This window comes from Poecile atricapillus, chromosome 32, assembly GCF_030490865.1.
Source record: "Poecile atricapillus isolate bPoeAtr1 chromosome 32, bPoeAtr1.hap1, whole genome shotgun sequence".
NCBI lineage: Eukaryota > Metazoa > Chordata > Aves > Passeriformes > Paridae > Poecile > Poecile atricapillus.
The window spans coordinates 579,698-650,597 of record NC_081280.1 but is presented as its reverse complement, the minus strand read 5'-3'; the positions used below and the strand labels follow the sequence as shown (position 1 = coordinate 650,597).

The 70,900-nt window shown below is 53.9% G+C and overlaps 3 protein-coding genes and 1 long non-coding RNA gene across 5 annotated transcripts in view; 3 read left to right on the top strand and 1 right to left on the bottom strand.

Moving 5' to 3' along the window:
• LOC131590175 (kallikrein-14-like) overlaps positions 1–2,247 on the top strand; it is an 11,668-nt gene extending 9,421 nt beyond the window's left edge. For both annotated transcript variants that reach the window (XM_058860076.1, XM_058860075.1), the window contains 3 exons: positions 541–572; positions 717–821; positions 2,095–2,247. In XM_058860076.1, the coding sequence (XP_058716059.1) occupies positions 541–572; positions 717–821; positions 2,095–2,247 (290 nt within the window). The remainder of the gene's footprint in view (positions 1–540; positions 573–716; positions 822–2,094) is intronic.
• Positions 2,248–19,403: 17,156 nt separating this feature from the next.
• Positions 19,404–31,483, top strand: LOC131590176 (kallikrein-14-like). The gene is made up of 5 exons (XM_058860077.1): positions 19,404–19,520; positions 24,351–24,513; positions 28,397–28,644; positions 29,898–30,034; positions 31,316–31,483. Exons 1-5 carry the CDS (start codon positions 19,406–19,408, stop codon positions 31,463–31,465), a joined length of 813 nt encoding a protein of 270 aa, XP_058716060.1. The 5' UTR covers positions 19,404–19,405; the 3' UTR covers positions 31,466–31,483.
• Positions 31,484–35,880: 4,397 nt separating this feature from the next.
• On the top strand, positions 35,881–46,279 carry LOC131590182 (kallikrein-6-like). Its single transcript, XM_058860095.1, has 5 exons — positions 35,881–36,040; positions 40,067–40,232; positions 43,640–43,893; positions 44,894–45,030; positions 46,059–46,279. Exons 1-5 carry the CDS (start codon positions 36,007–36,009, stop codon positions 46,218–46,220), a joined length of 753 nt encoding a protein of 250 aa, XP_058716078.1. The 5' UTR covers positions 35,881–36,006; the 3' UTR covers positions 46,221–46,279.
• Positions 46,115–46,801, bottom strand: LOC131590183 (uncharacterized). Its single transcript, XR_009280006.1, has 3 exons — positions 46,756–46,801; positions 46,372–46,455; positions 46,115–46,225 (listed from the first exon to the last, which is right to left on the bottom strand). It is a non-coding gene; the product is annotated as an uncharacterized LOC131590183 (long non-coding RNA).
• Positions 46,802–70,900: the final 24,099 nt, after the last annotated feature.

Genomic DNA, 70,900 nt, shown 5'->3' with positions numbered 1-70,900 from the left:
AAGGTGAGGCACACCTGGCGCAGGTGAGGGGACAGCTGACAGGGTGGGGGGTACCTGAGATCAGGTGTGACCCCAGTCAGGGTTACCTGTCCATGTGTGACCCCAGGTGTGACCCCAGGTGTGACCCCAGGTGTGACCCCAGGTGTGACCCCAGGTGACCCCAGGTGTGACCCCAGGTGTGACCCCAGGTGTGACCCCAGGTGTGACCCCAGGTGTGACCCCAGTCAGGGTTACCTGTCCAGGTGTGTCCAGGTGTGTCCCCAGCTGTGCCCAGGTGTCCCCAGGTGTCCCCAGGTGACCCCAGGTGTCCCCAGGTGACCCCAGGTGTGACCCCAGGTGTCCCAGGTGTGTCCAGGTGTGACCCCAGGTGTGACCCCAGGTGTGACCTAGTCAGGGTTACCTGTCCAGCTGTGGCCAGGTGTCCCCAGGTGACCCCAGGTGACCCCAGGTGTCTCAGGTGTCTCAGGTGTCCCCAGGTGTGTCCAGGTGTGTCCAGGTGTGACCCCAGGTGTCCCCAGGTGACCCCAGGTGTCGTTTCAGTGACGTTCCCCAAGGACCTGCACTGCAGCCAGGTGACCCCAGGTGTTTCAGGTGTCCCCAGGTGTCTCAGGTGTCCCCAGGTGTCCCCAGGTGTGACCCCAGTCAGGGTTACCTGTCCAGGTGTGACCCCAGGTGTCGTTTCAGTGACGTTCCCCAAGGACCTGCACTGCAGTCAGGTGACGATCGTACCTGAGCTCACCTGTCGCCGAATCTACCCCGACTCCATCACCCCCAACATGGTCTGTGCCGGGGAGCCCCGGAGCCGCGCCGACACCTGCCAGGTGAGGGGACAGGTGTGGGGACAGGTGAGGGGACACCTGCCAGGTGAGGGGACAGGTGAGGGGACACCTGCCAGGTGAGGGGACAGGTGAGGGGACACCTGCCAGGTGAGGGGACAGGTGAGGGGACAGGTGAGGGGACAGGTGAGGGGACAGGGGACAGGTGAGGGGACAGGTGACACCTGCCAGGTGAGGGGACAGGTGTGGGGACAGGTGACACCTGCCAGGTGAGGGGACAGGTGAGGGGACAGGGGACAGGTGAGGGGACAGGTGAGGGGACACCTGTCAGGTGAGGGGACAGGTGAGGGGACAGGGGACAGGTGAGGGGACAGGTGACACCTGCCAGGTGAGGGGACAGGTGAGGGGACACCTGCCAGGTGAGGGGACAGGTGAGGGGACACCTGCCAGGTGAGGGGACAGGTGTGGGGACAGGGGACAGGTGAGGGGACAGGTGACACCTGCCAGGTGAGGGGACAGGTGAGGGGACAGGGGACAGGTGAGGGGACAGGTGAGGGGACACCTGCCAGGTGAGGGGACAGGTGACACCTGCCAGGTGAGGGGACAGGGGACAGGTGAGGGGACAGGTGAGGGGACAGGTGACACCTGCCAGGTGAGGGGACAGGTGAGGGGACAGGGGACACCTGCCAGGTGAGGGGACAGGTGTGGGGACAGGGGACAGGGGACACCTGCCAGGTGAGGGATCCAGGACAGGTGAGGGGACAGGGGACACGGCCAGGTGAGGGGGACAGGTGAGGGACCGGGGACCGGTGAGGGGACAGGGGACACCTGCCAGGTGAGGGCACAGGTGAGGGGACAGGTGAGGGACAGGTGAGGGGACAGGTGACGGACAGGTGAGGGGACAGGTGAGGGACAGGTGAGGGGACAGGTGAGGGACAGGTGAGAACAGGTGAGGGACAGGTGAGAGGGATGGGACGGGTGAAACAGGTGAGAGACAGGTGAGGGACAGGTGGGACAGGTGAGGGACAGGTGAGAGGGATGGGACAGGTGAGACAGGTGAGGGACTGGTGTGGGGGATGGGACAGGTGAGACAGGTGAGGGACAGGTGAGACAGGTGAGGGACAGGTGTGGGGGATGGGACAGGTGAGACAGGTGCGGTGCTTTGTGCTCACCCCAGGCTGATTTTGGGCCAATTTCAGCCGATTTTGGGCCCATTCCCCTCACCCCGAGTCGATTTCGGGGTCATTTTTTCCCAATTCTCCCCGAATTCCCCCCAAATTTCTCTTCCCCGCCGCTGACCCCCCGATTTCCTCCCCAGGGCGACTCCGGGGGGCCCCTGATGTGCAACGGGCGCCTGCAGGGCATCACCTCCTGGGGCCCGGGGGTGTGCGGGGACCCCCGGAAACCGGGGGTGTACGTCAACCTGTGCCGCTACAGCCGCTGGCTGGAGGAGACCATGGCACAGAACTGACCAAAATCCACAAAATTCCACCCAAATCCACCCAAAACCGGGGGTGTACGTCAACCTGTGCCGCTACAGCCGCTGGCTGGAGGAGACCATGGCACAGAACTGACTGAAATCCACCCAAAATCCACCCAAATCCACCCAAAACTGACCAAAACTGACCCAAATCCACCCCAAACTGACACAAATCCACCCAAAACTGACCTAAAACTGACCAAATCCACCCAAAACTGACCCAAATCCACCCAAAACTGACCCAAATCCACAAAAATCCACCCAAAACCGGGGGTGTACGTCAACCTGTGCCGCTACAGCCGCTGGCTGGAGGAGACCATGGCACAGAACTGACCAAAACTGACCCAAATCCACCCAAATCCACCCAAAACCGGGGGTGTACGTCAACCTGTGCCGCTACAGCCGCTGGCTGGAGGAGACCATGGCACAGAACTGACCCAAAACTGACTGAAATCCACCCAAAACTGACCCAAACTGACCTAAAACAGACCCAAATCCACCCAAAACCGGGGGTGTACGTCAACCTGTGCCGCTACAGCCGCTGGCTGGAGGAGACCATGGCACAGAACTGACTGAAATCCACCCAAAACTGACCAAAACTGACCCAAATCCACCCAAAACTGACCAAAACTGACCCAAATCCACCCAAAACCGGGGGTGTACGTCAACCTGTGCCGCTACAGCCGCTCGCTGGAGGAGACCATGGCACAGAACTGACCCAAAACTGACCCAAATCCACCCAAAACTGACCTAAACTGACCAAAACCCACCCAAACTGACCCAAATCCACCAAAACCCACCCAAACTGACTCAAATCCACCCAAAACCGGGGGTGTTCGTCAACCTGTGCCGCTACAGCCGCTGGCTGGAGGAGACCATGGCACAGAACTGACCCAAAACTGACCAAAACTGACCCAAATCCACCCAAAACTGACCAAAACCCACCCAAACTGACCCAAAACTGACCCAAACTGACCCAAATCCACCCAAAACCGGGGGTGTTCGTCAACCTGTGCCGCTACAGCCGCTGGCTGGAGGAGACCATGGCACAGAACTGACCCAAAACTGACCAAAATCCACCCAAAACTGACCTAAACTGACCCAAATCCACCCAAAACCGGGGGTGTTCGTCAACCTGTGCCGCTACAGCCGCTGGCTGGAGGAGACCATGGCACAGAACTGACCCAAAACTGACCAAAATCCACCCAAAACTGACCCAAACTGACCCAAACTGACCCAAATCCACCCAAAACTGACCCAAACTGACCCAAAACTGACCTAAACTGACCAAATCCACCCAAAACTGACCAAAACTCACCCAAACTGACCCAAATCCACCCAAAACCGGGAGTGTTCGTCAACCTGTGCCGCTACAGCCGCTGGCTGGAGGAGGCCATGGCACAAAACTGACCCAAAACTGACTGAAATCCACCCAAAACTGACCTAAAACTGACCAAACCCACCCAAAACTGACCCAAATCCACCCAAACTGACCCAAATCCACCCAAAACCGGGGGTGTTCGTCAACCTGTGCCGCTACAGCCGCTGGCTGGAGGAGACCATGGCACAGAACTGACCAAAATCCACAAAATTCCACCCAAAACTGACCAAACTGACCCAAATCCACCCAAAACTGACCCAAATCCACCCAAAACTGACCAAAACCCACCAAAAAACCCACCCAAAACTGACCCAAACTGACCCAAATCCACCCAAAACCGGGGGTGTACGTCAACCTGTGCCGCTACAGCCGCTGGCTGGAGGAGACCATGGCACAGAACTGACCAAAATCCACAAAAATCCACCCAAAACTGACCCAAACTGACCAAATCCACCCAAATCCATCCAAAACTGACCAAAACTGACCAAAACTGACCCAAATCCACCCAAAACTGACCAAAACTGACTCAAATCCACCCAAATCCACCAAAAACTGACACAAAACTGACACAAAACTGACCCAAACCCACCCAAACTGACCCAAACTGACCCAAATCCACCCAAAACTGACTGAAATCCACCCAAAACTGACCTAAAACTGACCAAAACCCACCAAAAACTGACCCAAATCAACCCAAAACTGACCTAAAACTGACCCAAATCCACCCAAAACCGGGGGTGTTCGTCAACCTGTGCCGCTACAGCCGCTGGCTGGAGGAGACCATGGCACAGAACTGACCCAAAACTGACCCAAATCCACCCAAAACTGACCCAAAACTGACCTAAAACTGACCCAAATCCACCCAAAACCGGGGGTGTTCGTCAACCTGTGCCGCTACAGCCGCTGGCTGGAGGAGACCATGGCACAGAACTGACCAAAATCCACCCAAAACTGACCCAAACTGACCCAAACTGACCCAAACTGACCCAAACTGACCCAAAATTGACCCAAACTGACCCAAACTGACCCAAATCCACCCAAACTGACCGAAACTGACCCAAACTGACCAAATCCACCCGAAACTGACCCAAATCCACCCAAAACTGACTCAAAATGACCCAAACTGACCCAAACTGACCCAAACTGACCCAAAACTGACCCAAACTGACCCAAACTGACCCAAACTGACCCAAACTGACCCAAACTGACCCAAAACTGACCCAAAATCACCCAAAATTGACCCAAATTGACCCAAACTGACCCAAATCCACCCAAAACTGACCTAAACTGACCAAATCCACCCAAAACTGACCCAAATCCACCCAAAACTGACTCAAAATGACCCAAACTGACCCAAACTGACCCAAACTGACCCAAAACTGACCCAAACTGACCCAAACTGACCCAAACTGACCCAAATCCACCCAAACTGACCGAAACTGATCCAAACTGACCAAATCCACCCAAAACTGACCCAATCTGACCCAAACTGACCCAAATCCACCCAAACTGACCCAAACTGACCCAAACTGACCCAAACTGACCCAAAACTGACCCAAACTGACCCAAAATGACCCAAACTGACCCAAAACTGACCCAAAATCACCCAAAATTGACCCAAATTGACCTAAAACTGACCCAATCTGACCCAAACTGACCCAAACTGACCCAAAACTGACCCAAACTGACCCAAACTGACCCAAAATGACCCAAAACTGACCCAAAATGACCCAAACTGACCCCAAATTACCCAAAACTGACCCAAAATGACCCAAAAATGACCCAAAATGACGCAAAATGACCCAAATCCACCCAAAATCTCCGGCACGGAACCTTCTGGAAAATTCCGCTCCGAAAATTCCCCCCGGGTCCAGAACCCTGAAAATAAAAAACAAAATGAGACCTGAAATTTCCGTCTTTGGAATGGCAAAATTCCCCAATTTCCACCCAAAATCCCCAAAATCCCGGAAATTCCACCCCAAATCCCAAAATTTCACCCAAAAATCCCCAAAATTTCACCCAAAAATCCCCAAAATTTCACCCAAAATCCCCAAAATTTCACCCAAAAAAACCCAAATTTCCAGCCCAAATCCCAAAATTTCACCCAAAATCCCAAAAATTCCACCCAAAATCCTAAAAATTCCACCCCAAATCCCAAAATTTCACCCAAAAAACCCCAAATTTCCAGCCCAAATCCCAAAATTTCCACCCCAAAATCCCAAAATTCAAAAGAAATTAGGAAATATTTCTTTAAAATCCAAAATCCCAAAATTTCCACCCCAAAATCCCAAAAATTCCACCCAAAATCCCAAAAATCAGAAGAAACGAGGAAATATTTCTTTAAAATCCCAAATACAAAAAATTCCACCCCAAAATCCCAAAAATTCCACCCCAAAATCCCAAAATTTTACCCAAAACCCCCAAAATTCCACCCCAAATCCCCAAAATTTCACCCAAATACCCCAAAATTTCCACCCCAAACCCCCAAAATTTTCACCCAAAATCCCCAAAATTCCACCCCCAAATCCCAAAATTTCACCCTGAAAATCCCAAAAATCAAAAGAACCCAGAAAATATTTTTTTAAATCCCAAAATCCCCAAAATTCCACCCAAAATCCCAAAATTTCCACCCCAAAATCCCAAAATTCCACCCAAAATCCCCAAAATTCCACCCAAAATACCCCAAATTTCCACCCAAAATCCCCCAAAAATTCCACCTGAAAATCCCGAAATTTCACCCAAAATCCCAAAATTCCACCCAAAATCCCCAAAATTTCACCCAAAATCCCCAAAATTCCACCCTGAAAATCCCAAAAATCAAAAGAACCCAGAAAATATTTTTTTAAATCCCAAAATCCCCAAAATTCCACCCAAAATCCCAAAATTTCATCCAAAATTCCCAAAATTCCACGCAAAATCCCAAAATTTCCACCCCAAAGTCCCAAAATTTCAACTGAAAATCCCCAAAATTCCACCCAAAAACCCCAAAATTCCACCTGAAAATCCCAAAATTCCACCCCAAATCCCCAAAATTTCAACCGAAATCCCCAAAATTCCACCCAAAATCCCCAAAATTCCTCCCAAAATTTCCACTTAAAATCCTCAAAATTTCAACCCAAATCCCCAAAATTTCAACCGAAATCCCAAAATTTCCGCCCCAAAACCCCAAAATTTCACCCAAATACCCCAAAATTCCACCTGAAAATCCCAAAAATTTCAGCCAAAATTCCCAAAATTTTCACCCAAAATCCTCAAAATTCCACCCAAAATCCCAAAAATTCCACCCAAAATCCCCAAAATTTCACCCAAAAATCCCAAAAATTCCACCCAAAATCCCAAAATTCCACCCAAATCCCCAAAATTTCCACTCTAAATCCCAAAATTTCACCCAAAATCCCCAAAAATTCCACCCAAAATCCCCAAAAATTCCACTCAAAATCCCCAAAATTTTACCCAAAATCCCCAAAATTTTCACCAAAAATCCCAAAATTTTCACCCCAAAATCCCAAAATTCAAAAGAAACGGGGAAATATTTCTTTAAAATCCCAAATACAAAAAATTCCATCCCAAAATACAAAAAATTCCACCCAAAATCCCCAAATTCCACCAAAAATCCCAAGATTTCCACCCCAAAATCCCAAAAATCAGAAGAAACGAGGAAATATTTCTTTAAAATCCCAAATACCAAAAATTCCACCCCAAAATCCCAAAAATTCCACCCCAAAATCCCAAGAATTCCACCCAAAATCCCCAAACTTTTCACCCAAAATCCCAAAATTTCCACCCAAAAATCCCAAAAATCAAAAGAAATGAGGAAATATTTCTTTAAAATCCCAATTCCCAAAATTTCACCCAAATCCCAAAAATTCCACCTGAAAATCCCAAAATTTCAACCCAAATCCCCAAAATTTCAACCGAAATCCCCAAAATTCCACCCAAATACCCCAAAATTTCACCTGAAAATCCCAAAATTCCACCTGAAAATCCCAAAATTTCACCCAAAATCCCCAAAATTCCACCCCAAATCCCCAAAATTCCACTCGAAATCCCCAAAATTTCACCCAAAATCCCCAAAATTCCACCTGAAAATCCCAAAAATCAAAAGAACACAGAAAATATTTTTTTAAATCCAAAATCCCCAAAATTCCACCCAAAATCCCAAAATTTCTCCCAAAATTCCCAAAATTTTCACCAAAAATCCTCAAAATTTCAGCCAAAATCCCCAAAATTCCACCCAAAATCCCCAAATTTCTCCCAAAATCCCCAAAATTCCACCCAAAATCCCCAAATTTTTCACTCAAAATCCCCAAAATTCCACCCAAAATCCCCAAATTTTTCACCCAAAATCCCAAAAATTCCACTTAAAATCCTCAAAATTTTACCCAAAAACCCCAAAATTCCACCTGAAAATCCCAAAAATTTCAGCCAAATCTCCCAAAATTTTCACCAAAAATCCTCAAAATTCCACCCAAAATCCCAAAAATTCCACTTAAAATCCTCAAAATTTTACCCAAAATCCCCAAAATTCCACCCAAAATCCCAAAATTCCAACCTGAAAATCCCAAAAATCCAAAAGAACCCAGAAAAATTTTTTTTTAAATCCCAAAATCCCCAAAATTCCACCCAAAATCCCCAAATTTTTCACCCAAAATCCCCAAAAATTCCACTCAAAATTCCCAAATTTCCACCCAAAATCCCCAAATTTTTCACTCAAAATCCCCAAAAATTCCACTCAAAATCCCCAAAATTCCACTCAAAATGCCAAAAATTCCACTGAAAATCCTCAAAATTTTACCCAAAACCCCAAAATTCCACCTGAAAATCCCAAAATTCCAACCTCAAAATCCCAAAAATCCAAAAGAACCCAGAAAATATATTTTTTTAAATCCCAAAATCCCCAAAATTCCACCCAAAATCCCAAAATTTCACCCAAAATCCCCAAAATTCCACCCAATTACCCCAAAATTCCACCCAAAATTCCCAAAATCCCCCCCCAAATCCCCAAAATTTCAACCGAAATCCCCAAAATTCCACTCAAAATCCCGAAAATTCCACCCAAAATCCCAAAAATTCCACTTAAAATCCTCAAAATTTTACCCAAAAACCCCAAAATTCCACCTGAAAATCCCCAAAATTCCACCCAAAATTCCCAAAATTCCACCCAAAATCCCAAAATTTCACCCAAAATCCCAAAAACCCAAAAGAATCCCAGAAATATTTTTTTAAACTCCCAAAATCCCCAAAATTTCACCTGAAAATCCAAAAAATTTCACCCAAAATCCCCAAAATTTCCTTGGCCACGCCCCCAATTCACCCCCAGCCCCGCCCCATCATTGGCCACGCCCACAAAGCAGAGACCACGCCCACAAAGCAGAGACCACGCCCCATCATTGGCCACGCCCACAAAGCAGAGACCACGCCCCATCATTGGCCACGCCCATAAAGCAGCGACCACGCCCCCATCATTGGCCATGCCCCCAAAGCAGAGACCACGCCCCCATTGGCCTGACCACGCCCACAAATCCGCAAGCCCCGCCCCCATTGGCCTGGCCACGCCCCAAAAACAGTAAATCCCGCCCCCATTGGCCTGGCCACGCCCCCAAAGCCGCAAACCCCGCCCCCATTGGCCTGGCCAGGCCCCCACAGCAGAGACCACGCCCCCATTGGCCTGGCCACACCCACATGGAGCAGGCCACGCCCCCATTGACCTGACCACGCCCCCTAATATGCAAATCCCGCCCCCATTGGCCTGGCCACGCCCACACGGAGATGTCTCCGCCCCCTCATTGGCCACGCCCACACGGAGCTGGCCACGCCCCCTCCAGCCCCTCCCCCCCCCCCCGGGTTTGGGTTGGGGGTCACTGGGTGGGGGAGGGGCGGGTGGGGGAGGGGTCGGTGTCCCCCCAGTGTCACCCCAGTGTCACCCCAGTGTCCCCAGTGTCACCCCAGTGACACCCCAGTGTCACCCCAGTGTCCCCAGTGTCACCCCAGTGTCCCCCCAGTGTCACCCCAGTGTCCCCAGTGTCACCCCAGTGTCACCCAGTGTCACCCAGTGTCCCCCCAGTGTCCCCAGTGTCACCCCAGTGTCACCCCAGTGTCACCCCAGTGTCACCCCAGTGTCACCCCAGTGTCACCCCAGTGTCCCCAGTGTCCCCAGTGTCCCCCCAGTGTCACCCCAGTGTCACCCCAGTGTCCCCCCAGTGTCACCCCAGTGTCACCCCAGTGTCACCCCAGTGTCCCCAGTGTCACCCCAGTGTCACCCCAGTGTCACCCCAGTGTCACCCCAGTGTCCCCCCAGTGTCCCCAGTGTCACCCCAGTGTCACCCCAGTGTCCCCAGTGTCCCCAGTGTCACCCCAGTGTCACCCCAGTGTCCCCAGTGTCACCCCAGTGTCACCCCAGTGTCACCCCAGTGTCCCCAGTGTCCCCCCAGTGTCCCCAGTGTCACCCCAGTGTCACCCCAGTGTCCCCGGTGTCACCCCAGTGTCACCCCAGTGTCACCCCAGTGTCACCCCAGTGTCCCCAGTGTCACCCCAGTGTCACCCCAGTGTCCCCAGTGTCACCCCAGTGTCACCCCAGTGTCACCCCAGTGTCCCCAGTGTCCCCAGTGTCCCCAGTGTCACCCCAGTGTCACCCCAGTGTCCCCCCATTGTCACCCCAGTGTCACCCCAGTGTCACCCCAGTGTCACCCCAGTGTCACCCCAGTGTCCCCAGTGTCACCCCAGTGTCACCCCAGTGTCACCCCAGTGTCACCAGTGTCACCCCAGTGTCACCCCAGTGTCACCCCAGTGTCACCCCAGTGTCACCCCAGTGTCCCCAGTGTCCCCAGTGTCACCCCAGTGTCACCCCAGTGTCACCCCAGTGTCACCCCAGTGTCACCCCAGTGTCCCCAGTGTCACCCCAGTGTCACCCCAGTGTCACCCCAGTGTCCCCAGTGTCACCCCAGTGTCACCCCAGTGTCACCCCAGTGTCCCCAGTGTCACCCCAGTGTCCCCCCAGTGTCACCCCAGTGTCCCCAGTGTCACCCCAGTGTCACCCCAGTGTCACCCCAGTGTCACCCAGTGTCACCCAGTGTCACCCCAGTGTCACCCCAGTGTCCCCAGTGTCACCCCAGTGTCCCCAGTGTCCCCAGTGTCACCCCAGTGTCCCCAGTGTCCCCAGTGTCACCCCAGTGTCACCCCAGTGTCACCCCAGTGTCACCCCAGTGTCCCCAGTGTCACCCCAGTGTCACCCCAGTGTCACCCCAGTGTCACCCCAGTGTCCCCCCAGTGTCCCCAGTGTCACCCCAGTGTCACCCCAGTGTCCCCAGTGTCACCCCGGTGTCCCCCCAGTGTCCCCAGTGTCACCCCAGTGTCACCCCAGTGTCCCCCCAGTGTCACCCCAGTGTCACCCCAGTGTCACCCCAGTGTCCCCAGTGTCACCCCAGTGTCACCCCAGTGTCACCCCAGTGTCCCCAGTGTCACCCCAGTGTCACCCCAGTGTCACCCCAGTGTCACCCCAGTGTCACCCCAGTGTCCCCAGTGTCCCCAGTGTCCCCAGTGTCCCCCCAGTGTCACCCCAGTGTCACCCCAGTGTCACCCCAGTGTCACCCCAGTGTCCCCAGTGTCACCCCAGTGTCACCCCAGTGTCCCCAGTGTCACCCCAGTGTCACCCCAGTGTTCCCAGTGTCACCCCAGTGTCCCCCCAGTGTCCCCCCAGTGTCACCCCAGTGTCACCCCAGTGTTCCCAGTGTCACCCCAGTGTCCCCAGTGTCCCCCCAGTGTCACCCCAGTGTCACCCCAGTGTCCCCAGTGTCACCCCAGTGTCCCCCCAGTGTCCCCAGTGTCCCCAGTGTCACCCCAGTGTCCCCAGTGTCACCCCAGTGTCACCCCAGTGTCACCCCAGTGTCACCCCAGTGTCCCCAGTGTCACCCCAGTGTCACCCCAGTGTTACCCCAGTGTCACCCCAGTGTCCCCAGTGTCACCCCAGTGTCCCCAGTGTCACCCCAGTGTCACCCCAGTGTCACCCCAGTGTCCCCCCAGTGTCACCCCAGTGTCACCCCAGTGTCACCCCAGTGTCCCCAGTGTCACCCCAGTGTCACCCCAGTGTCACCCCAGTGTCACCCCAGTGTCCCCAGTGTCCCCAGTGTCCCCAGTGTCACCCCAGTGTCACCCCAGTGTCACCCCAGTGTCACCCCAGTGTCACCCAGTGTCACCCCAGTGTCCCCAGTGTCACCCCAGTGTCACCCCAGTGTCCCCAGTGTCCCCCCAGTGTCCCCAGTGTCCCCCCAGTGTCCCCAGTGTCACCCCAGTGTCCCCAGTGTCACCCCAGTGTCACCCCAGTGTCCCCCCAGTGTCACCCCAGTGTCACCCCAGTGTCACCCCAGTGTCCCCAGTGTCCCCAGTGTCACCCCAGTGTCCCCCCAGTGTCCCCAGTGTCACCCCAGTGTCACCCCAGTGTCCCCAGTGTCACCCCAGTGTCACCCCAGTGTCACCCCAGTGTCACCCCAGTGTCCCCAGTGTCACCCCAGTGTCACCCCAGTGTCACCCCAGTGTCACCCCAGTGTCACCTCAGTGTCACCCAGTGTCACCCCAGTGTCACCCCAGTGTCACCCCAGTGTCCCCAGTGTCACCCCAGTGTCACCCCAGTGTCCCCAGTGTCACCCCAGTGTCACCCCAGTGTCACCCCAGTGTCACCCCAGTGTCCCCAGTGTCACCCCAGTGTCACCCCAGTGTCACCCCAGTGTCCCCAGTGTCACCCCAGTGTCACCCCAGTGTCACCCCAGTGTCACCCCAGTGTCACCCCAGTGTCACCCCAGTGTCCCCAGTGTCCCCAGTGTCACCCCAGTGTCCCCAGTGTCACCCCAGTGTCACCCCAGTGTCACCCCAGTGTCCCCAGTGTCACCCCAGTGTCACCCCACTGTCACCCCAGTGTCACCCCAGTGTCACCTCAGTGTCACCCAGTGTCACCCCAGTGTCACCCCAGTGTCACCCCAGTGTCACCCCAGTGTCACCCCAGTGTCACCCCAGTGTCCCCAGTGTCACCCCAGTGTCCCCCCAGTGTCACCCCAGTGTCCCCAGTGTCACCCCAGTGTCACCCCAGTGTCACCCCAGTGTCCCCAGTGTCACCCCAGTGTCACCCCAGTGTCCCCAGTGTCACCCCAGTGTCACCCCAGTGTCACCCCAGTGTCCCCAGTGTCACCCCAGTGTCACCCCAGTGTCCCCAGTGTCACCCCAGTGTCCCCAGTGTCACCCCAGTGTCACCCCAGTGTCACCCCAGTGTCACCCCAGTGTCACCCCAGTGTCCCCAGTGTCACCCCAGTGTCCCCCCAGTGTCACCCCAGTGTCACCCCAGTGTCACCTGTGTCACCCCAGTGTCACCCCAGTGTCACCCCAGTGTCACCCCAGTGTCCCCAGTGTCACCCCAGTGTCACCCCAGTGTCCCCCCAGTGTCCCCAGTGTCACCCCAGTGTCACCCCAGTGTCACCCCAGTGTCACCCCAGTGTCCCCAGTGTCACCCCAGTGTCACCCCAGTGTCACCCCAGTGTCACCCCAGTGTCCCCAGTGTCCCCAGTGTCCCCCCAGTGTCACCCCAGTGTCACCCCAGTGTCACCCCAGTGTCACCCCAGTGTCCCCCAGTGTCCCCAGTGTCACCCCAGTGTCACCCCAGTGTCACCCCAGTGTCACCCCAGTGTCCCCCAGTGTCCCCAGTGTCCCCAGTGTCACCCCAGTGTCACCCCAGTGACCCCAGTGTCACCCCAGTGTCACCCCAGTGTCCCCAGTGTCCCCAGTGTCACCCCAGTGTCACCCCAGTGTCCCCAGTGTCACCCCAGTGTCCCCAGTGTCACCCCAGTGTCACCCCAGTGTCACCCCAGTGTCACCCCAGTGTCCCCCCAGTGTCCCCAGTGTCACCCCAGTGTCACCCCAGTGTCACCCCAGTGTCCCCAGTGTCACCCCAGTGTCACCCCAGTGTCCCCAGTGTCCCCAGTGTCCCCAGTGTCACCCCAGTGTCACCCCAGTGTCACCCCAGTGTCACCCCAGTGTCACCCCAGTGTCACCCCAGTGTCCCCAGTGTCACCCCAGTGTCACCCCAGTGTCACCCCAGTGTCACCCCAGTGTCCCCCCAGTGTCACCCCAGTGTCACCCCAGTGTCCCCAGTGTCCCCAGTGTCACCCCAGTGTCACCCCAGTGTCCCCAGTGTCACCCCAGTGTCCCCAGTGTCCCCAGTGTCACCCCAGTGTCACCCCAGTGTCCCCCCAGTGTCCCCCCAGTGTCCCCCCAGTGTCCCCCCAGTGTCACCCCAGTGTCCCCAGTGTCCCCAGTGTCACCCCAGTGTCACCCCAGTGTCACCCCAGTGTCCCCAGTGTCACCCCAGTGTCCCCAGTGTCCCCAGTGTCACTCCAGTGTCACCCCAGTGTCCCCAGTGTCACCCCAGTGTCCCCAGTGTCACCCCAGTGTCACCCCAGTGTCCCCAGTGTCACCCCAGTGTCCCCAGTGTCACCCCAGTGTCACCCCAGTGTCACCCCAGTGTCCCCCCAGTGTCACCCCAGTGTCACCCCAGTGTCCCCAGTGTCACCCCAGTGTCCCCAGTGTCACCCCAGTGTCACCCCAGTGTCACCCCAGTGTCCCCAGTGTCACCCCAGTGTCCCCCCAGTGTCACCCCAGTGTCCCCAGTGTCACCAGTGTCCCCAGTGTCACCCCAGTGTCCCCAGTGTCACCCCAGTGTCACCCCAGTGTCACCCCAGTGTCACCCCAGTGTCACCCCAGTGTCCCCAGTGTCACCCCAGTGTCACCCCAGTGTCACCCCAGTGTCACCCCAGTGTCCCCAGTGTCACCCCAGTGTCACCCTAGTGCCACCATTGTCCCCAGAGCCACCCCCGGTGTCCCCAGAGCCACCCCCGGTGTCCCCAGAGCCACCCCCGGTGTCACCTGAGCCGCCCCCTCGCCTGTCCCGTGTCACCCTCGGTGTCACCCTCGGTGTCACCTGCGGTGTCAGCGCGGGGCCAGGGCGGGGGTGGCGCGTCCCCTCCCGTCCCCGGAGGTGACACAGGTGACACCACAGGTGACACCACAGGTGGCACAGGTGACACAGGTGACACAGGTGACAGCTGGGTGGGGGAGGGGTCATTAGCGAGGGCGGCGACACCGGCGGGACCGGTCGGGCCCCACCCCCCGCTGGTGGCGGTGTCGCTGTCGCTGTCACCGGCGACATCGGCGGCTCGGGGACTTCCGGGGTCCCCCAGTGTCACCTGTGTCACCTCCGGGGTCCCCCAGTGTCACCCGTGTCACCTCCGGGGTCCCCCAGTGTCACCTGTGTCCCCTCGTGTCCCCTCCTGGCCCCCCCCGGTGTCACCTGGGGGCTCCTCAGGTGTCACCCGGTGTCACCTCAGGTGTCACCCGTGTCCCCTCCTGTCCCCCCCAGTGTCACCTGGTGTCCCCTGTGTCCTCCCCGGTGTCACCCGGTGTCCCCTCAGATGTCCCCGAGGGGGGATTTGGGGACACCTGGCCCGGCCGGTCACACCTGGCCACGCCCCGGGACAGGGGGGGGGACAGGGGACAGGTGACACCTGGGGGGGGACAGGAGGGGACAGGTGACACCTGGGGGGGACAGGGGGGAGGGGACAGGTGACACCTGGGGGGGGACAAGGGGGAGGGGACAGGTGACACCGGGGGGGGGGACAGGGGGGAGGGGACAGGTGACACCGGGGGGGGGGACAGGGGGGAGGGGACAGGTGACACCGGGGGGGGGACAGGGGGGAGGGGACAGGTGACATCTGGGGGGGGGACAGGGGGGGACAGGTGACACCTGGGGGGGACAGGAGGGGACAGGTGACACCTGGGGGGGGCAGGGGGGAGGGGACAGGGGGGAGGGGACAGGTGACACCTGGGGGGGGACAGGAGGGGACAGGGGGGAGGGGACAGGTGACACTTGGGGGGGGACAGGAGGGGACAGGGGGGAGGGGACAGGTGACACTTGGGGGGGACAGGGGGGGACAGGGGGGAGGGGAGAGGTGACACCTGGGGGGTACAGGGGGGAGGGGACAGGTGACACCTGGGGGGGACAGGGGGGAGGGGACAGGTGACACCTGGGGGGGACAGGGGGGAGGGGACAGGTGACACCGGGGGGGGGACAGGAGGGGACAGGGGGGAGGGGACAGGTGACACCTGGGGGGGACAGGGGGGAGGGGACAGGTGACACCTGGGGGGGACAGGGGGGAGGGGACAGGTGACACCTGGGGGGGGACAGGAGGGGACAGGGGGGAGGGGACAGGTGACACCGGGGGGGGACAGGAGGGGACAGGGGGGAGGGGACAGGTGACACCTGGGGGGGGCAGGGGGGGACAGGGGGGAGGGGACAGGTGACACCTGGGGGGGACAGGGGGGACACACCTGGGATCGGGATCGGGATCGGGATCGGGATGAGGACCGGGATCAGGATCAAGACCAGGACCGGGATCTGGATCTGGATCGGGATCGGGATCGAGATCAGGACCGGGATCAGGACCAGGATCGGGATCTGGATCTGGATCGGGATCAGGACCGGGATCTGGATCTGGATCAGGATTGGGATCAGGACCGGGACCGGGATCAGGATCAGGATCAGGACCGGGATCTGGATCTGGATCGGGATCGGGACCGGGATCAGGACCGGGATCAGAACCGGGATCAGGACCGGGACCGGGTCTGGAATCAGGATCAAGAACCGGGATTGGGTCTGGGATGAGGATTAGGATCAGGACCGGGATCAAGACCGGGACTGGGATGAGGATCGGGATCAGGACCGGGATCAGGACCGGGATCAGAACCGGGATCAGGACCGGGACCGGATTGGGATCAAGACCGGATCAGGACCGGGATTGGGATCAAGACCGGATCAGGACTGGGATTGGGATCGGGATCAGGATCGGCATCACGATCAGCACCGGGATCGGGATCAGGGCCGGGATTGCGATCGGGATCAGGGCCGGGATCAGGACCGGGATCGGGTCTGGGATGAGGATCGGGATCAAGACCGGGACCGGGACCAGGATCAGGATCAGGATCAGGATCAGGATCAGGATCAGGACCGGGATCAGGAACCGGATCAGGACCGGGCTCAGGACCGGGCTCAGGACCCGGATCAGGACGGGGCTCAGGATCAGGACCGGGACCGGAACCGGGATCAGGAACCGGATCGGGTCTGGGATGAAGATCGGGATCAGGACTGGGACCGGGACCGGGATCAGGACCGGAACCGGGCTCAGGATCAGGACCGGGACCGGAACCGGGATCAGGACCGGGATCGGGTCTGGGATGAAGATCGGGATCAGGACTGGGACCGGGACCGGGATCAGGACCGGGCTCAGGACCGGGATCAGGATCGGGATAAGGACCTGGACCAGGACCGGGATCAGGATCAGGACCAGGACCGGGCTCAGGACCGGGATCAGGACCGGGATCAGGACCGGGATCAAGACCAGGACCGGGCTCAGGACCGGGATCGGGACCGGGCTCAGGACAAGGACCGGGATCAGGACAAGGACCGGGATCAGGACAAGGACCGGGCTCAGGACCGGGATCAGGACCGGGCTCAGGACCGGGATCAGGACCGGGCTCAGGACCGGGATCAGGACCGGGCTCAGGACCGGGACCGGGCTCAGGACCGGGATCAGGACAAGGACCGGGATCAGGACCGGGATCAGGACCGGGCTCAGGACCGGGATCAGGACCGGGCTCAGGACCGGGATCAGGACCGGGCTCAGGACTGGGACCGGGCTCAGGACCGGGATCAGGACAAGGACCGGGATCAGGACCGGGCTCAGGACAAGGACCGGGATCAGGACCGGGCTCAGGACCGGGACCGGGATCAGGACCGGGCTCAGGACTGGGACTGGGCTCAGGACCGGGATCAGGACCGGGATCGGGACCGGGCTCAGGACCGGGATCAGGACCGGGATCAGGACCGGGATCAGGACCGGGCTCAGGACTGGGACTGGGCTCAGGACCGGGATCAGGACCGGGCTCAGGACTGGGACTGGGCTCAGGACCGGGATCAGGACCGGGATCGGGACCGGGACTGGGCTCAGGACCGGGATCAGGACCGGGATCAGGACCGGGCTCAGGACCAGGACCGGGCTCAGGACCGGGATCAGGACCGGGCTCAGGATCAGGATCGGGCTCAGGACCGGGCTCAGGACCGGGATCAGGACCGGGCTCAGGACCGGGATCAGGACCGGGACCGGGCTCAGGACCGGGCTCAGGACCGGGACCGGGCTCAGGACCGGGCTCAGGACCGGGCTCAGGACCGGGCTCAGGACAAGGGCCGGGCTCAGGACCGGGCTCAGGACAAGGACCGGGATCAGGACCGGGACCGGGATCAGGACCGGGCTCAGGATCAGGACCCGGCTCAGGACCGGAACCCGGCTCAGGACCGAGCTCAGGACCCGGCTCAGTCCGGGGAGGGGCCGCGCCCTTCCCCCTCTCCCTCGGGCGCTTCCCGGGGACATCAAAGCCGCTCCCCCCGCCCTGATCCCGGGGGATCCTCCCGGGGGATCCTCCCACGGCCCCGGCGCTCCTGACTCACCTCCCCCTCCCCCTCATCCCTACAAATATTCCCGGCCCGGCTCTTCCCGGATCCTGCCCGGGCCCGTCCCTGCGCTCCAGGTGAGTCCCGCTCCGGGGGAATCCCGGGAATTCCCGGGGGGGCTTCCCTGACCCCTCCCGGGGGGGATTCCCGAAGATCCCATCCCGTTTTTTAAGGGAAAACCCCCAATTCCCGCTTTTCCCACGGAATTCCCGGGTTTTTTGGGGAGGGGAATTCCCGGGGGGGCTTCCCTGACCCCCCCTGGGGGGGATCCCCAAAGATCCCATCCCTGTTTTTAAGGGAAAACCTCAAATTCCCGCTTTTCCCACGGAATTCCCGGGTTTTTTCCTTTTGGGAATTCCCGGGGGGGCTTCCCCGACCCCCCCCGGGGGGGATTCCAGAAGATCCCATCCCCCTTTTTACGGGAAAACCCCAAAATTCCCACTTTTCCCACGGAATTCCCGGTTTTTTTCTTTTGGGAATTCCCGGGGGGGCTTCCCCGACCCCCCCCGGGGGGGATCCCCAAAGATCCCATCCCGTTTTTTAAGGGAAAAACCCCAATTCCCGCTTTTCCCACGGAATTCCCGGGTTTTTTCTTTTGGGAATTCCCGGGGGGCTTCCCTGACCCCCCCCGGGGGGATCCCCAAAGATCCCATCCCCCTTTTTACGGGAAAACCCCCAATTCCCGCTTTTCCCACGGAATTCCCGGGTTTTTTTTGGGGAGGAAAATCCCAGGAATTCCCGGGGGGGCTTCCCCGACCCCCCCCGGGGGGGATTCCTGAAGATCCCATCCCCCTTTTTACGGGAAAACCTCAAAATTCCCGCTTTTCCCACGGAATTCCCGGGTTTTTTGGGGAGGGGAATTCCCGGGGGGCTTCCCTGACCCCCCCCCGGGGGGGATCCCCAAAGATCCCATCCCGTTTTTTTAAGGGAAAACCTCAAATTCCCGCTTTTCCCACGGAATTCCCGGGTTTTTTTTGGGAGGAAAATCCCGGGAATTCCCAGGGGGGATTCCCAAAGTTCCCATCCCGGTTTTTAAGGGAAAACCCTCAAATTCCCGCTTTTCCCACGGAATTCCCGGGGTTTTTTTTGGGGGGGGGTCGATCCTTCCCCAAATCCCAAACTCCCTCAATCCCAAAAATCCCGCGGGAAAAGACCCAAGACCCCTCCTCCCAAAAAAATTCCAGGGGCTGATCCCGGTTTTTTTTTTTTCCTTTTCCCTGCCAGGAATGGCTCCCGATGGACCCGGAGCCTTCGGCCTCGTCCCCTCCCTCCTCCTCCTCCTCCTCCTCCTCCTCCTCGGCGGATCCGAGGCTCAGGGAGCCGGGAATGGCAGCCAGGAGCGTGAGTGGCGTTTTTTGGGAATTTTCCCCGGGAATTCCGGGATGGAGAAATCCCTCTTCTTCCTCCTCCTCCTCCTCCTCCTCCTCCTCCTCCTCCTCTGGGATCTCCGGGAATTTTGGGTCGGATCCGATGGATTTTGGGTTCTTTTCCCCCCCAGCCGAGCGGTTTTGGAGAATTCCCACCGGGAATTCCCAAGGAGAGGGATTGGATCCCACCGGGAATTCCCAGGGAGAGGGATCGGATCCCACCGGGAATTCCCAAGGGGAGGGATTGGATCCCACCGGGAATTCCCAAGGGGAGGGATTGGATCCCACCGGGAATTCCCAAGGAGAGGGATTGGATCCCACCGGGAATTCCCAGGGAGGGGGATTGGATCCCACCGGGAATTCCCAGGGAGGGGGATTGGATCCCACCGGGAATTCCCAAGGGGGGATCGGATCCCACCGGGAATTCCCAGGGAGGGATTGGATCCCACTGGGAATTCCCAAGGAGAGGGATTGGATTCCGCCCGGAATTCCCGGGATTTTCCAGCCGGGAATTTGGGATCCCAACCCAATCCCAGCGATTTTTGACCCAATCCCGGCATTCCCGATCCCAAACTTGGGAGAATTCCCGAATTTCAGGGTGGGAGAATTCCCAGGGAATTCCCGCGGGATCCAGAGGATCCAGAGGATCCCGGAAAGTTCTGGAATTCCCGAGAAGCTCCTCCCCGATGGATCCCCCCGAATCCCGGGATTTGGGCTCCCGGAATTGGGGATGGGGCCGTGGGAGGAGGCTCCGGATTCCAGAGGCCGGGAGGTTCCGGAAATCTCCACCAGTCCAAACCAGTCCCACCAGTCCCGGCCGATGTCCCAATCCCGCACGGCTGGCACGGCCAGGGGTGGTGGCCACCAGCCCAGAGGGGCTGAGAGACACCTGGGACAGGTGGCCACAAGGTCCAGAGGGGCTGAGAGCCACCTGGGACAGGTGGCCACAAGGTCCAGAGGGGCTGAGAGACACCTGGGACTGGTGGCCACAAGGTCCAGAGGGGCTGAGAGACACCTGGGACTGGTGGCCACAAGGTCCAGAGGGGCTGAGAGACACCTGGGACTGGTGGCCATGGAGCCCAGGTGGCCACAAGGTCCAGGTGGCCACAAGGTCCAGATGGTCCCAGGTCCAGGTGGTCCCAGGTCCAGGTGGTCCCAGGTCCAGGTGGTCACAAGGTCCAGGTGGTCACAGGTCCAGGTGGTCACAAGGTCCAGGTGGTCACAGAGCCCAGGTGGTCCCAAGGTCCAGGTGGCCACCAGCCCAGAGGGGCCTGAGATCCACCTGGGACAGGTGGTCACAGGTCCCGGTGGTCACAAGGTCCAGGTGGCCACAAGGTCCAGGTGGCCATGGAGCCCAGGTGGCCACAAGGACCAGGTGGTCCCAGGTCCAGGTGGTCCCAGGTCCAGGTGGTCACAAGGTCCAGGTGGTCACAAGGTCCAGGTGGTCACAAAGTCCAGGTGGCCACAAGGTCCAGGTGGCCACAGGTCCAGGTGGTCACAGGTCCAGGTGGCCACGGAGCCCAGGTGGCCACAAGGTCCAGGTGGTCCCAGGTCCAGGTGGTCCCAGGTCCAGGTGGTCACAAGGTCCAGGTGGTCACAAGGTCCAGGTGGTCACAAAGTCCAGGTGGTCCCAGGTCCAGGTGGTCCCAGGTCCAGGTGGTCACAGGTCCAGGTGGTCACTCTCAAGGTGGCCACAAGGTCCAGGTGGTCCCAGGTCCAGGTGGTCACAGGTCCAGGTGGTCACTCTCAAGGTGGCCACAAGGTCCAGGTGGTCCCAGGTCCAAGTGGTCCCAGGTCCAGGTGGTCACAAGGTCCAGGTGGTCACAGGTCCAGGTGGTCACTCTCAAGGTGGCCACAAGGTCCAGGTGGTCCCAGGTCCAGGTGGTCCCAGGTCCAGGTGGTCCCAGGTCCAGGTGGTCACAGGTCCAGGTGGTCACAAGGTCCAGGTGGTCACTCTCAAGGTGGTCACTCTCAAGGTGGTCACTCTCAAGGTGGCCACAAGGTCCAGGTGGTCACAGGTCCAGGTGGTCACAGGTCCAGGTGGTCCCAGGTCCAGGTGGTCACTCTCAAGGTGGCCACAAGTCCAGGTGGCCACCAGCCCAGAGGGGCCTGAGATCCACCTGGGACTGGTGGCCACGGAGCCCAGGTGGCCACAAGGTCCAGGTGGCCACAAGGTCCAGGTGGTCACAGGTCCAGGTGGTCCCAGGTCCAGGTGGCCACCAGCCCAGAGGGGCCTGAGATCCACCTGGGACAGGTGGCCATGGAGCCCAGGTGGCCACAAGGTCCAGGTGGCCACAGGTCTAGGTGGTCACAGGTCCAGGTGGTCACAGGTCCAGGTGGTCACAGGTCCAGGTGGTCACAGGTCCAGGTGGTCACTCTCAAGGTGGCCACAAGGTCCAGGTGGTCACAGGTCCAGGTGGCCACAAGGTCCAGGTGGTCACAGGTCCAGGTGGTCCCAGGTCCAGGTGGCCACAAGGTCCAGGTGGCCACCAGCCCAGAGGGGCCTGAGATCCACCTGGGACTGGTGGCCACGAAGCCCAGGTGGCCACAAGGTCCAGGTGGCCACAAGGTCCAGGTGGCCACAGGTCCAGGTGGCCACAGGTCCAGGTGGTCACAGGTCCAGGTGGTCACAAGGTCCAGATGGCCACAGGTCCAGGTGGCCACAAGGTCCAGGTGGCCACAGAGCCCAGGTGGCCACAGGTCCAGGTGGCCACAAGGTCCAGGTGGTCCCAGGTCCAGGTGGTCCCAAGTCCAGGTGGTCCCAGGTCCAGGTGGTCCCAGGTCCAGGTGGTCACAAGGTCCAGATGGCCACAAGGTCCAGGTGGTTCTGAGGTCCAGGTGGCCACAAGGTCCAGGTGGTCACAAGGTCCAGGTGGTCACAGGTCCAGGTGGTCACTCTCAAGGTGGCCACAGGTCCAGGTGGCCACAGGTCCAGGTGGTCACAAGGTCCAGGTGGCCACAAGGTCCAGGTGGCCACTCTCAAGGTGGTCACTCTCAAGGTGGTCCCAGGTCCAGGTGGTCACTCTCAAGGTGGCCACAAGGTCCCGAGGAGGACGAGTCATGGATCATTTTTAATTATCATCGTTATTATTAATTTGCCCATTTCCCCCCATTATTTTCCCCTCCATTATTATTATTATTATTATTATTATTATTATTATTATTATTATTATTATTATTATTATTACTACTATTATTATTATTAATTATTATTACTACTATTGTTATTATTATTGCTATTATTATTATTATATTATATATATTATACATTATTATATTATATAATATTATATATTATTATATTATATGTATTATAATTATATATATTATATATTATTATTAATAATAATAGTAATAATAATAATAATAATAACAATAATAATAATAATAATTTGCCCATTTTCCCCGGTTTTCTCCCCATTTTCCCCCCGCAGTTCCAGAGGAGGATGAGTCGCGGATCATTATTAATTATTATTATTATTATTAATTTTTCCCATTTTCTCTTGTTTTCTCCCCATTTTCCCCCTCCATTATTTTTATTTTTCCCCATTATTGTTAATTATTAATTATTATTAATAGTCTCATTTCCCCCTGCAGTTCCCGAGGAGGAAGAGTCCCGGATCATTATTAATTACAATCATTAATTATCAATTATTATTAATAATAATTATTATTATTTCTTGATTATTAATTATTATTAATTTCCCCCGGCAGTTCCGGAGGAGGACGAGTCGCGGATCATTATTAATGATTAATGATTAATGATTAATGATTAATTATTATTAATTCCTCTTGCAGTTCCCGAGGAGGAAGAGTCGTGGATCATTATTAATGATTAATGATTAATGATTAATGATTAATGGTTAATTATTATTAATTTCCCACAGTTCCTGAGGAGGACGAGTAGCGGATGATTATTAATTATTAATTATAACTATTAATTACTAACTACTAATTATTAATTACTAATTATTGATCATAATTATAAATTATTAATTATTATTAATTATTAAATGATATTAATTATTAATTATTATTTAGTATTTATTAATTACTAATTACTAATTATTGATTATTAATTATTATTTATTGTTTTCCCCCACAGTTCTGAAGGATGAGTCGCAGATCATTATTAATGATTAATGATTAATTATTATTAATTCCCCCCAGAGTTCCCGAGTAGGAGGAGTCGCGGATCATTATTAATGATTAATTATTAAATATTAATTATTCTTTCCCCCTGCAGTTCCCGAGGAGGACGAGTCATGGATAACTATTAATTACTAATTATTAATTAGTAATTATTAATTATTAATTATTAATAATAACTGTTAATTAATGATTATTGATTATTAATTGTTAATTATTAATTATTAATTATTGATTATTCTTCCCCCCCCCCCCGCAGTTCCCGAGGAGGACGCGTCCCGGATCATTATTAATTATTAATATTAATTATTAATCCCCCCCGCAGTTCCCGAGGAGGACGAGTCCCGGATCATTATTAATTATTAATATTAAATATTAATTCCCCCCGCAGTTCCCGAGGAGGACGAGTCCCGGATCATTATTAATTATTAATATTAAATATTAATTCCCCCCGCAGTTCCCGAGGAGGACGAGTCCCGGATCATTATTAATTATTAATATTAATTATTAATTCCCCCCGCAGTTCCCGAGGAGGACGAGTCCCGGATCATTATTAATTATTAATATTAATTATTAATTCCCCCCGCAGTTCCCGAGGAGGACGAGTCCCGGATCATTATTAATTATTAATATTAATTATTAATTCCCCCCGCAGTCCCCGAGGAGGACGAGTCCCGGATCATCGGGGGCCGGCCGTGCTCGGTGGCCCAGCGGCCGTTCCAGGTGGCCCTGACCAAACGGGGGCAGATCCTGTGCGGGGGGAGCCTGGTGAGCGCACGGTGGGTCCTGACAGCCGCGCACTGCAGACAGCCGGTCAGGTGAGTACACCTGGATACACCTGGGTACAGGTAACACACACCTGAACACACCTGAGATACACCTGAGATACACCTGAACACACCTGGGTACACCTGGGGGAGCCTGGTGAGCGCACGGTGGGTCCTGACGGCAGCTCACTGCAGACAGCCGGTCAGGTGAGTACACCTGGATACACCTGAACACACCTGGGTACACCTGAGATACACCTGAACACACCTGAGATACACCTGAACACACCTGGGTACACCTGGGGGAGCCTGGTGAGCGCACGGTGGGTGCTGACGGCGGCTCACTGCAGACAACCGGTCAGGTGAGTACACCTGGACAGGTAATGTACACCTGAGACAGGTAACACACACCTGAGATACACCTGAACACACCTGAGATACACCTGAACACACCTGGGTACACCTGAACACACCTGAACACACCTGGGTACACCTGGGGGAGCCTGGTGAGCGCACGGTGGGTGCTGACGGCCGCGCACTGCAGACAGCCGGTCAGGTGAGTACACCTGGGTACACCTGGGGTACACCTGGGTACAGGTAACACACACCTGAACACACCTGGGTACACCTGGGGGAGCCTGGTGAGCGCACGGTGGGTGCTGACGGCCGCGCACTGCAGACAGCCGGTCAGGTGAGTACACCTGGACAGGTAACACACACCTGGACACACCCGAGATACACCTGGGTACAGGTAACACACACCTGGGTACACCTGAACACACCTGAACACACCTGAACACACCTGAGATACACCTGGGGACACCTGGGGGAGCCTGGTGAGCGCACGGTGGGTGCTGACGGCCGCACACTGCAGACAACCGGTCAGGTGAGACACCTGAGATACACCTGGGGTACACCTGAACACACCTGGGTACAGGTAACACACACCTGGGTACACCTGAGATACACCTGAACACACCTGGGTACACCTGGGGGAGCCTGGTGAGCGCACGGTGGGTGCTGACAGCGGCTCACTGCAGACAGCCGGTCAGGTGAGTACACCTGGACAGGTAATGTACACCTGAGACAGGTAACACACACCTGAGATACACCTGAACACACCTGAGATACACCTGAACACACCTGGGGACACCTGGGGGAGCCTGGTGAGCGCTCGGTGGGTCCTGACGGCAGCTCACTGCAGACAGCCGGTCAGGTGAGTACACCTGGACAGGTAATGTACACCTGAACACACCTGGGTACACCTGGGGTACACCTGAGATACACCTGAGATACACCTGGGTACACCTGAGACAGGTAACACACACCTGGGGACACCTGAGATACACCTGAACACACCTGGGTACACCTGGGGGAGCCTGGTGAGCGCACAGTGGGTGCTGACAGCCGCACACTGCAGACAGCCGGTCAGGTGAGACACCTGGACAGGTAATGTACACCTGAGACAGGTAACACACACCTGAGATACACCTGAACACACCTGGGGACACCTGGGGGAGCCTGGTGAGCGCACGGTGGGTCCTGACGGCCGCGCACTGCAGACAGCCGGTCAGGTGAGTACACCTGGACAGGTAATGTACACCTGAACACACCTGAGATACACCTGAGACAGGTAACACACACCTGAACACACCTGGGGTACACCTGAGATACACCTGAACACACCTGGGTACACCTGGGGGAGCCTGGTGAGCGCACGGTGGGTCCTGACGGCGGCACACTGCAGACAGCCGGTCAGGTGAGTACACCTGGACAGGTAATGTACACCTGAGATACACCTGGGGACACCTGAGATACACCTGAGACAGGTAACACACACCTGAACACACCTGAGATACACCTGAACACACCTGGGTACACCTGGGTACACCTGGGTACACCTGGGTACACCTGGGTACACCTGGGGGAGCCTGGTGAGCGCACGGTGGGTCCTGACAGCGGCACACTGCAGACAGCCGCTCAGGTGAGACACCTGGACAGGTAACACACACCTGGGGACAGGTAACACACACCTGAACACACCTGAGATACACCTGAACACACCTGAACACACCTGAACACACCTGAACACACCTGGGTATACCTGAACACACCTGAACACACCTGAACACACCTGAGATACACCTGAACACACCTGAGATACACCTGGGGACACCTGAACACACCTGGGTACACCTGAGATACACCTGGGGACACCTGGGTACACCTGGGGGAGCCTGGTGAGCGCACGGTGGGTGCTGACAGCTGCACACTGCAGACAGCCGGTCAGGTGAGACACCTGGACAGGTAACACACACCTGGGACAGGTAGCACACACCTGGACACACCTGAGACAGGTAACACACACCTGGGACAGGTAACACACACCTGGACACACCAGGGATACACCTGAACACACCTGGGTACACCTGGGGACACCTGGGTGGGGGGTAACCAATGCCCCACCTCCCATGGTGGAGCCACCTCACCTGTCCCACCTCACCTGTCCCACCTCACCTGTCCCATGGTTCCAATCTCACCTGTCCCACCTCACCTGTCTAATCTCACCTGTCCCATGGTTCCCACCTCACCTGTCCCACCTCACCTGTCCCACCTCACCTGTCCCACCTCACCTGTCCAATCTCACCTGTCCAATCTCACCTGTCCCACCTCACCTGTCCCCCTCACCTGTCCCAGGTTCTCCTCCTCACCTGTCCCAGGTTCTCCCCCTCACCTGTCCCCCTCACCTGTCCCCCCTCACCTGTCCCCCTCACCTGTCCCCCCTCACCTGTCCCCCCTCACCTGTCCCCTCTCACCTGTCCCAGGTTCTCCCCCTCACCTGTCCCAGGTTCTCCTCCTCACCTGTCCCAGGTTCTCCCCCCTCACCTGTCCCCTCTCACCTGTCCCCCCTCACCTGTCCCCTCTCACCTGTCCCATCTCACCTGTCCCCCCTCACCTGTCCCCCCTCACCTGTCCCCCCCTCACCTGTCCCCCCTCACCTGTCCCCCCTCACCTGTCCCCCCTCACCTGTCCCCCTCACCTGTCCAATCTCACCTGTCCCACCTCACCTTTCCCACCTCACCTGTCCCATCTCACCTGTCCAATCTCACCTGTCCCACCTCACCTGTCCCAGGTTCTCCCCCTCGCCTGTCCCCCCTCACCTGTCCCATGGTTCCCATCTCACCTGTCACACCTGTCCCATCTCACCTGTCCCCAGGTTCTCCTCCTCACCTGTCCCCCCCTCACCTGTCCCCCCTCACCTGTCCCCCTCACCTGTCCCCCCTCACCTGTCCCCCCTCACCTGTCCCCCCCTCACCTGTCCCCCCTCACCTGTCCCCCCTCACCTGTCCCCCCTCACCTGTCCCATGGTTCCAATCTCACCTGTCCCCCCTCACCTGTCCCCCTCACCTGTCCCAGGTTCTCCCCCTCACCTGTCCCAGGTTCTCCCCCCTCACCTGTCCCCCTCATCTGTCCCCTCTCACCTGTCCCCCCTCACCTGTCCCCCTCACCTGTCCCCCCTCACCTGTCCCAGGTTCTCCCCCTCACCTGTCCCCTCTCACCTGTCCCCCCTCACCTGTCCCCCTCACCTGTCCCCCTCACCTGTCCCCCCTCACCTGTCCCAGGTTCTTCCCCTCACCTGTCCCATCTCACCTGTCCCCTCTCACCTGCCCCCCTCACCTGTCCCCCCTCACCTGTCCCAGGTTCTCCCCCTCACCTGTCCCATCTCACCTGTCCCCCCTCACCTGTCTCCCTCACCTGTCCCCCCTCACCTGTCCCCCCTCACCTGTCCCAGGTTCTCCCCCTCACCTGTCCCCCCTCACCTGTCCCAGGTTCTTCCCCTCACCTGTCCCCCCTCACCTGTCCCCCTCACCTGTCCCCCTCACCTGTCCCCCTCACCTGTCCCCCTCACCTGTCCCCTCACCTGTCCCCGCAGGGAGCTGCAGGTGTTGATCGGCACCAGCTCGCTGCGGGCGGGCTCTGGCCAGGTGCGCCGCGTCTCGCGCGTCCAGGTGCACCCCAGGTACGACCCCCGGCGCAACGACAACGACTTCATGCTGCTGCGGCTGGACTCACCTGTGCGCTTCGGGCCCCACGTCAAGAGGATCCGCCCGGCCACCAGGTGCCCCCGCGCCGGCCTCACCTGCACCGTCAGCGGCTGGGGCACCACCAAATCACCTGGAGGTACCTACCTGGGGGGGTGGGGCTCAGGTGTGTCCCCAGGTGTGTCCCCTGGTGTCCCCAGGTGTGTCCCCAGGTGTGTCCCCAGGTGAGGTCTCAGGTGTCCCCAGGTGAGGTCTCAGGTGTCCCCGCGCCGGCCTCACCTGCAGCGTCAGCGGCTGGGGCACCACCAAGTCACCTGGAGGTACCTGTGCACACCTGGAGGGGTGGGGCTGGGATCAGGTGTGTCCTCAGGTGTGTCCCCAGGTGAGGTCTCAGGTGTGTCCCCAGGTGAGGTCTCAGCTGTCCCCAGGTGTGCTCAGGTGTCCCCAGGTGAGGTCTCAGGTGTCCCCAGGTGTGTCCCCAGGTGTGTCCCCAGGTGTGTCCCCAGATGGGATCTCAGGTGTCCCCAGGTGTCCCCAGGTGAGGTCTCAGGTGTGTCCAGGTGTGTCCCCACGTGTTCCCCAGGTGTCCCCAGGTGTCCCCAGCTGTCCCCAGGTGTCTCCAGGTGTCCCCAGGTGTCCCCAGGTGTGCCAGAGCTGGAGGTGCCCTCACCTGGCCAGGTGAACCCCAGGGAGCTCCGGAGCAGCTCCAGGGCAGGAAATGATCCCAAAATGGGGAAAATCCCGGGAATTTCGGGTTTTTCCCTCACCTGAACTCACCTGAGCTCACCTGTTCTCACCTGTTCTCACCTGAGCTCACCTGTGCTCACCTGTTCTCACCTGATCTCACCTGAGCTCACCTGAGCTCACCTGTTCTCACCTGTTCTCACCTGAGCTCACCTGAGCTCACCTGTTCTCACCTGTTCTCACCTGTGGAGGTGTTTTGGGTCTGGAAATGATCCCAAAATGGGGCAAATCCCAGGAATTTTGGGGTTCTGCTGACCCAAACCTGGGGATTTTGGCTTTTCTCTCACCTGTTCTCACCTGTTCTCACCTGTTCTCACCTGTGGAGGTGTTTTGGGGTCCCATGAGCACCTTTGGGTCTGGAAATGATCCCAAAATGGGGCAAATCCTGGGAATTTTGGGGTCCCAGTGACCCCAAAGTGGGAATTTGCTGTTGTTTTTCTCCTCACCTGATCTCACCTGATCTCACCTGTCCCCTCACCTGTCCCCTCACCTGTCCCCTCACCTGTCCCCTCACCTGTGCTCACCTGTCCCCTCACCTGTCCCCTCACCTGATCTCACCTGTCCCCTCACCTGTCCCCTCACCTGTCCCCTCACCTGTTCTCACCTGTCCCCTCACCTGTCCCCTCACCTGTCCCCTCACCTGTGCAGCCAAGCTCCCGCGGGACCTGCAGTGTGCGCAGGTGCAGACGGTGGGGCCGGAGCAGTGCGCCCGCGCCTACGGCAGCGCCATCACCCCCAACATGTTCTGCGCAGGTGTGCCCCAGGGCGGCGTCGACTCCTGCCAGGTGAGCCCCTCACACCTGCCCGTGTTCCTCACCTGGCCCTGTCACACCTGTCCCACCTGTCCCACCTGTCCCACCTGTCCCACCTGTCCCGTCTCACCTGGCCCTGTCACACCTGTCACACCTGGCCCTGTCACACCTGCCCGTGTTCCTCACCTGGCCCTGGCCCACCTGGACATGTCCCACCTGCCCGTGTTCCTCACCTGGCCCTGTCACACCTGTCACACCTGGCCCTGTCACACCTGCCCGTGTTCCTCACCTGGCCCTGGCCCACCTGTCCCTGTCACACCTGTCACACCTGGCCCTGTCACACCTGGCCGTGTTCCTCACCTGGCCCTGTCACACCTGGCCCTGTCACACCTGGCCCTGTCACACCTGGCCGTGTTCCTCACCTGGCCCTGTCACACCTGGCCCTGTCACACCTGGCCGTGTTCCTCACCTGGCCATGTCCCACCTGGCCATGTCCCACCTGTTCCTGCCCCACCTGGCCATGTCCCACCTGGCCATGTTCCTCACCTGTCCCACCTGTCCCACCTGTCCCCATCTCACCTGGCCATGTCCCACAGCCCTCACCTGTCCCACCTGTCCCAGTCTCACCTGGCCCTGTCTCACCTGGCCCAGTCTCACCTGTCCCACCTGTCCCAGTCTCACCTGGCCCTGTCTCACCTGGCCCAGTCTCACCTGTCCAATCTCACCTGTATCTCACCTGTCCGTGTGTCCGTGTGTCCGTGTGTCCATCCCTGTGTCCGTGTGTCCGTGTGTCCATCCGTGTGTCCGTGTGTCCATCCCTGTGTCCGTGTGTCCGTGTGTCCGTGTGTCCATCCGTGTGTCCGTGTGTCCGTGTGTCCATCCGTGTGTCCGTGTGTCCGTGTGTCCGTGTGTCCGTCTGTCTGTCCGTGTGTCCGTGTGTCCATCTGTCCGTGTGTCCGTGTGTCCGTGTGTCCATGTGTCCATCCGTGTGTCCGTGTGTCCGTGTGTCTGTCCGTGTGTCCGTGTGTCCGTGTGTCCGTGTGTCCGTGTGTCCGTGTGTCCATCCCTGTGTCCGTGTGTCCGTGTGTCCATCCCTGTGTCCGTGTGTCCGTGTGTCCGTCTGTCCATCCCTGTGTCCGTGTGTCCATCTGTCCATCTGTCCGTGTGTCCGTGTGTCCGTCTGTCCATCCCTGTGTCCGTGTGTCCGTGTGTCCATCTGTCCATCTGTCCATCTGTCCGTGTGTCCGTGTGTCCATCTGTCCATCTGTCCGTGTGTCCATCTGTCCATGTGTCCATCTGTCCGTGTGTCCGCAGGGTGACTCCGGGGGTCCGTTGGTGTGCGGGGGTTTCCTGCAGGGCGTGGTCTCCTGGGGCATGGCCGTGTGCGGCCAGCGCGGCCACCCCGGGGTGTACGGCAACGTCTGCAGAGTGACCACCTGGATCCAGCGAGTGACCCGTGAGTGACCACTGAGTGACACTGAGTGACCACTGACCACACTGACCACACTGACCACACTGACCACACTGACCACACTGACCACACTGACCACACTGCGGCCACCCCGGGGTGTACGGCAACGTCTGCAGAGTGACCACCTGGATCCAGCGAGTGACCCGTGAGTGACCACTGAGTGACCACTGAGTGACCACTGACCACACTGACCACACTGACCACACTGACCACACTGACCACACTGCGGCCACCCCGGGGTGTACGGCAACGTCTGCAGAGTGACCACCTGGATCCAGCGAGTGACCCGTGAGTGACCACTGAGTGACCACTGAGTGACCACTGAGTGACCACTGACCACACTGACCACACTGACCACACTGCGGCCACCCCGGGGTGTACGGCAACGTCTGCAGAGTGACCACCTGGATCCAGCGAGTGACCCGTGAGTGACCACTGAGTGACCACTGAGTGACCACTGACCACACTGACCACACTGACCACACTGACCACACTGACCACACTGCGGCCACCCCGGGGTGTACGGCAACGTCTGCAGAGTGACCACCTGGATCCAGCGAGTGACCCGTGAGTGACCACTGAGTGACCACTGAGTGACCACTGACCACACTGACCACACTGACCACACTGACCACACTGACCACACTGCGGCCACCCCGGGGTGTACGGCAACGTCTGCAGAGTGACCACCTGGATCCAGCGAGTGACCCGTGAGTGACCACTGAGTGACCACTGAGTGACCCTGAGTGACCACTGACCACACTGACCACACTGACCACACTGACCACACTGCGGCCACCCCGGGGTGTACGGCAACGTCTGCAGAGTGACCACCTGGATCCAGCGAGTGACCCGTGAGTGACCACTGAGTGACCACTGAGTGACCCTGAGTGACCACTGAGTGACCACTGAGTGACCACTGAGTGACCACTGACCACACTGACCACACTGACCACACTGACCACACTGCGGCCACCCCGGGGTGTACGGCAACGTCTGCAGAGTGACCACCTGGATCCAGCGAGTGACCCGTGAGTGACCACTGAGTGACCACTGAGTGACCACTGAGTGACCACTGACCACACTGACCACACTGACCACACTGACCACACTGCGGCCACCCCGGGGTGTACGGCAACGTCTGCAGAGTGACCACCTGGATCCAGCGAGTGACCCGTGAGTGACCACTGAGTGACCACTGAGTGACCACTGACCACACTGACCACACTGACCACACTGACCACACTGACCACACTGCGGCCACCCCGGGGTGTACGGCAACGTCTGCAGAGTGACCACCTGGATCCAGCGAGTGACCCGTGAGTGACCACTGAGTGACCACTGAGTGACCACTGAGTGACCCTGAGTGACCACTGAGTGACCACTGAGTGACCACTGAGTGACCCTGAGTGACCACTGAGTGACCCTGAGTGACCCTGAGTGACCCTGAGTGACCACTGAGTGACCCTGAGTGACCCTGAGTGACCACTGACCACACTGACCACACTGACCGGTGACCGGTGACCAGTGACCGGTGACCGGTGACCAGTGACCACTGACCGGTGACCAGTGACCGGTGACCGGTGACCAGTGACCAGTGACCAGTGACCACTGACCGGTGACCAGTGACCAGTGACCAGTGACCGGTGACCGGTGACCGGTGACCAGTGACCAGTGACCAGTGACCACTGACCGGTGACCAGTGACCACTGACCAGTGACCGGTGACCGGTGACCAGTGACCAGTGACCAGTGACCGGTGACCAGTGACCGGTGACCACTGACCGGTGACCAGTGACCACTGACCATTGACCAGTGACCAGTGACCATTGACCAGTGACCAGTGACCAGTGACCACTGACCGGTGACCGGTGACCAGTGACCAGTTACCGGTGACCGGTGACCGGTGACCAGTGACCACTGACCGGTGACCAGTGACCACTGACCAGTGACCGGTGACCGGTGACCAGTGACCAGTGACCAGTGACCGGTGACCAGTGACCGGTGACCACTGACCGGTGACCAGTGACCGGTGACCAGTGACCAGTGACCAGTGACCAGTGACCGGTGACCAGTGACCACTGACCACTGACCAGTGACCAGTGACCACTGACCAGTGACCGGTGACCGGTGACCGGTGACCACTGACCAGTGACCAGTGACCAGTGACCACTGACCAGTGACCGGTGACCGGTGACCAGTGACCGGTGACCGGTGACCGGTGACCAGTGACCAGTGACCGGTGACCGGTGACCAGTGACCAGTGACCACTGACCAGTGACCAGTGACCAGTGACCAGTGACCACTGACCAGTGACCAGTGACCGGTGACCGGTGACCAGTGACCGGTGACCGGTGACCAGTGACCAGTGACCAGTGACCAGTGACCAGTGGCCAATGACCAGTGACCAGTGACCAGTGACCGGTGACCGGTGACCAGTGACCAGTGACCGGTGACCGGTGACCGGTGACCAGTGACCAGTGACCGGTGACCAGTGACCAGTGACCGGTGACCGGTGACCAGTGACCAGTGACCGGTGACCGGTGACCGGTGACCAGTGACCGGTGACCAGTGACCAGTGACCGGTGACCAGTGACCGGTGGCCGCCGCTGTCCAGGACTTGGGTGGGGAAATTTGGGGAAAATAAAGGAAAATTTAAACAAAAACAAAGAAATTGAATTATGGGAACTGGGATGGACTGGGATGAACTGGGAGGGACTGGGAGGGACTGGGATGAACTGGGATGGACTGGGAGGGACTGGGATGGAACTGTTTTGAACTGTTTTGAACTGGGAGGGAACTGGGAGGGAACTGGGATGAACTGGGAGGGAACTGGGAACACTGGGAGCAACTGGGATGGACTGGGAGCAACTGGGAGGCTGAACTGGGATGGATTGGGAGCAACTGGGAGGCTGAACTGGGATGGACTGGGAGCGACTGGGAGCAACTGGGAGGCTGAACTGGGAGCAACTGGGAACACTGGGAGGCTGAAGTGGGAGCACTGGGCTGAACTGGGAGGCCCCTGGGGGCTGAACTGGGAGCAACTGGGAACACTGGGAGGCTGAAGTGGGAGCACTGGGCTGAACTGGGAGGCCCCTGGGGGCTGAACTGGGGGCAACTGGGAGCGCTGGGAAGGCACTGGGAGGCTGAACTGGGAGCACTGGGAGCAACTGGGAGGGACTGGGAGCACTGGGAGCAACTGGGAGCACTGGGAGCAACTGGGAGGGACTGGGAGCACTGGGAGGCTGAACTGGGAGCACTGGGAGGCTGAACTGGGAGGGACTGGGAGGGACTGGGAGGTTGAACTGGGTTCAACTGGGCTGAACTGGGAGGGAACTGGGATTAACTGGGAGCAACTGGGAGAGACTGGGAGGTTGAACTGGGAGCACTGGGAGCACTGGGAGGCTGAACTGGGGTCAACTGGGCTGAACTGGGAGCAACTGGGAGGGACTGGGAGGCTGAACTGGGGTCAACTGGGCTGAACTGGGAGCAACTGGGAGGGACTGGGAGGCTGAACTGGGGTCAACTGGGCTGAACTGGGAGGCACTGGGAGCACTGGGAGCAACTGGGAGGCTGAACTGGGATGGACTGGGCTGAACTGGGAGGCACTGGGAGGGAACTGGAATTAACTGGGAGGGAACTGGGAGGCTGAACTGGGCTGAACTGGGAGCAACTGGGAGGGACTGGGAGCACTGGGAGGGAACTGGGAAGTTGAACTGGGTTCAACTGGGAGCAACTGGGAGGGAATTGGAATTAACTGGGAGGGACTGGGCTGAACTGGGAGGGACTGGAATTAACTGGGAGGGACTGGGAGGCTGAACTGGGAGCACTGGGAGGGACTGGGAGCACTGGGCGGGACTGGGAAGTTGAACTGGGTTCAACTGGGCTGAACTGGGAGGGACTGGGATTAACTGGGATGGGCACTGGGAGGCTGAACTGGTTTGAACTGGGCTGGACTGGGAGGGCACTGGCATTAACTGGGAGGGACTGGGAGGCTGAACTGGTTTGAACTGGGAGCACTGGGAGGAAACTGGGAGGGACTGAGAGGCTGAACTGGGGTCAACTGGGCTGAACTGGGAGCAACTGGGAGGGACTGGGAGGCTGAACTGGGAGCACTGGGAGCAACTGGGAGGGAACTGGAATTAACTGGGAGGGACTGGGAGCACTGGGTGGGACTGGGAAGTTGAACTGGTTTGAACTGGGCTGAACTGGGAGGGACTGGGCTGAACTGGGAGCACTGGGAGGGCACTGGTATTAACTGGGATGGGCACTGGGAAGTTGAACTGGTTTGTACTGGTCTGAACTGGGAGGGACTGGGCTGAACTGGGATGAGCACTTCGGGGCCCCCGGAGTGCACTGGGCTGAACTGGGAGCACTGGGAGGCTGAACTGGTTTGTACTGGGCTGAACTGGGAGCGCTGGGAGGGCACTGGGAGGGCACTGGGAGGCTGAACTGGTTTGAACTGGTTTGAACTGGGAGGGACTGGGGGATTTAAAGGCGGCGGCTCCTTCCTCCCCCTCCTCCTCCTCCTCCCGATGGAGCGGCTGCTGCTGCTGCTGCTGGCTACTGGTTTGTACTGGTTTATACTGGTTTGGACTGGGGGGGCACTGGGGGGCACTGGTTTGTACTGGTTTATACTGGTTTGGACTGGGGGGGCACTGGTTTATACTGGTTTGGACTGGTTTATACTGGTTTGGACTGGGGGGGCACTGGTTTATACTGGTTTGGACTGGGGGGCACTGGGGGGCACTGGGGGGCTGCTGCTGGCTACTGGTTTGTACTGGTTTATACTGGTTTATACTGGTTTGGACTGGGGGAGCACTGGGGGGCTGCTGCTGGCTACTGGTTTGTACTGGTTTATACTGGTTTGGACTGGTTTACACTGGTTTGGACTGGGGGGCACTGGGGGACACTGGTTTATACTGGCTTGGACTGGGGGGCACTGAGGGGGCACTGGTTTGGACTGGTTTATACTGGTTTGGACTGGTTTATGCTGGTTTGGACTGGGGGGGCACTGGGGGCACTGGTTTGTACTGGTTTATACTGGTTTGGACTGGGGGGCACTGGGGGGCTGCTGCTGGCTACTGGTTTGTACTGGTTTATACTGGTTTGGACTGGGGGGGCACTGGGGGGGTACTGGTTTGTACTGGTTTATACTGGTTTATACTGGGTTGGACTGGGGGGGCACTGGGGGGCTGCTGCTACTACTGCTGGCTACTGGTTTGTACTGGTTTATACTGGTTTATACTGGTTTGGACTGGGGGGCATTGGGGGGCTGCTGCTGCTGCTGCTGGCTACTGGTTTGTACTGGTTTGTACTGGTTTATACTGGTTTGGACTGGGGGGGCACTGGGGGGCTGCTGCTGGCTACTGGTTTGTACTGGTTTATACTGGTTTATACTGGTTTGGACTGGGGGGGCACTGGGGGGGCACTGGTTTATACTGGTTTGGACTGGTTTGGACTGGGGGGCACTGGGGGGGCACTGGTTTGTACTGGTTTATACTGGTTTGGACTGGTTTATACTGGTTTGGACTGGGGGGCACTGAGGGGGCACTGGGGGGCTGCTGCTGCTGCTAGCTACTGATTTGTACTGGTTTGTACTGGTTTGTACTGGTTTATACAGGTTTAGACTGGTTTACACTGGTTTGGACTGGGGGGCACTGAGGGACACTGGTTTATACTGGCTTGGACTGGGGGGGCACTGGGGGGCACTGGTTTGTACTGGTTTGTACTGGTTTATACTGGTTTGGACTGGGGGGGCACTGGGGGGCACTGGTTTGTACTGGTTTGTACTGGTTTATACTGGTTTGGACTGGGGGGGCACTGGGGGGCTGCTGCTGCTGCTGGCCACTGGTTTATACTGGTTTGGACTGGGGGTGCACTGGGGGGCACTGGTTTGTACTGGTTTATACTGGTTTGGACTGGGGGGCACTGGTCCATACTGGTCCATACTGGTTTGGACTGCGGGGCACTGGGGGCCACTGGTCTGTACTAGTTCGTACTGGAGTGCACTGGTTTGGACTGGTGTGGACTGGTTTGGACTGGGGGGCACTGGTTTGTATTGGTTTGTACTGGTTTATACTGGTCTGTACTGGTCTGTACTGGTTTGGACTGGGGGGCACTGGGAAGGGATTAAGGGGGGATTGAGGGGAACTGGGATGAACTGGGAAGGAACTGGGATGAACTGGGAGGGAACTGGGATGAACTGGGAGAGAACTGGGAGAGAACTGGGATGAACTGGGACTGAGGGAGGATTGAGAGGGGACTGGGGACACTGGGAAGGAACTGGGATGAACTGGGAGGGAACTGGGAGGGACTGGGAGGGAACTGGTTTGAACTGGGAGGGACTGGGATGGACTGGGATGAACTGGGAGGAACTGGGATGGACTGGGATGAACTGGGAGGGACTGGGAGGAACTGGGATGAACTGGGATGGACTGGGATGGACTGGGATGAACTGGGAGGAACTGGGATGAACTGGGAGGGACTGGGAGGGGACTGGGGTGAGTGGGTGGCAATCGACAGGGTGGAACTGGTTTGTACTGGGAGGGTGAACTGGGAGGACTGGGAGGGAAATGAGAGGTCACTGGGAGCACTGGGAGGAAACTGGGAGAAACTGGGATGAACTGGGGTCAACTGGGAGGAACTGGGAGGGACTGGGGGATACTGGGAGAAACTGGGAGGAACTGGGAGGAACTGGGAGGGACTGGGGGATACTGGTCTGTACTGGGAGGGACTGGGAGGTCCCCAGTCCAAACTGGTCCCTGCTGGTCCATACTGGTCTGTACCAGTCCATACTGGTCCATACTGGTTTATACCGGTCCATACTGGTTCGTAATGGATTATACTGGCTCATATTGGTCCATACTGGTCCATACTGGTTTATACTGGTCCATACTGGTCCATAATATTTTTACTGGTCCATATTGGTTTGTACTGGTCCATACCGGTCCATACTGGTCTGTACTGGTCCATGCTGGTCCATACCGGTCTGTACTGGTCTGTACCGGTTTATACTGCTCCATACTGGTTTATATCGGTTTATACTGGTTTGTACTGGTCTGTACCGGTTTATACTTGTCCGTAGTGGTTTATACTGGTTTATACTAGTTCATACTGGTCCATACCGGTTTATATTGGTTTATACCAGTCCATACTGGTCCATACTGGTCCGTACTGGTCCATACTGGTCTGTACTGTCCATACCGGTTTATACCGGTCCATACCAGTCCATACCAGTCCATACTGGTCCATACTGGTTTACACTGGTTTATACCGGTCCATACTGGTCCATACCGGTCCATACTGGTTTATACCGGTTTATACTGGTCCATACTGGTTTATACCGGTTTATACCGGTCCATACCGGTTTATACTGATCCGTACTGGTCCATACTGGTTTATACTGGTTTATACCAGTCCATACTGCTCCATACTGTTCCATACTACTCCATACCGGTCCATACTGGTTTATACCGGTCCATACTGGTCCGTACTGGTTTATACTGGTCCATACCAGTCCATACCGGTTTACACTGGTTTATACCGGTTTATACTGGTCCATACTGGTCCATGCAGGTCCATACTGGTTTATACCGGTCCATACTGGTCCATACCGGTTTATACTGATCCGTACTGGTCCATACTGGTTTATACTGGTCCATACTCGTCCATACTGGTTTACACTGGTCCATACTGGTCCATACTGGTTTACACTGGTTTATACCAGTCCATACTGGTCCATACTGGTCCGTACTGGTTTATACTGGTCCATACCAGTCCATACCGGTTTACACTGGTTTATACTGGTTTATACTGGTCCATGCAGGTCCATACTGGTTTATACCGGTTTATACTGGTCCATACTGGTCCATACTGGTTTATACCGGTTTATACCGGTCCATACCGGTTTATACTGATCCGTACTGGTCCATACTGGTTTATACTGGTCCATACTGGTTTACACTGGTTTATACCGGTCCATACTGGTCCATACTGGTCCATACTGCTCCATACCGGTCCATACTGGTTTATACTGGTCCATACTGGTCCGTACTGGTTTATACCGGTCCATACAGGTCCATACAGGTCCATACTGGTCCATATTGGTCCATACTGGTCCATACTGGTTTACACTGGTTTATACCAGTCCATACTGGTCCATACTGGTCCGTACTGGTTTATACTGGTCCATACCAGTCCATACCGGTTTACACTGGTTTATACTGGTTTATACTGGTCCATGCAGGTCCATACTGGTTTATACCGGTCCATACCAGTCCATACTGGTTTATATTGGTCCATACCGGTCCATACCGGTCCATACTGGTCCATACTGGTTTATACCGGTTTATACTGGTCAATACTGCTTTATACCGGTCCATACCGGTTTATACTGATCCATACCGGTCCATACTGGTCCATACTGGTCCATACTGGTTTATACCGGTCCATACCGGTCCATACTGGTCCATACTGGTTTATACTGATCCATACCGGTCCATACTGATCCATACCGGTTTATACTGATCCATACCGGTCCATACTGGTCCATACTGGTCCATACTGGTCCTAACGCGTTCCCATTGGCCGCAGCGCTGGCGGGGGCGGAGCAGAACCGCATCGTGGGCGGGGCCGGCTGCGAGCGGCGGCTGCACCCGTACCAGGCCCTGCTGCTGCAGCCAGGGGGCGCCATCCACTGCGGGGGGGTCCTGGTGGGGCGCAGGTGGGTGCTGAGCGCCGCCCACTGCCACACGGACAGGTGAGCATGGACACACCTGGGGACATTGGGGACATTGGGGACACACCTGGGGACATTGGGGACACACCTGGGGACACCTGGGGACACACCTGGGGACACACCTGGGGACATTGGGGACACACCTGGGGACATTGGGGACACACCTGGGGACACACCTGGGGACATTGGGGACACACCTGGGGGCGCCATCCACTGCGGGGGGGTCCTGGTGGGGCGCAGGTGGGTGCTGAGCGCCGCCCACTGCCACACGGACAGGTGAGCATGGACAGGTGACACACCTGGGGACACCTGGGGACATTGGGGACATTGGGGACACACCTGGGGACATTGGGGACACACCTGGGGACATTGGGGACATTGGGGACACACCTGGGGACATTGGGGACACACCTGGGGACATTGGGGACATTGGGGACACACCTGGGGACATTGGGGACACACCTGGGGATATTGGGGACACACCTGGGGGCGCCATCCACTGCGGGGGGGTGCTGGTGGGGCGCAGGTGGGTGCTGAGCGCCGCCCACTGCCACACGGACAGGTGAGCATGGACAGGTGACACACCTGGGGACACACCTGGGGACATTGGGGACACACCTGGGGACACACCTGGGGACATTGGGGACACACCTGGGGACACACCTGGGGACATTGGGGACACACCTGGGGACATTGGGGACACACCTGGGGGCACCATCCACTGCGGGGGGGTGCTGGTGGGGCGCAGGTGGGTGCTGAGCGCCGCCCACTGCCACACGGACAGGTGAGCATGGACAGGTGACACACCTGGGGACATTGGGGACACACCTGGGGACACCTGGGGACACACCTGGGGACATTGGGGACACACCTGGGGACACACCTGGGGACATTGGGGACACACCTGGGGACACTGGGGACACACCTGGGGGCGCCATCCACTGCGGGGGGGTGCTGGTGGGGCGCAGGTGGGTGCTGAGCGCCGCCCACTGCCACACGGACAGGTGAGCATGGACAGGTGACACACCTGGGGACACCTGGGGACACACCTGGGGACATTGGGGACACACCTGGGGACACACCTGGGGACATTGGGGACACACCTGGGGACACACCTGGGGACACACCTGGGGACACACCTGGGGACACCTGGGGACAGCTGGGGACACACCTGGGGACATTGGGGACACACCTGGGGACACCTGGGGACATTGGGGACACACCTGGGGACACACCTGGGGACATTGGGGACACACCTGGGGACATTGGGGACACACCTGGGGACACACCTGGGGACATTGGGGACACACCTGGGGACACACCTGGGGACATTGGGGACACACCTGGGGACATTGGGGACACACCTGGGGGCGCCATCCACTGCGGGGGGGTCCTGGTGGGGCGCAGGTGGGTGCTGAGCGCCGCCCACTGCCACACGGACAGGTGAGCATGGACAGGTGACACACCTGGGGACACCTGGGGACATTGGGGACACACCTGGGGACACACCTGGGGACATTGGGGACACACCTGGGGACACCTGGGGACATTGGGGACACACCTGGGGACATTGGGGACACACCTGGGGACACCTGGGGACATTGGGGACACACCTGGGGGCGCCATCCACTGCGGGGGGGTCCTGGTGGGGCGCAGGTGGGTGCTGAGCGCCGCCCACTGCCACACGGACAGGTGAGCATGGACAGGTGACACACCTGGGGACACACCTGGGGACATTGGGGACACACCTGGGGACATTGGGGACACACCTGGGGACATTGGGGACACACCTGGGGACATTGGGGACACACCTGGGGACACCTGGGGACACACCTGGGGACATTGGGGACACACCTGGGGACACCTGGGGACACACCTGGGGACATTGGGGACACACCTGGGGACATTGGGGACACACCTGGGGACATTGGGGACACACCTGGGGGCGCCATCCACTGCGGGGGGGTCCTGGTGGGGCGCAGGTGGGTGCTGAGCGCCGCCCACTGCCACACGGACAGGTGAGCATGGACAGGTGACACACCTGGGGACATTGGGGACACACCTGGGGACATTGGGGACACACCTGGGGACACCTGGGGACATTGGGGACACACCTGGGGATATTGGGGACACACCTGGGGGCGCCATCCACTGCGGGGGGGTGCTGGTGGGGCGCAGGTGGGTGCTGAGCGCCGCCCACTGCCACACGGACAGGTGAGCATGGACAGGTGACACACCTGGGGACATTGGGGACACACCTGGGGACACACCTGGGGACACCTGGACACACCTGGGGACACCTGGGGTCACCTGGACACACCTGGACACACCTGGGGACACCTGGGGACATTGGGGACACCTGGGGACACACCTGGGGTCACCTGGACACACCTGGGGACACCTGGGGACACACCTGGGGACATTGGGGACATTGGGGACACACCTGGGGACATTGGGGACACACCTGGGGACACCTGGGGACATTGGGGACACACCTGGGGACATTGGGGACACACCTGGGGACACCTGGGGACACACCTGGGGACATTGGGGACACACCTGGGGACACCTGGGGACACACCTGGGGACACCTGGGGACACACCTGGGGACATTGGGGACATTGGGGACACACCTGGGGACATTGGGGACACACCTGGGGACACCTGGGGACATTGGGGACACACCTGGGGACATTGGGGATACACCTGGACACACCTGGGGACACACCTGGGGTCACCTGGGGACATTGGGGTCACCTGTTGTCACCTGTTGTCACCTGTTGTCACCTGTTGTCACCTGTCCAGGCCTCTCCAGGTGTTGTTGGGGGAGCACAACCGGCGGGAACAGGAGGGGGCGGAGCAATGCCTCACCTGGGGACACACCTGGGGACACACCTGGGGACATTGGGGACACACCTGGGGACACCTGGGACACACCTGGGGACACACCTGGGGACACCTGGGGACACCTGGACACACCTGGGGACACCTGGGGACACACCTGGACACACCTGGGGACAGACCTGGACACACCTGGGGACATTGGGGTCACCTGTTGTCACCTGTTGTCACCTGTCCAGACCCCTCCAGGTGTTGCTGGGGGAGCACAACCGGCGGGAGCGGGAGGGGGCGGAGCAATGCCTCACCTGGGGACACACCTGGGGACACACCTGGGGACACACCTGGGGACATTGGGGTCACCTGTTGTCACCTGTTGTCACCTGTTGTCACCTGTTCAGACCTCTCCAGGTGTTGTTGGGGGAGCACAACCGGCGGGAGCGGGAGGGGGCGGAGCAATGCCTCACCTGGGGACACACCTGGGGACACACCTGGGGACACCTGGGGACACCTGGGGACACACCTGGGGACATTGGGGTCACCTGTTGTCACCTGTTGTCACCTGTTGTCACCTGTTGTCACCTGTTCAGACCTCTCCAGGTGTTGCTGGGGGAGCACAACCGGCGGGAGCGGGAGGGGGCGGAGCAATGCCTCACCTGGGACCGCGCCTTCGTTCACCCGCGTTACCTGCCCGGCCGCCATGACAGTGACGTCATGCTGCTGCGCCTGCGCGGCCCCGCCCACCTGAGCCAGCGCGTGCGGCCGGTGGCGCTGCCACGCAGGTGTCCCCAGGTAGGGGACAGGTGTGTGGTGTCCGGATGGGGCAGCACCCGCAGCGCGCAAGGTGAGACAGGTGAGGGCTGGGGACACCTGGGGACACCTGGGGACACCTGGGGACATCTGAGATACACCTGGGGACAGCTGAGATACACCTGAGATACACCTGGGGACACCTGGGGACACCTGGGATACACCTGAGATACACCTGGGGACACCTGGGGACACCTGAGGGGGTGGGACACACCTGGGGACAGGTGTGTGGTGTCCGGATGGGGCAGCACCCGCAGCACGCAAGGTGAGACAGGTGAGGGCTGGGGACACCTGGGGACACCTGGGGACACCTGAGATACACCTGAGATACACCTGGGGACACACCTGAGATGCACCTGAGATACACCTGGGGACACCTGGGGACAGGGGAGAGACAAATGGAGAGCATGGGAGAGGGCAGGTGCCACCTGTCCCTCACCTGTCCCTCACCTGTCTCACCTGTCTCACCTGTCCCTCACCTGTCCCTCACCTGTCCTCACCTGTCCCAGTCTCACCTGTCCCTCACCTGTCCCTCACCTGTCCCTCACCTGTCTCACCTGTCTCACCTGTCCCTCACCTGTCCCTCACCTGTCCTCACCTGTCCCAGTCTCACCTGTCCCTCACCTGTCCCTCACCTGTCCCTCACCTGTCTCACCTGTCTCACCTGTCCCTCACCTGTCCCTCACCTGTCCTCACCTGTCCCAGTCTCACCTGTCCCTCACCTGTCCCTCACCTGTCCCTCACCTGTCTCACCTGTCTCACCTGTCCCTCACCTGTCCCTGACCTCTCTCACCTGTCCATGTCTCACCTGTCTCACCTGTCTCACCTGTCTCACCTGTCCCTCACCTGTCCATGTCTCACCTGTCCCACACCTGTCTCACCTGTCCCTCACCTGTCCATGTCTCACCTGTCCCACACCTGTCTCACCTGTCCCTCACCTGTCCCTCACCTGTCTCACCTGTCTCACCTGTCTCACGTGTCCCTGACCTGTCTCACCTGTCTCACGTGTCCCTGACCTGTCTCACCTGTGCCAGGTGCGTTCCCGGACGTGCTGCAGTGTGGGGAGGTGTTCACCTGGTCCAACGCCGCCTGTGCTCACCTGTACCCAGGTGCCATCACTCCCAACATGCTCTGCGCCGGCGGCGACGGCAACGGCACCGACTCCTGCCAGGTGCGGCCAGGTGGGGCACACCTGAGAGGGTGGGGGGGGGACACACCTGGGGGACACCTGGGGACACCTGGGGACACCTGGGGACAGCTGGGAACACCTGGGGACACACCTGGGGACACCTGGGGACACACCTGGGGACACCTGGACACACCTGGACACCTGGGGACAGCTGGGAACACCTGGGGACACACCTGGGGACACCTGGGAACACCTGGGGACACCTGGGGACAGCTGGGGACACCTGGGGAACACCTGAGGGGACTCACCTGTATGGGGGAACACACCTGGATGGGGGTGGGGAACACCTGGGGAACACCTGGACACACCTGGGGACACCTGGGGACACCTGGGGACACCTGGGGAACACCTGGGGACACCTGGGGACATTTGGGGACACCTGGGGACACACCTGGGGGACACCTGGACACACCTGGGACACCTGGGGACACCTGGAGAACACCTGGACACACCTGGGGGACACCTGGGACACCTGGGAACAGCTGGGAACACCTAGGGACACCAGGGGACACACCTGGGGGGACTCACCTGTATGGGGGTGGGAACACCTGGGGACACCTGGGAACACCTGGGGACACACCTGGGGCATACCTGGGGAACACCTGGGGACACCTGGGGACACCTGGGACACCTGGGAACAGCTGGGGACACCTGGGGACACCTGGGAACACCTGGGAACACCTGGGACACACCTGGGACACACCTGGGGAACACCTGGGGACACCTGGGGACATCTGGGACACCTGAAGGGACTCACCTGTATGGGGGGACACACCTGGATGGGAGTGGGGAACACCTGGGAACACACCTGAACACATCTGGGACACCTGGGGAACACCTGGGGAACACCTGGGGACACCTGGGGACACCTGGGGAACACCCGAGGGGACTCACCTGTCCCTCACCTGTCCCTCCCCGTCTCACCTGTCCCTCCCCTGTCTCACCTGTCTCACCTGTCTCCCCTGTCTCACCTGTCCCTCCCCTGCCTCACCTGTCTCTCCTGTCCCCAGGGTGACTCCGGGGGCCCGCTGGTGTGCGGGGGTTACCTGCAGGGCGTGGTCTCCTGGGGGCTGCAGGTGTGTGGCCAGCAGGGCAAGCCAGGTGTGTACAGCCGCGTCTGCGCCTTCACCACCTGGATCCGCCGCACCATCCGCGCCCACGGCGGCGACTGACGCACCTGGGCGCACCTGGGGACTCACCTGGGGACACCTGGGGGCATCTGGGGACACCTGGGGACTCACCTGGGGGCATCTGGGGGCACCTGGAGACACCTGGGGGCATCTGGGGGCATCTGGGGGCACCTGGAGACTCACCTGGGGATACCTGGGGACACCTGGGGACTCACCTGGGGACACCTGGGGACTCACCTGGGGACACCTGGAGACACCTGGGGACACCTGGGGACACCTGGGGGCACCTGGGGGCACCTGGAGACTCACCTGGGGGTACCTGGGGACTCCTGGAGAGCACCTGGGGGCACCTGGAGAGCACCTGGGGACACCTGGAGAGCATCTGGGGACACCTGGGTGTACCTGGGGACTCACCTGGGGACACCTGGGGGCACCTGGAGAGCACCTGGGGACACCTGGGGACACCTGGGGACTCCTGGGGAGCACCTGGGGGCATCTGGGGACACCTGGGGGCATCTGGGGACTCCTGGGGAGCACCTGGGGGCACCTGGGAACACCTGGGGGCATCTGGGGACACCTGGGGGCATCTGGGGACTCACCTGGTGACAACTGGGGGTACCTGGGGGCACCTGGAGACACCTGGGGACACCTGGATGTACCTGGGGACACCCAGATGTACCTGGGGGGTTCCTCAGCCTCACCTGTGACACCTGAGGGGCTCTTTGTGACACCTGGGACTCACCTGGGGACATCTGGGGACACCTTGGGGGCACCTGGATGTACCTGGGGGGTTCCTCAGCCTCACCTGTAACACCTGAAGAGCTCCTTGTAACACCTGAGTGGTTTCTTGTGTTCACCTGTAACACCTGGGGGGCATCTGGAGCACACCTGGAGCACACCTGGCACACCTGGGGTCACCTGGGGGCACCTGGGGGGCTTCTGGCACACCTGGGGCACCTGGGGGCACCTGAAGCACACCTGGAGCACACCTGGGGGGCTTCTGGCACACCTGGGGCACACCTGGAGCACACCTGGGGGGCACCTGGAGCACACCTGGGAGGCACCTGGAGCACACCTGGGGGGGCTTCTGGCACACCTGGGGGGCACGAGCAAAATCCTGTCCCAAATCCCGCATTTTTCACCCCAAAAATTCCCAAATTCCCCATTCCCGCCCCGCCCTAAGCCACGCCCACACCCCAATAACCACGCCCACAACGTCCTCGTGGGCCACGCCCATTTCCCCCGCCCCATTTCCCGCCTTTTTCTGGACCCGCCCAATTTCCCGCCTTTTGCTGGCCCCGCCCAATTTCCCGCCTTTTGCTGGCCCCGCCCAATTTCCCGCCTTTTGCTGGCCCCGCCCAATTTCCCGCCTTTTGCTGGCCCCGCCCCATTTCCCGCCTTTTGCTGGCCCCGCCCCATTTCCCGCCTCGCGCTGGCCCCGCCCCTGCTCTGGCCCCGCCCCCGCGCCGGCCCCGCCCCTCCCGCCGCCGCCTCAGGAGCCGCAGCCAGCGGGTGAGGGGGGGAGGGGCCTCCCCTATCGCGGCTCATATCGCGGCCCTATCGCGACTTTATCGCCGCTTCTCGGCGCTTAGCGGAGCTGCCCCGGCGGCCCCGCGGAGCCGCCGCTGCTTCGCGGGGCCTGGCAAAGCCCGTGAGGCCTGCGGGAGTCCTGCGGGCCCGGTGCGGGGGGTGGCGGGACGGAGGGGAGGAGGGGATCGTGAGGGGAGGAGGGGGGTTTTGGGGGGGGTTCTGAGGGGATCGTGAGGGTATGAGGGGGTTTTGGGGGGGTTCTGAAGGGATCGCGAGGGAGTTTGGGGGTTCTGAGGGGATCATGAGGGGATGAAGGGGTTTTGAGGGGATGGTGAGGGGGTTTGAGGGGTTCTGAGGGGATCGTGAGGGGGTGAGGGGGTTTTGGTGGGTACTGAGGGGATCGTGAGGGGATGAGGGAGTTTTGAGTGGATCGTGAGGGGGTTTGGGGGTTCTGGGGATCGTGAGGGGAGGAGGGGGGTTTTGGGGGGGTTCTGAGGGGATCGTGAGGGAGTTTGGGGGTTCTGAGGGGATCGTGAGGGGATGAAGGGGTTTTGAGGGGATCGAGAAGGGATCGTGAGGGGAGGAGGGTGTTTTTGGGGGGGTTCTGAGGGGATCGTGAGGGAGTTTGGGGGTTCTGGGGATCGTGAGGGGATCGTGAGGGGGTTTGGGGGTTTTGAGGGGATCGTGAGGGGTGAGGGGGTTTTAGGGGATGCTGAGGGGCTGGTGAGGGGTCCTGAGCAGTTTTGGGGGTTCTGAGGGGATCGTGAGGGGGTTTGGGAGGTTCTGAGGGGATCGTGAGGGGGTTTGGGGGGTTCTGAGGGGATCGTGAGGAGATGACGGGGTTTTGAGGGGATCGTGAGGGAGTTTGGGGGTTCTGAGGGGATCATGAGGGGGTGAGGGGGTTTTGGAGGGTTCTAAGGGGATCGTGAGGGGTCGTGAGGGGAGGAGGGGGGTTTTGGTGGGTTCTGAGGGGATCGTGAAGGGATGTGAGGAGTTTTGGGGGTGCTGAGGGGATGATGGGCGGGTTTGGGGGGTTTTGACGGGATCGTGAGGGGATGAGGGGGTTGTAGGGGATGTTGAGGGGATCGTGAGGGGTTGTGAGGAGTTTTGGGGGTGCTGAGGGGATCGTGAGGGGATGAGGGGGTTTTGAAGGAATCGTGGGGGGATGAGGGGGATTTTAGGGGGTTCTGAGGGGATCGTGAGGGGATGAAGGGGTTTTGATGGGTTCTGAGGGGATCGTGAGGGGATTTGGTGAGTTCTGAGGGAATCGTGAGGGGGTTTGGGGGGTTCTGAGGGGATCATGAGGGGCTGGTGAGGGGTTGTGAGGAGTTTTTGGGGGTTTTGAGGGGATTATGAGGGGGTTTGGGGGTGCTGAGGGGATCGTGAGGGGATGAAGGGGTTTTGATGGGTTCTCAGGGAATCGTGAGGGGATTTTTGGGGTTCTGAGGGGATCGTGAGGGGATCGTGAGGGGATGAAGGGGTTTTGATGGGTTCTCAGGGAATCGTGAGGGGATTTTTGAGGTTCTGAGGGGATCGTGAGGGGATCGTGAGGGGAGGAGGGGGTTTTAGGGGGTCCTGAGGGGATTGTGAGGGGTCGGGAGGAGTTTTGAGGGGATCGTGAGGGGCTGGTGAGGGGTCGTGAGGACTTTTGGGGGTTTTGAGGGGATTATGAGGGGGTTTGGGGGTGCTGAGGGGATCGTGAGGGGTCGGGAGGAGTTTTGAGGGGATCGTGAGGGGCTGGTGAGGGGTTGTGAGGAGTTTTTGGGGGTTTTGAGGGGATTATGAGGGGGTTTGGGGGTGCTGAGGGGATCGTGAGGGGATGAGGGGTTTTTAGGGGGTGCTGAGGGGATCGTGAGGGGTCGTGAGGAGTTTTGTGGGGATCCTGAGGGGATCATGAGGGAATTTAGGGAGATTTGAGGGAATTTGGGGGGTCCTGAGGGATTTTGGGGATTGTCCTGGTGGGATCATGAGGGAATTTAGGGAGATTTGAGGGAATTTGGGGGATCCTGAGGGATTTTGGGGGTGGTCCTGATGGGATCGTGAGGGATTTTGGGAGGGCCTGAGGAGATTTGGGTGTCGTGGGGGAAGTTCAGCCTCCCAAGAGTGAAGCCTGGAGCATCCCGTTAAATTTTCGGAGTCATTCAGGGGTGTTTTGGGGTTTCTTTGGGATTTGGGGGTGTTCCCTGTGGGATTTTTGGGGGGTTATTTTGATTTTTTTGGTGGCGTTTTGGGTTATTTTTTATCGGGGAAGATTTGTGATTCCCCCACGAGTTTCAGCGCCAATTCCCCTCCTTTTAACCCCAAATTTTCTCCTCCAGCTCCGTTCCCCCACCTCCAACCATGGGGGTCCCCGGGGCGCTGCCGGCGCTGATTTTGGGGTTTTTGGGGGTTTTTTGGGGGGTCCCGGCGGGGGCCGGGGACTGCAAAGGGCAGCGCCGGGTGCTGAGGGGACCCCGCGGCTTCGTCACCGACGGCCCCGGAAACTACTCGGTCAACGGCAACTGCGAGTGGCTCATCGAGGGTGAGGAACCCCGAAAACCCCAAAATCCACCCCAAAATCGGGCTCGGCGTCCCCGGAAACCCTAAAATCGCCCCCCAAATCCCCCGGGAACTGCTCCACCCTCCCTGAAGGGAGGGGCTCGTGGAAAGGGGGAGCGGCCTCAAGAAAAAACCACTCCCAAAATCGGCTCCGAGACCCCAAAAAGTCGCGGTTTCACCCCAAATTCGGGCTCGGCACCCCCAAAACACCCCCAAGACCCCACAGGTTTTTTGTGGGTTTTTTGGGATTTTTTAAGGGATTTCTTTTTGTTTTGTTTCGGTTTTTTTAACGCGTTTTTTTTAGGATTTTTGGTTATTTTTAAAACAATTTTTTTGGGGGAATTTGTATGGAATTTTTAAAAAAATTTTAAATTTGTACAACATTTTTTAAATTGCTTTTAATAGGATTTTTTTTTTTCGGGGGGGGAAGATTTTGGGTTTTTGGAGTTTTTAGGACTTCAACAAAGTTGAAATCACTGGGTGGGATTTTTGGGGATTTTTTCGGATTTTTTGGGATTTGGATGGGGGAGATTTTTGGGGATTTTGGGGGGTTTGGATGGGGGGATTTTTGGGGATTTTTGTGGGTTTGGATGGGGGGATTTTTGTGGATTTTTGTGGATTTTTGTGGATTTTTGGGGATTTGGGGAGCGGGATTTTTGGGGATTTTTGTGGATTTTTGTGGATTTTTTGGGATTTGAGGAGGGGGTGATTTTTATGGATTTTTGTGGAATTTTTTGGGATTTGGGGATTTGGATTTTTGGGGATTTTTGTGGATTTTTTGGGGAATTGGGGAGCGAGATTTTTGTGGATTTTTGTGGATTTTTTTGGGATTTGGGGATTTGGATTTTTGGGGATTTTTTGGGATTTGGGTAGTGGGATTTTTGTGGATTTTTGTGGATTTTTGTAGATTTGGGTGGGGGGGATTTTTGGGGATTTGGGGATTTGGATTTTTGGGGATTTTTGGGGATTTGAGGAGCGGATTTTTGTGGATTTTTGTGGATTTTTGTGGATTTGGAGAGTGGGATTTTTGTGGATTTTTTGTGGATTTTTGTGGATTTTTGGGGATTTGAGGAGTGGGATTTTTGTGGATTTTTGGGGGTTTGGATGGGGGGGATTTTTGTGGATTTTTGTGGATTTTTGTGGATTTTTGGGGATTTGAGGAGGGGGTGATTTTTATGGATTTTTGTGGAATTTTTTGGGATTTGGGGATTTGGATTTTTGTGGATTTTTGGGGATTTGGGGAGCGGGATTTTTGTGGATTTTTGTGGATTTTTTGGGATTTGAGGAGGGGGTGATTTTTTGTGGATTTTTGGGGATTTGAGGAGTGGGATTTTTGTGGATTTTTGGGGATTTTTGGAGATTTGGGTGGGGGGATTTTTGGGGATTTGGGGATTTGGATTTTTGGGGATTTTTGGGGATTTGAGGAGCGGGATTTTTGTGGTTTTTTGGGGATTTTTGGGCATTTGGGGACTTGGATTTTTGTGGATTTTTGTGGATTTTTGTGGGTTTTTGTGGATTTTTGTGGTTTTTTGTGGATTTTTGTGGATTTGAGGAGCAGGATTTTTTGGTATTTGAGGAGGGGGTGATTTTTATGGATTTTTGGGGATTTTTTGGGGATTTGGGGATTTGGATTTTTGGGGATTTTTGGGAATTTTTGGGTATTTGTGGAGTGAGATTTTTGGGGATTTTTGGGGATTTTTTGGGATTTGAGGAGCGGATTTTTGTGGATTTGAGGAGGGGATGATTTTTTGTGGATTTTTGGGGATTTGAGGAGCGGATTTTTGTGGATTTTTGGGAATTTTTGGGTATTTGTGGAGTGGAATTTTTGTGGATTTTTGTGGATTTGAGGAGCGGGATTTTTGGGTATTTGAGGAGGGGGTGATTTTTATGGGTTTTTGGGGATTTTTTGGGGATTTGGGGATTTGGATTTTTGGGGATTTTTGGGGATTTTTTTGGGATTTGAGGAGGAGGATTTTTGGGGATTTTTGGGTATTTGAGGAGCGGATTTTTTTGGGATTTTTGGGGATTTGGATGGGGGGATTTTTTGGGGATTTTTGGGGATTTGAGGAGTGGGATTTTTGTGGATTTTTGTGGATTTCAGGAGCGGGATTTTTGGGGATTTTTCTGGGATTTGCGGAGTGGGATTTTTGGGGATTTGAGGAGCGGAATTTTTGGGGATTTTTGTGGATTTGGATGGGGGGATTTTTGGGGATTTTTGGGAATTTGAGGAGGGGCATTTTTGGGGATTTTTGGGTATTTTGGGGTATTTTTGTGTATTTGATGAGCGAAATTTTTTGGGATTTGTGGATTTTTTTGGGATTTGAGGTGCGGGATTTTTCTAGATTTTTAGGTATTTGAGTAGCGGATTTTTTGGGGATTTTTGGGGATTTGAGGAGTGGGATTTTTGGGGATTTTTGGGGATTTTTGAGCATTTGGGGATTTGGATTTTTGGGGATTTTTGGGGATTTGAGGAGTGGGATTTTTGGGTATTTGAGGAGTGGGATTTTTTGGGGATTTGTGGATTTTTTGGGGCTTTGAGGAGCGGGATCGTTGGGGTTTTTTGTGATTTTTTTGGTATTTGAGGAGTAGATTTTTTTGGGATCTTTTTGTGTATTTTTGTGGATTTGAAGAGTAGAATTTTTTTGGGATTTGTGGATTTTTTGGGGCTTTGAGGAGCGGATTTTTTTGGGATTTTTTGTGGATTTTTGGGTATTTGGTGACCGGATTTTTTTTTTGGATTTTTTTTTTATTTTTTGGTGGATTTTTTTGGGTATTTCTGGCTATTTGAAAAGCGGAATTTTTTGATATTTGTATATTTTCTATGCTAACCCCTCCCCGTTTTTTTTGTCAGCCCCCAGCCCGCGGCACCGGATCCTGCTGACCTTCACCTTCATGGACACGGAGTGCACCTACGATTACCTGTTCGTCTACGACGGCGGCTCCACCCGCAGCCCCCTGCTGGCCGCCCTCAGCGGCAGCTCCCTGCCCGCGCCCCTGGAGGCCACCTCGGGAAAGGTCAGAGAGAACCGGGAATCCCTGGGAAATCGGGGTTTTTTTTGGGGGAATTTTAGAGATTTTTTTAGGATTTTATGGGGAATTTTTTGGGGATTTTTTGAGATTTTTTTTTATTTTTTTTAGATTTTTTTTAGGATTTTTAGAGATTTTTTTAGGATTTTTTTAGAGATTTTTTTAGGTTTTTTTTTTATTTTTTAGGATGTTTTTAGGATTTTTAGAGATTTTTTTAGGATTTTTTTACGATTTTTTTTTGATTTTTAGAGGTTTTTTTAGGATTTTTGGAGGTTTTTTTAGGATTTTTTAGGATTTTTTTAGAGACTTTTTTAGGATTTTTTTAGGATTTTTTTAGGATTTTTTTTTTTATTTTTTTAGGATGTTTTTAGGATTTTTAGAGATTTTTTTAGGATTTTTTTAGGATTTTTTGGGGATTTTTAGAGGTTTTTTTAGGATTTTTAGAGTTTTTTTTAGGATTTTTTTAGGATTTTTGGAGATTTTTTTAGGATTGTTTTTAGGATTTTTTTTAGATTTTTTTAGGATTTTTTTCAGGATTTTTAGAGATTTTTTTAGGATTTTTTTTAGGATTTCCAGAGATTTTTTTAGGACTTTTTTATGATTTTTTTTAGGACTTTTTAAAATTCCTTTTAGATTTTTAGAGATTTTTTTTTTTTAGGTTTTTTTTTAGGTTTTTTTTTAGATTTTTAGAGATTTCTTTTAGGATTTCTTTAGGATTTCTTTAGGATTTTTTTAGGATTTTTAGAGGTTTTTTAGGATTTTTTTAGGATTTTTTTAGAGATTTTTTTAGGATTTTTGGGGGATTTTTTTAGGATTTTTTAAGGATTTTTTTAAGGATTTTTTCTTAGATTTTTTTAAAGATTTTTTTAGGATTTTTAGAGGGTCTTTTTTAGGATTTTTTTAGGACTTATTTTGGTTTTTTTTAGGGGATTTTTTTTATTTTTAGAGATTTTTTTAGGATTTTTTTAGGATTTTTTTAGGATTTTTTTAGGATTTTTAGGGGTTTTTTAGGATTTTTTTTCAGGATTTTTAGAGATTTTTTTAGGATTTTTTTTATTTTTTTAAGATATTTTTAGGATTTTTTTAGGATTTTTTTTTTATTATTTTTAGAGGGTTTTTTTAGGATTTTTTTTAGGATTTTTTTAGGATTTTGTTTTAGGGTTTTTTTTTGATTTTTTGAGATTTTTTTAAGGATTTTTTATTTATCCTTTATGATTTTGCAATTCCAATGATATTTTATTTAGAATTTTGCAATTCCATTGGTTTATTCTTTAAAATTCTACAATTCCAATGATAAATTCTTTAAAAATTCGCAATTCCATTTATTCCTTAAAAATTCCATTTATTCCTTAAAATTTCACAATTCCATTGATTTATTTCTTAAATATTCACAATCCAAGTAATATTTAATTTCATTCAAAAATCCAAATAATTCTTAATTAGAAATGGATAATTATTAATTAGATATTTTTATATTAATTACTGATACTATGTATTATATTATATTATATTATATTATATTATATTATATTATATTATATTATATTATATTATGTTATATTGTATTATATTATATTATATTATATTACATTACATTACATTACATTACATTATATTATGTTACATTTTATTTTATTTTACTCTTTTATTAATTTTATTTTATTAGATTTTATTACATTATATTTTATTCTATTCTATTCTATTTTATTGCATTATATTTTATTATATTTTATTAGATTATATTTTATTTTATTATGTTTTGTTTTATTATATTATATTATTATTAAATTAATTTAAATTATTAAATAATATTTAATTAGATCCCAACAACACTTCAACTACACCCCTACAACACCCCAACACTTCCCCACAACACCCTCACCCCGTGTGTCACCCCCTCACCCTTTTTAACCATTTCCTCTCATTTTTAACCATTTCCCCTCCTTTTTAACCATTTCCTCTCCTTTTTAACCATTTCCCCTCCTTTTTAACCATTTCCCCTCCTTTTTAACCATTTCCCCTCCTTTTTACCCATTTCCCCCGGTTTTTAACCATTTCCTCTCCTTTTTAACCATTTCCCCTCCTTTTTAACCATTTCCCCCCCTTTTTAACCATTTCCTCTCCTTTTTAACCATTTCCCCTCCTTTTTAACCATTTCCCCTCCTTTTTACCCATTTCCCCACCTTTTTAACCATTTCCTCTCCTTTTTAACCATTTCCCCTCCTTTTTAACCATTTCCTCTCCTTTTTAACCATTTCCTCTCCTTTTTACCCATTTCCCCTCCTTTTTACCCATTTCCCCACCTTTTTAACCATTTCCCCTCCTTTTTAACTATTTCCCCTCCTTTTTAACCATTTCCTCTCCTTTTTAACCATTTCCTCTCCTTTTTACCCATTTCCCCTCCTTTTTACCCATTTCCCCACCTTTTTAACCATTTCCTCTCCTTTTTAACCATTTCCCCTCCTTTTTAACCATTTCCCCTCCTTTTTAACCATTTCCCCTCCTTTTTAACCATTTCGTAACCATTTCCCCTCCTTTTTAACTATTTCCCCTCATTTTTTACCCAAATTTTCACCATTTCCCCTCCTTTTTAACCCAAACTTTCACAATTTCCCCTCCTTTTTAACCATTTCCCCTCCTTTTTAACCATTTCCCCTCCTTTTCAACCCAATTTTTCACAATTTCCCCTCCTTTTTAACCATTTCCTCTCCTTTTTAACCATTTCCCCTTCTTTTTAACCATTTCCTCTCCTTTTTAACCATTTCCTCTCCTTTTTAACCATTTCCCCTCCTTTTTAACCATTTCCCCTCCTTTTTAACCATTTCCCCTCCTTTTTAACCATTTCCCCTCCTTTTTACCCATTTCCTCTCCTTTTTAACCATTTCCTTTCCTTTTTAACCATTTCCCCACCTTTTTAACCATTTCCCCTCCTTTTTAACCATTTCCCCTCCTTTTTAACCGTTTCCTCTCCTTTTTAACCGTTTCCCCTCCTTTTTAACCATTTCCCCTCCTTTTTAACCATTTCCTCTCCTTTTTACCCATTTCCCCACCTTTTTAACCATTTCCCCTCCTTTTTAACCATTTCCCCTCCTTTTTAACCATTTCCTCTCCTTTTTAACCATTTCCCCTCCTTTTTAACCATTTCCCCTCCTTTTTAACCATTTCCCCTCCTTTTTAACCATTTCCAGCTGTTTTTAACCCAAATTTTCACCGTTCCCAGATGCTCCTCCACCTGTTCAGCGATGCCAACTACAACCTGCTGGGCTTCAACGCCACCTGGGAGCTGTCGCTGTGCCCGGGCGGCTGTAGGGGCCGGGGGCTCTGCCTGTCCCGGGGGCTGTGCCGCTGTTCCCCGGGCTGGGCCGGTTCCGACTGTTCCAAACCCGCCTGTCCTGACACCTGTCACCCGCCCAGGGGCACCTGTAACCAGGTGAGAGGGGTTTGTGGGGTGTTGTTGGGGTTTTTTAGGATTTTTTTGGAATTTTTTGGGGTTTTTTGGGTGTTTTTTGGATTTTTTGGGGGTTTTTTTTGGAGGTGTTTTTAGGATTTTTTTGGATTTTTTGGGGGTTTTTTTGGGTGTTTTTGGGTTTTTTTTGGGGTGTTTTTAGGATTTTTTTGGATTTTTTTGGGTTTTTTTTTGGTTGTTTTTTGGGTGTTTTTAGGATTTTTTTTGGATTTTTTTTGGATTTTTGGGGGTTTTTTTTGGGTGTTTTTAGGATTTTTTTTTTATCTTTGGGGGTTTTTTTTTTTGGGTGTTTTTGGGGTGTTTTTGGGTGTTTTTAGGATTTTTTTGTGGTTTTTTTGGGTGTTTTTTGGGTGTTTTTAGGATTTTTTTTGGCTTTTTTGGGGTGTTTTTGGGTGTTTTTAGGATTTTTTTGGATTTTTTGGGGTGTTTTTGGGGTGTTTTTGGGTGTTTTTGGGTGGTTTTGGGTGGTTTTGGGGTGTAGGGGCCGGGGGCTCTGCCTGTCCCGGGGGCTGTGCCGCTGTTCCCCGGGCTGGGCCGGTTCCGACTGTTCCAAACCCGCCTGTCCTGACACCTGTCACCCGCCCAGGGGCACCTGTAACCAGGTGAGAGGGGGTTTGGGCTGTTGTTGGGGGTTTTTAGGATTTTTTGGGATTTTTTTGGGATTTTTTTTGGTGTTTCTGGGGGTTTTTTTGGGTGTTTTTGGGTGGTTTTTGGTGTTCTTAGGATTTTTTTGGGGTTTTTTTTGCAGGTTTTTTTGGGTGTTTTTGGGGTGTTTTTGGGAGTTTTTAGGATTTTTTTGGGGTTTTTTAGCGGTTTTTTTGGGTGTTTTTAGGATTTTTTGGAGTTTTTTGGAGTTTTTTTTTGGGGTGTATTTAGGATTGTTTGGATTTTTTTGGTTTTTTTTTTGGGGTGTTTTTAGGATTTTTTTTTTTTTTTTTGGGTGTTTTTGGGGTGTTTTTGGGGGTTTTTAGGATTTTTTTTTGTAGTTTTTTTGGGTGTTTTGTTTTCGGGTGTTTTTAGGATTTCTTTTGGGGGTTTTTTGTGTGTTTTTTGTGTGTTTTTGGGTTGTTTTTGGGGTTTTTTTGGGGTGTTTTTGGGTGGTTTTGGGGCTGCAGGGGCCGGGGGCTCTGCCTGTCCCGGGGGCTGTGCCGCTGTTCCCCGGGCTGGGCCGGTTCCGACTGTTCCAAACCCGCCTGTCCTGACACCTGTCACCCGCCCAGGGGCACCTGTAACCAGGTGAGAGGGGGTTTGGGGGGTTTTTGGGGTGTTTTTGGGTGTTTTTAGGATTTTTTGGGGTTTTTTTTGGGTGTTTTTGGGTGTTTTTAGGATTTTTTTGGATTTTTTTTGGGGTTTTTTTTGGGTGTTTTTAGGATTTTTTTTTAATTTTTTTTTGGGTGTTTTTGGGGTGTTTTTGGGTGTTTTTGGGTGTTTTTTATGTGTTTTTTGGGTGTTTTTGGGGTGTTTTTGGGGTGTTTTTGGGTGTTTTTGGGTGGTTTTTGGGGTGTAGGGGCCGGGGGCTCTGCCTGTCCCGGGGGCTGTGCCGCTGTTCCCCGGGCTGGGCCGGTTCCGACTGTTCCAAACCCGCCTGTCCTGACACCTGTCACCCGCCCAGGGGCACCTGTAACCAGGTGAGAGGGGGTTTGGGCTGTTGCTGGGGCTTTTTAGGATTTTTTTGGAATTTTTTGGGGGTTTTTTTTGGGTGTTTTTTGGGTGTTTTTAGGATTTTTTTGGATTTTTTTGGGGTTTTTTTTTGGGTGTTTTTAGGATTTTTTTTTTATCTTTGGGGTTTTTTTTTTTGGGTGTTTTTGGGGTGTTTTTGGGTGTTTTTAGGATTTTTTGGATTTTTTTGGGATTTTTTTGTGTGTTTTTTGGGTGTTTTTTGGGTGTTTTTTGGGTGTTTTTAGGATTGTTTTGGGTTTTTTTTTTGCTTTTTTTTTGAGTGTTTTTGGGTGTTTTTGGGGTGTTTTTTGGGTGTTTTTAGGATTTTTTTTGATTTTTTGGGGGATTTTTTTGGGGTGTTTTTGGGGTGTTTTTTGGGTGTTTTTAGGATTTTTTTGGAATTTTTTTGGGATTTTTTGGGGTTTTTTTGGGGTGTTTTTTGGGTGTTTTTGGGGTGTTTTTTGGGGTGTTTTTAGGATTTTTTTGGATTTTTGGGGGGTGTTTTTTTGGGTGTTTTTGGGCTGTTTTTGTGTGTTTTTAGGATTTTTTTTATTTTTTGGGGGGTTTCTTGGGGGTGTTTTTTGTGGTGTTTTTTGGGTGTTTTTAGGATTTTTTTGGATTTTTTGTGGTGTTTTTGGGGGTTTTTAGGATTTTTTTTGATTTTTTTTTATTTTTTGGGTGTTTTTGGTGTTTTTGGGGTTTTTGGGGGTTTGGATTTTTTTGGTGATTTTTTTGGGGTGTTTTTGGGGAGTTTTTTGGGATTTTTTTCCATTTTTGGGGATTTTTTCTTGTTTTTTGCGGTTATTTTGGGTTTTTTTGGGGGGGATTTGTGGGGATTTCAGGCTTTGGGACTCCAAAACTTTTGGGATTGAAACTTTTGGGATTGGAACTTTATGACCCCAAAACTGTTGGGATTGAAAGTTTGGGACCCCAAAAACTTTGGGATTGAAACTTTGAGACTCCAAAACTTTTGCGATTGAAACTTTGGGACCCCAAAAACTTTGGGACTCCAAAACTTTTGGGACCCCAAATCTTTTGGGATTTGAGGCTTTGGGACCCCAAAACTTTTGGGATTGAAACTTTGGGACCCCAAAACTTTTGGGATTGAAACTTTGGAACCCAAAAACTTTTGGGATTGAAACTTTGAGACCCCAAAACTTTTGGGATTGAAACTTGGGGGCCACAAAAACTTTGGGACCCCAAAACTTTTGGGATTTAAATTTTAGGACTTCAAAACTTTTGGGATTGAAACTTTGGGACCCAAAAACTTTTGGGATTGAAACTTTGGGACCCCAAAACTTTTGGGATTGAAACTTTGGGACCCCAAAACTTCCAGAAATGGAATTGAGACACCCCAAAAACTTTGGGATTGAAACTTTGGGACCCCAAAAACTTTGGGACCTCAAAACTTTTGGGATTCAAACTTTGAGACTCCAAAAACTTTGGGATTGAAACTTTGAGACTCCAAAACTTTTGGGATTGAAACTTTGAGACCCCAAAACTTTTGGGATTGAAACTTTGTGACCCCAAAACTTTTGGGATTGAAACTTTGAGACCCCAAAACTTTTGGGATTGAAACTTTGGAACCCCAAAACTTTTGGGATTGAAACTTTGGGACCCCAAAACTTTTGGGATTGGAGCTTTGGGACCCCAAAACTTCCAGAAATGGAATTGAGACACCCCAAAAACTTTTGGGATTGAAACTTTGGGACCCCAAAAACTTTGGGATTTAAATTTTAGGACTTCAAAACTTTTGGGGTTGAAACTTTTGGACTCCAAAAGTTTTGGGATTGAAACTTTGGGACCCCAAAAACTTTTGGGATTTAAATTTTAGGACCCCAAAACTTTTGGGATTGAAACTTTGGGACCCCGAAACTGCTGGGATTGGAACTTTGGGACCCCAAAACTTTTGGGATTGAAACTTTGGAACCCAAAAACTTTTGGGATTGAAACTTTGGAACCCAAAAACTTTTGGGATTGAAACTTTGAGACCCCAAAAACTTTGTGACCCCAAAACTTTTGGGATTTAAATTTTAGGACTTCAAAACTTTTGGGATTGAAACTTTGAGACCCCAAAACTTTTGGGATTGAAACTTTGAGACCCCAAAACTTTTGGGATTGAGGCTTTGGGACCCCAAAACTTTTGGGATTGAAACTTTGAGACTCCAAAACTTTTGGGGCTCCAAAACTTTTGGGATTGAGGCTTTGGGACCCCAAAACTTTTGGGATTGAAAGTTTGGGACCCCAAAACTTCCAGAAATGGAATTGAGACACCCCAAAAACTTTGGGATTGAAACTTTGGGACCCCAAAACTTTTGGGATTGAAACTTTGGGACCCCAAAAACTTTGGGACCCCAAAACTTTTGGGATTTAAATTTTAGGACTTCAAATCTTTTGGGGTTGAAACTTTAGGACCCCAAAACTTTTGGGATTGAAACTTTGAAACCCCAAAACTTTTGGGATTGGAACTTTGGGACCCCAAAACTTTTGGGATTGAAACTTTGGGACCCCAAAACTTTTGGGATTGAAACTTTGAGACCCCAAAACTTTTGGGATTGAAACTTTGGGACCCCAAAACTTTTGGGATTGAAACTTTGAGACCCCAAAACTTTTGGGATTGAAACTTTGGGACCCCAAAACTTTTGGGATTGAAACTTTGAAACCCAAAAACTTTTGGGATTGAAACTTTGGGACCCCAAAACTTTTGGGATTTAAATTTTAGGACTTAAACTTTCGGGGTTGAAACTTTGAGACCCCAAAACTTTTGGGATTGAGGCTTTGAGACCCCAAAACTTTTGGGATTGGAGCTTTGGGACCCCAAAACTTCCAGAAATGGAATTGAGACACCCCAAGAACTTTTGGGATTGAGGCTTTGAGACTCCAAAATTTTTGGGATTGAAACTTTGGGACCCCAAAACTTTTGGGATTGAAACTTTGAGACCCAAAAACTTTTGGGATTGAAACTTTGGAACCCCAAAAACTTTTGGGATTGAGGTTTTGGGACCCCAAAACTTTTGGGATTGGAGCTTTGGGACCCCAAAACTTCCAGAAATGGAATTGAGACACCCCAAAAACTTTGGGATTGAGGCTTTGGGACCCCAAAACTTTTGGGATTGAAACTTTGAGACCCCAAAACTTTTGGGATTGAGGCTTTGGGACCCCAAAACTTTTGGGATTGAGGCTTTGAGACCCCAAAACTTTTGGGATTGAAACTTTGGAACCCAAAAACTTTTGGGATTGAGGTTTTGGGACCCCAAAACTTTTGGGATTGAAACTTTGGGACCCCAAAACTTTTGGGATTGAAACTTTGGAACCCAAAAACTTTTGGGATTGAAACTTTGAGACCCCAAAACTTTTGGGATTGAAACTTGGGGGCCACAAAAACTTTGGGACCCCAAAACTTTTGGGATTTAAATTTTAGGACTTCAAAACTTTTGGGGTTGAAACTTTGAGACCCCAAAACTTTTGGGATTGAAACTTTGAAACTCCAAAACTTTTGGGATTGAAACTTTGGGACCCCAAGATTTTTGGGATTGAAACTTTGAGACCCCAAAACTTTTGGGATTGAAACTTTTGGACTCCAAAACTTTTGGGATTGGAGCTTTGGGACCCCAAAAACTTTGGGACCTCAAAACTTTTGGGATTGAAACTTTGAGACCCCAAAAACTTTTGGGATTGGAGCTTTGGGACCCCAAAACTTCCAGAAATGGAATTGAGACACTCCAAAAACTTTGGGATTGAAACTTTGGGACCCCAAAACTTTTGGGATTGAAACTTTGGAACCCAAAAACTTTTGGGATTGAAACTTTGAGACTCCAAAACTTTTGGGACCCCAAAAACTTTTGGGATTGAGGCTTTGTAACCCCAAAACTTTTGGGATTGGAGCTTTGGGACCCCAAAACTTTTGGGATTTAAACTTTGAGACCCCAAAACTTTTGGGATTGAAACCAAGACCCCCCCAAATTCTTCCAGGATTGTTTTTAGGACACCCCAACCTTTTCCCAAAACATTTTTTGGGCTCTCCCCCACCCAAATTTTGGGGTTTTTTTTTAGGATTCGGGGCTCTGCGAGTGCCAGCCGGGATTTTTGGGGTTCTCCTGTGACCTTTCCCTGGAGGATTCTCGGGGTGAGGGTCGCTGGTACCGGATCAGCTCCGGGGACCCCCAATTCCGACCCCGAATCGCGGCCGCCGGCGCCGTCCTGCCCGGGACAGGAATGCTCTACGTGTTTGGGGGTACTTTGGGGAAATTTGGGGAAATCTGGGGAAATCTGGGGGATTTTGGGGAAATTTGGGGGATTTTGGGAAATTTGGGGGGTTTTAGGGATTTTGGGGAAATTTGGAGGGATTTTGGGGAAATTTGGGGGGATTTTGGGGCATTTTTGGGCAGATTTTGGGGAATTTTGGGGGAATTTTGGGGGGATTTTGGGAGGGATTTGGGGGGATTTGGGGGGATTTTGGGGGTTTTGGGGGAATTTTGGGAAATTTGGCGGATTTTGGGGAAATTTTGGGGGATTTTGGGGCATTTTTGGGCAGATTTTGGGGGAATTTTGGGGAAATTTGGGGGGATTTAGGGGATTTGGGGATGCTGTCCTGCCCAGGACAGGAATGCTCTACGTGTTTGGGGGTACTTTGGGGGTACTTTGGGGGAATTTGGGGGGATTTGGGGGGAATTTGGGTGATTTTGGGGAAATTTGGGGGGATTTTGGGACATTTTTGGGCAGATTTTGGGGAATTTGAGGGGATTTTGGGAGGGATTTGGGGGGATTTTGGGGAATTTGGGGGGATTTTGGGAGGGATTTGGGGGGATTTTGGGTGATTTTGGGGGAATTTGGGGTGTTTCGGAGGGATTTGGGGGATTTTTGAGGGGATTTTGGGGGGTTTTGGGGGGGATTTTGGGGCGTTTTTGGGGGGATTTGGGGGAAATTTGGGGGGATTTTGGGGAAATTAGGGGAGGGTTTGGGTGGATTGGGTGGATTTGGGGAATTTTGGGGGGATTTTGAGGGGATTTAGGGGATTTTGGAGCACTGTCCTGCCCGGGACAGGAATGCTCTACGTGTTTGGGGGTACTTTGGGGAAATTTGGGGGATTTTGGGGGAATTTGGGGGTTTTGGGGGGATTTTGGGAAATTTGAGGGGTTTTGGGGAAATTTGGGGAAATTTGGGGGGTTTTGGGGGGATTTGGGGGAAATTTAGGGGGTTTGGGAGGGATTTTGGGGGGAATTTGGGCAGATTTTGGGGAATTTGGGGGGGATTTTGGGGGGTTTGGGAGGGATTTGGGGGGTATTTGGGCAGATTTTGGGGAATTTGGGGGGGATTTTGGGGGGTTTGGGAGGGATTTTGGGGGGATTTGGGGGGGGATTTTGGGGCGTTTTTGGGGGGATTTGGGGGAAATTTGGGGGGTTTTGGGGTGAATTTGGGGGGATTTTGGGGCATTTTTGGGCAGATTTTGGGGAATTTTGGGGGGAATTTTGGGGGATTTTGGGAGGGATTTTGGGGGGGTTTTGGGGGGGATTTTGGGGGATTTTTAGGGGGATTTTTGGGAAATTTGGGGGGATTTTGTGGGGGTTTGGGAGGGATTTGTGGGGATTTTGGGGATTTTTGGGGGGTTTGGGAGGGATTTGGGGGGATTTTGGGGGATTTTGGGAGGGAATTTGGGGGGATTTTGGGGGATTTTGGGGGATTTGGGGGGATTTGGGCAATTTTGGGAGATTTGGGGGGATTTGGGCAATTTTGGGGGATTTTGGGAGGGAATTTGGGGGGATTTTGGGGGGATTTTGGGGGGTTTTGGGGAAATTTGGGGGGGATTTGGGGGATTTTGGGAGGGATTTGGGGTGATTTCGGGTATTTTGGGGGGGTTTTGAGGAAATTTGGGGGGGTTTGGGGGGGTTTGGGGGGATTTTGGGGAGGGGTCCTGGGATTTGAACAGAGCAAGACCCTGGGAGGTTTTTTGGGGTTTTTTGGGGTTTTTTTTTTCCAATTTTTTGGTGTTTTTAATTTAATTTTTTCAGGTTTTTTTGGGGGGGGGGTGAATTTGGGGGGATTTTGGGGAATTTGGGGAATTTGGGGAGGGGTCCTGACCCTTTTCCCTCCCCCAGGATTGGACCTGAATGAGGCCCTGGGGGATCTGGTCCGGTTCAACTTCAGCTCCAACCGATGGGAACGAGTCCCGGAGACCCCCGGGAGCCCCGTCCCGGTCAGACCCCGCCCCAAATTCCCCAAAATCACCCCAAAATCCCCCAAATCCACCCAAATCCATCCAAATCACCCCAAAATCCACCCAAAATCCTCCCCAAATTACCTCAAATTACCTCAAATCCACCCAAAATCACCCCAAATTACCTCAAATTACCTCAAAATCCACCCAAATCCCCCCAAAATCCTCCCCAAATTACCTCAAATCCACCCAAAATCACCCCAAATCCACCTAAATCCACCCAAATCCACCCCAAATCCACCCAAATCCACCCAAATCCACCCAAAATCCTCCCCAAATTCCCCAAATCCACCCAAAATCCACCCCAAATTCCCCAAATCCACCCAAATCCACCCAAATCCTCCCCAAATTTTGAATTTTTCCTCCCAAATTTTGGATTTTTCCCCACAAACCCCCCCAAAATCACCCAAATTACACCCAAAATCCACCAAAAATCCCCCCAAAATCCACCCCAAATCCTCCCAAAATTCACCCAAAATCCCCCCAAATTTTGAATTTTTCCCCCCAAATCCTTCCCAAATTCCCCCAAAATCCCCCCAAAATCCACCAAAAATCCACCAAAAATTCACCAAAAATCCCCCCAAATTCTGCCCAAATTTTGAATTTCTCCCCCCAAATCCCCCCCAAAATCCACCCAAAATCCCCCTAAAATCTCCCCAAATCCTCCTAAAATTCCCCCAAAATCCACCCAAAATCCACCCAAATCCCCCCAAAATGCCCCAAAATTTTGAATTTTTCCTCTCAAATTTTGAATTTTTCCCCCCAAACCCCCCCAAAATCCCCCCAAATTTTGGATTTTTCCCCCAAACCCTCCCCAAATTTTGAATTTTTCCTCCCAAATTTTGAATTTCTCCCCCCAAATCCCCCCCAAAATCCACCCAAATTACACCCAAAATCCACCAAAAATCCACCCAAAATCTCCCCAAATTCCACCCAAATCCTCCCCAGATTTTGAATTTCTCCCCCCAAATTTTGGATTTCTGCCCCCAAATCCCCCCAAAATCCACCCAAATCCACCCCAAACCCCTCCCAAATTTTGGATCTTTTCCCCCCAAATTTTGAATTTCTCCCCCCAAATTTTGAATTTTCTTTCCCAAATTTTGGATTTCTCACCCCCAAAACCCCCCAAATTTTGAATTTCTCCCCCCAAATTTTGAATTTTTCCCCCCAAATTTTGTTTTTTTCCCCCCAAATGTTGTTTTTTTCCCCCCAAACCCCCCCAAATGTTGATTTTCTCTCCCTCCCCAGGCCCCCCGACACTCTCACTGCGGCCTGGCCTGGGGGGACGCCCTGGTGATTTTTGGGGGGCAGCTGCGGGGGGGGGCTCTGAGCAACGACCTCTGGAGCTTCGAGCCCCTCGGGGGGGGCTGGAGGCGGCTGCAGCCCCCCCAAAATCACCCCCAAACTTGACATTTCTCACCCCAAAAACCCCCCCAAATCCACCCAAACCTCCAATTCCCCACCCCACACACCCCAAAGTTGACATTTTTCACCCCAAAGTTGCCATTTTTCACCCCAAAGTTGCCATATTTCACCCCAAAGTTGGGATTTTTCACCCCAAATTTGGCATTTCTACCCCAAATCCACCAAAATTTCCCAAAATTTGCCCAAAATCCACCCAAAATCCACCCAAATCCTCCCCAAATTTTGGGGTTTTTTCCCCCAAATTTTGGATTTTCCCCCCAAATTTGGGATTTCTCCCCCCAAATCCCCCCAAATCCACCCCAAAATCCACCCAAAATTGCCCCAAAATCCACTCAAAATCCTCCCCAAATCCTCCCCAAATTCACCCAAAATCCACCAAAATTGCCCCAAAATCCACCCAAAATCCACCAAAAATCCACCCAAAATCTCCCCAAATTCCCCCAAAATGCCCCAAAATTTTGAATTTTTCCCCCCAAATTTTGGATTTCTGCCCCCAAATCCCCCCAAAATCCACCCAAATTCACTCCAAACCCCTCCCAAATTTTGGATCTTTTCCCCCCAAATTTTGGATTTTTATCCCCAAATTTTGAGTCTCTCCCCCCAAATCCCCCCCAAATTTTGAATTTCTCCCCCCAAATTTTGAATTTTCTTTCCCAAATTTTGGATTTGTCACTCCCTAACCCCCCCAAATTTTGAATTTTTCCCCCAAATTTTGAATTTTTCCCCCCAAATTTTGGATTTCTCCCCCCAAATTTTGAATTTTTCCCCCAAATTTTGACTTTTTCACCCCAAATTTTGGTTTTTTCCCCCCAAATGTTGTTTTTTTCCCCCCAAACCCCCCCAAATGTTGATTTTCTCTCCCTCCCCAGGCCCCCCGACACTCTCACTGCGGCCTGGCCTGGGGGGACGCCCTGGTGATTTTTGGGGGGCAGCTGCGGGGGGGGGCTCTGAGCAACGACCTCTGGAGCTTCGAGCCCCTCGGGGGGGGCTGGAGGCGGCTGCAGCCCCCCCAAAATCACCCCCAAACTTGACATTTCTCACCCCAAAAACCCCCCCAAATCCACCCCAAACCTCCAATTCCCCGCCCCACACACCCCAAAGTTGACATTTTTCACCCCAAAGTTGCCATTTTTCACCCCAAAGTTGCCATTTTTCACCCCAAATTTGGGATTTCTACCCCCAAATCCACCCAAGTCTCCCCAAAATCCACCAAAAATCCACCAAAAATTCCCCCCAAATTTTGGATTTTCTCCTCCCAAATTTTGAATTTCTTCCCCCAAATCCCCCCCAAAATCCACCCAAATTCCACCCAAATTCCCCCAAAATCCACCCCAAAATCCACCCAAAATTCACCAAAAATCCCCCCAAATCTTCCCCAAATTCTCCCAAATTTAGAATTTCTCCCCCCAAATTTTGAATTTTTCCCCCCAAATTTTGAATTTCTCCCCCCAAATCCTCCCCAAATTTTGAATTTTTCCTCCCAAATTTTGGATTTTTCCTCCCAAATTTTGAATTTCTCCCTCCAAATTTTGAATTTTTCCCCCCAAATTTTGAATTTTTCCCCCCAAATTTTGTTTTTTTCCCCCCAAATGTTGTTTTTTTCCCCCCAAACCCCCCCAAATGTTGATTTTCTCTCCCTCCCCAGGCCCCCCGACACTCTCACTGCGGCCTGGCCTGGGGGGACGCCCTGGTGATTTTTGGGGGGCAGCTGCGGGGGGGGGCTCTGAGCAACGACCTCTGGAGCTTCGAGCCCCTCGGGGGGGGCTGGAGGCGGCTGCAGCCCCCCCAAAATCACCCCCAAACTTGACATTTCTCACCCCAAAAACCCCCCCAAATCCACCCCAAACCTCCAATTCCCCACCCCACACACCCCAAAGTTGACATTTTTCACCCCAAAGTTGCCATTTTTCACCCCAAAGTTGCCATTTTTCACCCCAAATCTGGGATTTTTCACCCCAAAGTTGCCATTTTTCACCCCAAAGTTGACATTTTTCACCCCAAAGTTGCCATTTTTCACCCCAAATTTGGGATTTTTCACCCCAAAGTTGGGATTTTTCACCCCAAATTTGGGATTTTTCACCCCAAAGTTGGGATTTTTCACCCCAAATTTGCCATTTTTCACCCCAAATTTGCCATTTTTCACCCCAAAGTTGGGATTTTTCACCCCAAATTTGGGATTTCTCCTCCCAAATCCACCCCAAATTCACCCAAAATCCCCCCAAATCCATCCCAAATTTTGGATTTTTTCCCCCAAATTTGGAATTTCTCCCCCCAAATCCCCCCAAAATCCACCCAAAATCCACCAAAAATCCACCCAAAATCCCCCCAAATCCTCCCCAAATTTTGAATTTCTCCCCCCAAATCCACCCCAAATCCCCCCAAAATCCTCCCCAAATTCACCCAAAATTAACCCAAAATCCACCCAAATCCCAAATTTGCCCAAAATCCACCCAAAATCCACCCAAATCCCTCCCAAATTTGCCCAAAATCCACCAAAAATCCACCCAAAAATCCACCCAAAATCCACCCAAATCCTCCCCAAATTTTGAATTTTTCCCCCAAATTTTGGATTTTTCCCCCCAAATTTTCGATTTCTGCCCCCAAATCCTCCCCAAATTTTGGATTTTTCCCCCCCCAAATTTTGGATTTTTCCCCCAAACCCTCCCCAAATTTTGAATTTTTCCCCCCAAATTTTGAATTTCTCCCCCCAAATTTTGTTTTTTTCCCCCCAAATTTTGTTTTTTTCCCCCCAAATGTTGTTTTTTTCCCCCCAAACCCCCCCAAATGTTGATTTTCTCTCCCTCCCCAGGCCCCCCGACACTCTCACTGCGGCCTGGCCTGGGGGGACGCCCTGGTGATTTTTGGGGGGCAGCTGCGGGGGGGGGCTCTGAGCAACGACCTCTGGAGCTTCGAGCCCCTCGGGGGGGGCTGGAGGCGGCTGCAGCCCCCCCAAAATCACCCCCAAACTTGACATTTCTCACCCCAAAAACCCCCCCAAATCCACCCCAAACCTCCAATTCCCCACCCCACACACCCCAAAGTTGACATTTTTCACCCCAAAGTTGCCATTTTTCACCCCAAAGTTGACATTTTTCACCCCAAAGTTGGGATTTCTCCCCCAAATCCACCAAAATTCACCCAAAATCCCCCCAAAATCCACCCAAATTCACCCAAATCCTCCCCAAATTCACCCAAAATTCCCCCAAATTTTGGATTTTTTCCCCCAAATTTTGAATTTCTCCCCCAAACCTCCCCAAAATCCACCAAAAATTCTCCCCAAATCCCCCCAAATCCTCCCCAAATTCCCCCAAAATCCACCCAAAATCCACCCAAAATCCACCAAAAATTCACCAAAAATCCACCAAAATTCTGCCCAAATTTTGAATTTCTCCCCCTAAATTTTGAATTTCTCCCCCCAAATCCCCCCAAAATCCACCCAAATCCCCCCAAAATGCCCCGAAATTTTGAATTTTTCCCCCCAAATTTTGGATTTTTCCCCCCAAACCCCCCCCAAATCCCCCCAAATTTTGGATTTTTCCCCCAAACCCTCCCCAAATTTTGAATTTTTCTCCCCAAATTTTGAATTTTTCTCCCCAAATTTTGAATTTTTCCCCCCAAATTTTGAATTTTTCCCCCCAAATTTTGGATTTTTCCCCCCAGACCCCCCCAAATTTTGGATTTCTCCCCCCAAATTTTGGTTTTTTCCCCCCAAATGTTGTTTTTTTCCCCCCAAATGTTGTTTTTTTCCCCCCAAACCCCCCCAAATGTTGATTTTCTCTCCCTCCCCAGGCCCCCCGACACTCTCACTGCGGCCTGGCCTGGGGGGACGCCCTGGTGATTTTTGGGGGGCAGCTGCGGGGGGGGGCTCTGAGCAACGACCTCTGGAGCTTCGAGCCCCTCGGGGGGGGCTGGAGGCGGCTGCAGCCCCCCCAAAGTGACCCCCGGAGCCCCCCGCCCCTGGCGGCTCCCGCGGCCGCGCTGGTGGACGGGGAATGGATCTACGTCTTCGGGGGTGAGAGATGGGGATTGGGGGGAAATTGGGAATTTGGGGGGAAAATTGGAAATTTGGGGGAAGAAAATCAAAGTTTGGGGCTGTTTGGGGGGAGAAATTCAAAATTTTGGGGGATTTGGGGGGGAGAAATTGAAAATTTGGGGGGCAAAATGGAAATTTGGGGGGTGAAATTGGAAATTTGGGGGCGTTTGGGGGATTTAGGGGGGTTTTGGGGGAGAGAAATTCAAAATTTGGGGGGGTTTTGGGGGCAGAAATTCAAAATTTGGGGGGTTTGAGGGGGATTTGGGGGGAGAAATTCAAAATTTGGGGGGGGTTTGGGGGGGAAATTGGAAAATTTTGGGGGGGAAAATGGAAATTTGGGGGGAGAAATTTAAAGTTTGGGGGGGTTTGGGGGGAGAAATACAAAAATTGGGGTGAGAAATTCAAAATTTGGGGGGAAAAAGTCCAAATTTGGGGGGATTTGGGGGGGATTTGGGGGAAGAAATTCAAAATTTGGGGGGAGAAATTGAAAATTTGGCGGGGTTTGGGGGGAGAAATTCAAAATTTGGGGGGAGAAATTGAAAATTTGGGGGGGAAATTGAAAATTTGGGGGAGAAATTCCAAATTTGGGGGGAGAAATTTAGGATTTGGGGAAGTTTGGGGGGGTTTGGGGGGTGAAATTCAAAATTTGGGGGGAAAAAGTCCAAATTTGGGGGGATTTGGGGGGAGAAATTCAAAATTAGGGGGGAGAAATTGAAAATTTGGGGGAGAAATTGAAAATTTGGGGGGAGAAATTGGAAATTTTGGGGGGAAAATGCAAATTTGGGGGGTGAAATTGAAAGTTTGGGGGGGTTTGGGGGGGAAAAATTGAA

Coding starts and splice junctions, on each gene's coding strand:
- LOC131590182 (XM_058860095.1), top strand. CDS start 36,007: ATGGAGCGGCTGCTGCTGCTGCTGCTGGCTACTG. Junction 36,041..40,066: donor GCTGCTGCTGCTGGCTACTG/GTTTGTACTGGT, acceptor CATTGGCCGCAG/CGCTGGCGGGGGCGGAGCAG. Junction 45,031..46,058: donor ACGGCACCGACTCCTGCCAG/GTGCGGCCAGGT, acceptor TCCTGTCCCCAG/GGTGACTCCGGGGGCCCGCT.
- LOC131590176 (XM_058860077.1), top strand. CDS start 19,406: ATGGCTCCCGATGGACCCGGAGCCTTCGGCCTCGTCCCCTCCCTCCTC. Junction 19,521..24,350: donor CGGGAATGGCAGCCAGGAGC/GTGAGTGGCGTT, acceptor TTCCCCCCGCAG/TCCCCGAGGAGGACGAGTCC. Junction 28,645..29,897: donor CACCACCAAATCACCTGGAG/GTACCTACCTGG, acceptor TCACCTGTGCAG/CCAAGCTCCCGCGGGACCTG.